At 44.7% G+C, this 72089-nt stretch overlaps 1 protein-coding gene across 2 annotated transcripts; it reads right to left on the reverse strand.

The window, feature by feature from the left end:
* Positions 1-5515: 5515 nt before the first annotated feature.
* On the reverse strand, positions 5516-58188 carry LOC143765031 (uncharacterized). 2 transcript variants are annotated; one of them, XR_013213315.1, is made up of 10 exons: positions 58143-58188; positions 51924-52069; positions 51584-51769; positions 51378-51498; positions 50663-50760; positions 49620-49695; positions 48327-48430; positions 48093-48222; positions 6988-8433; positions 5516-6746 (listed from the first exon to the last, which is right to left on the reverse strand). XR_013213315.1 is itself a non-coding variant. In XM_077251263.1 (8 exons), exons 1-8 carry the CDS (start codon positions 51999-52001, stop codon positions 7349-7351), a joined length of 1878 nt encoding a protein of 625 aa, XP_077107378.1. In that variant the 5' UTR covers positions 52002-55739; the 3' UTR covers positions 5516-7348. The 2 variants fall into 2 exon arrangements, 1 of the variants encoding a protein (XP_077107378.1); XM_077251263.1 differs by lacking the exon at positions 58143-58188 and having other exon boundaries at positions 5516-8433; positions 51924-55739.
* Between the last annotated feature and the right edge of the window lie 13901 nt (positions 58189-72089).

A 72089-nucleotide genomic window follows, 5' to 3' on the forward strand; every position in this document is an offset into this window, starting at 1 on the left:
CTCTGCCTGAATCTCAAGATTGGGTTCCTCATAAAGTAAACCGAGCGCCAGAAAAAACGCATCAATATCAGCCAATGCCGGATCTCCTGGCGCCAACGAAAAAGCCCAATCCTGAGGGTCACCCCGTAAGAATGAAATAACAATTTTTACTTGTTGAGCAGAGTCTCCAGACGAACAAGGTTTCAGGGACAAAAATAATTTACAATTATTCCTGAAATTCCTAAACTTAAATCGGTCTCCTGAAAACAGTTCAGGAATCGGAATCTTGGGTTCAGACCTAGGATTTCTGGTAACATAATCTTGTATACCCTGCACACGAGCGGCAAGCTGGTCCACACTTGTAATCAAGGTCTGGACATTCATGTCTGCAGCAAGCTTAAGCCACTCTGAGGTAAAGGGGAAAAGAAAAAAAAATGAGAGAGGGAAAAAAAAAACCTCAAAATGTTCTTTCTTATAATCCCACTTCTGCAATGCATTAAACATTTAATACTGGCCTGGCATACTGTTATGACCCCAGTGGACAGGGTCTCAGAGGAACGTGTAAGTCTGCAAGATACAAAAATCCAGCTCATAGGGCTGTGGTAACTGGGTTGACCAAATAGCTACTCCTAACGCCAACACTAGAAGTAGCCGGGGATCATGCCTACGGTGATCGCTAGATGACTCGCGCCAGCCGGAGAATCTAACTACCCCTAGGAGAAGAAAACAAAGACCTCTCTTGCCTCCAGAGAAAGGGACCCCAAAGCAAGATACAAGCCCCCCACAAATAATAACGGTGAGGTAAGAGGAAATGACAAACACAGAAATGAACCAGGTTCAGCAAAGAGAGGCCAGCTTACCAATAGCAGAATATAGCAAGATAACTTATCTGGTCAACAAAAACCCTATAAAAATCCACGCTGGAGATTCAAGAACCCCCGAACCGTCTAACGGTCCGGGGGGAGAACACCAGCCCCCTAGAGCTTCCAGCAAAGGTCAGGATACAGATAGGAACAAGCTGGACAAAAATACCAAACAAAACAAAAGCAAAAAGCAAAGAAGCAGACTTAGCTTGAAAAACAGGAACCAGGATCAGAGGACAAGAGCACAACAGATTAGCTCTGATTTCAACGATGCCAGGCATTGAACTGAAGGTCCAGGGAGCTTATATAGCAACGCCCCTGAACTAACGGCCCAGGTGAGGATATAGGAAAAGACAGACGCTCCAGAGTCAAATCACTAATGACCACTAGAGGGAGCAAAAAGCAAAATCACAACAGGGAAGGTCACATTGTTTTGGTGGGTACAATATATTAGACTGACTTGGGGACTGCCCTTGTCAGGGCGGGAGCTACACAGGGGCACGACTGGGGTAGTATAGAACATATCTCTCCCCCTCCCCCAAAGAACATTGTTGGATGCTCCCGAAAAAGGAAAAAGAATAAGGACTATTTGGTGAGATAAAACCATTTTTTAATATGGCACTGGTTACATGAGCACTTTTTTGCACTTTATCACATGTTGCGCTATTATCCATTCGATATTTTAAATATTTATTAAAAGTTATGTTTTAGGTCTTAGTGTATATTAGTTGGTCTCCTAGCTTATTTGCCTATTGTATTTTGAGGACCTTTAGGGGTATCATATTTAGATACACCCCATACGTGATATATCAGGATCCGTTTTTTCCCAAAAACTACGCATTGTGACGGACGTCACACGACGCAAGTGTGAAAGTAGCCTTAGGCTTCTTTCACACTTGCGTCGGTACGGGTCCATCGCTAAGCGTCGGCGCGACGTACCGACGCACGTTGTGAAAATTTGGCAAGACGTGGACAGCGGATGCAGTTTTTCAACGCATCCGCTGCCCATTCTAAAGTCTGGGGAGGAGGGGGCGGAGTTCCGGCCACACATGCGTGGTCGGAAAAAGCGGAACCGACGGACAAAAAACCGTTACATTGAACTTTTTTTGTGCGTCGAGGCCGCCAAATCACAACGCATCCGTCGCACGACGGATGCGACGTGTGGCTATACATCGCAATGCGTCGCTAATGCAAGTCTATGGAGAAAAAACGCATCCTGCGGGCAACTTTGCAGGATGCGTTTTTTTCTCCAAAACGACGCATTGCGACGTACGCCATAAGACGGAAGTGTGAAAGTAGCCTTAGTCTGACAATCTGATTAAAGAGGTACAGAATGAGAGGGAGAGTATATGGATCCCAAACCGGAGCTCTAAGTATCCCCCGTCTTTTTTCTAAACAAAGGAAAAACACTGCTACAAGAGGAGATGAGGAAGGTTTAATATGACCCTTAGTCAAACTTTCTATGATATAGTTCTTCATGGCCTGCCTCTCCGGATCTGAAACTTTATACAACCTGCTCAGACAATTTGGCCCCATAAATTATATTAATGGCGCAATCATATGGACGATGAGTAGGAAGTTCTTTATACCCCTATTCCAAGAACACATCCTAAAAATCAGACCTGTATTCCTGCAGATACTGAGTATCAACCCTATCCTAACAGGTGCTCAAGCAGTGTCTTTGCCCTATCTGCAGACGTATCTCTGGAGCAACCTGAGTAAAATACCCCTGTCTCAAGGGTGCAGAATCGATAACGTTTATAGGTATAGGTCTAGACTATTTTCGAGGATTTAGTCCCTGGTCCTGGATGAACTGGTGTCAATCAGATTAAACCCTTCTCCACTGTCCAAAAAGGCTGAACTAACCACCTTTACCCATATAGGAAATATGTACACTTGGATTGCTAATCTCCCTGGAACCTGGGCTCCTTAGTTTTCTGATGGGTGTTTATGGCTACGTATGGATGGACAGATACCAACAAAATGACCCTTCTTACCAAGGAAAATACATACTCCCTCTTTACGCTGAACTGCAGGATTGGTAAAATGAGTCCCCTCCACCTAACTGCATGGGCTCCTTGGTAGACTTAGCCCTAGGTTTCATTAACCCCTAGGTGTCTCTATGTCTCTCACGTAGATGGCAGTCCACTCGGATAATTAAAGACTAGTGATGAGCGAGTGAACTCATTGCTCGGGTTTTCCCGAGCACGCTTGGGTGGTCTCCGAGTATTTATGACTGATCGGAGATTTAGTTTTCATCTCGGCAGCTGAATGATTTACAGCTACTAGCCAGGATGAGTACATGTGGGGGTTGCCTGGTTGCTAGGGAATCCCCACATGTAATCAAGCAGGCTAGTAGCTGTAAATCATTCAGCTGCCGCGATGAAAACGAAATCTCCGAGCAATCATAAATACTCGGAGACCACCCGAGCGTGATCGGGAAAACCCGAGCAACGAGTACACTCGCTCATCACTATTAAAGACATGACCTCCTCCAGGGAACACGTGGTCTCATACAGAACAAACGCATCCTTTACCCACTCAAAAAGCCTCTGACAAAACTTATTATGGAGCACGGGTTTATTCTACCTTGTATCCATAGACCACCTGCGGAACTCGGAGCAATACTCCTTCACTGGCCGGTCTCCTTGCTGAAGCTGATGTAGTTTAGATCAGAGGTCCCCAACCGCCGGTCCGCGGACCAGGACCAGGCCGTTGGGGTTTTTCAGCCGGTCCACGGCGCCGCTGACAGCTACCGTATATACTCGAGTATAAGCTTATAGGCTTATACTCGAGTCACGGTCGGCGGTGGGGTCGCCGGGTGAGGGGGAGAGGGCGCTGAGGCATACTTACCTAGTCCCGGCGATCCTGACGCTCCCCCTGCCCGTCCCACGGTCTCCGGGTGCCGCAGCCTCTTCCCCTGTTCAGCGGTCACGTGGGACCGCTCATTAGAGAAATGAATAGGCTGCTCCACCTCCCATAGGGGCGGAGCCGCATAATTCATTTTGCTAATCAGGGGTAACGGTGACCGCTGATAGAGGAAGAGGCTGCGGCACCGAAGACCAGCTGTCCGGGGGAAGGAGCGGGACGCCGGGAGCAGGTAAGTATTACATATTCACCTGTCCTCGTTCCACACGCCGGGCGCTGTCTCCATCTTCCCAGCGTCTCTCTCTCCTCACTGACTGTGCAGGTCAGAGGGCGCGATGACGCATATAGTGTGCGCGCCGCCCTCTGCCTGATCAGTCAGTGCAGAGAGACGCCGGGAAGATGGCGCCGAGGAGCTGCAAGCAAGACAGGTGAGTATGTCATTTATTATTTTTATTGCAGCAGCAGCACAGCTATGGGGCAATAATGGACGGTGCAGAGCACTATATGGCACAGCTATGGGGCAATAATGGTGCAGAGCACTATATGGCACAGCTATGGGGCAATAATGGTGCAGAGCACTGTATGGCACAGCTATGGGGCAATAATGGTGCAGAGCACTATATGGCACAGCTATGGGGCAATTATGGTGCAGAGCACTATATGGCACAGCTATGGGGCAATAATGGTGCAGAGCACTGTATGGCACAGCTATGGGGCAATAATGGACGGTGCAGAGCACTATATGGCACAGCTATGGGGCAATAATGGACGGTGCAGAGCACTATATGGCACAGCTATGGGGCAATTATGAACGGTGCAGAGCACTGTATGGCACAGCTATGGGGCAATAATAAACGGTGCAGAGCACTGTATGGCACAGCTATGGGGCAATAATGGTGCAGAGCACTATATGGCACAGCTATGGGGCAATAATGGTGCAGAGCACTATATGGCACAGCTATGGGGCAATAATGGTGCAGAGCACCAGGGAAACAAGCATGGTGCTCCCACTCATTCTGAACCTATGGTAAGTTCAATCACATTCTCATTATAAATGTCATAATTATATGATGAGTATGCACTAAGCTCCATCCCTCCATAACCCCACCCCCATATGACCAAAGCCCCGCCCCTGCCCCACCCCCACCGGGCCATGGAAAACTGGTCTTGCTTAAAGCCGGTCCCTGGTGCAAAAAAGGTTGGGGACCTCTGGTTTAGATGGTCAGGGTTGTCATAGATAAGACCCAGAGCCTGAAAAAATTCCTTGATCGTCAGAAGAAACAGGGAATCAGATGGGACAGAAAATATCCAGGCTTGAGGGTCACCCAGTAAGAGAGATTACAATCCCCACCAGTTGCTCCTCATTATCCGAGGAGTAAGGATGCAGTCTAAAATAAAGTTTGAAGGCCTTCCTGAAAATCATGAACTTATCCAGACTCCCAGAGAACCTAACCAGCAAAGCAATCTTGGACTCCACCATTTACTCCAAACACTGAACTTCTCCTTCAACGCCAAACCAGGAAGTAGAACTATCACTGGCAACTCCCAAGTGCAAGTGGCAATCATATACACAGAACAGCTGTGACAATTCAGGATTGAGGGCTCCAGGAGATCAACTGAACTGATCAACCCTTGCAATGACAGAGTAAGGAGAACCTGCACTATTTAATAGGATGGTGAAGCAGTTCTAATTTGTGCAGGAATTCGTGTAACCAGACGTCACGATCTTCTGGCCCCTCTCTGTCGTGGTATCCCCGTGACATTTGCTATCTCTTCCCAAAAAAAATTTTAAGCAAAAAAAACAATTCACCCAGTTCAACTTTATTTTGCATGTCCTGACACAATTATCTAATTAGTGAGCTGTGTGGTGGTAAAAAGAGATAAAACAGAAACATTGCCTTCGTATAAAAAGCCATTTACCCTTATATTTTATTTACTGAACGCTACAAAACATTTTTTATATTTTCAATAGAGATGCCAAAATCATTAAACTGGACATTGAGCTGTGGTTGTGCGAATTGTGGAAAACCAGGGTGAGAGGATTGCTGGTACTTACCCTAGAGGTATGTCTGGTTAATACACTGTGTCTACAGTTATAAGGCAATTGGTATTTTTGTAGATTAATTTTCGTTTTTGCTGGGGTTTTTTGCTGCAAATTTTAAGCTCTGTTTTACAGTACCAGCAAAGGCTATGAGATTTCAGAAATCTCAATAACACACATTGTTTTTTTTCACTGAATTGGAACACTGCTTCTTTTTTTGCAAACTACAGCATATCACTTCTTTCAGTGCTTTTGCAGAATTATTTTCACCCATAGAAAGCAATGGGTAAGTGCCCACACATCTGATCCGTCAAGAGTCATGCTTATCTCATCAGTCCATAAAACCTTTCAAAAATCTGTCTTCAGATATTTCTTGGCCCAGTATTAATGTTTCAACTCCTCTCTCTTGTACAGTTGTGTTTGGGTTTCAGGCTCCCTTACTTTGGCCCATGTCTGTGACTACTGAACACCTTGTACTTCTGGGCACTCCAGGGAGGTTACAGTTGTGGAATGTAACAGCACTTGATGCTAATGCCTTTTTAGTCTCTTCAAGTTTTATTCTTCTTAAATCTCTGGCAGTTAACGTGCCTCTTTTTGTTTCAACATGTTTTTTGTTAACATGTTGACTGTTTGCAACAAAACTTTTGATGGTTCTGTGCCGACGCCCTAATATGTTAGCAATTTCAAGAGTGCTGCATATGTAAGGCTTGTAACATTTTTTTACTTTTCAGGGTCAGTTAAGTTTCTTTTTTGGCAAATTTTACCTGAGAAAAACAAATTGGTTGATAATTCTCCACAGCTTCATAAAGAATGTTGTATCCCGAGGCGACCTCCTCCCCATTACACAAATAAAACATCAGCTGATCTGCTTTATCCAATAAGCTTTCACATTTATACAGAGTGGAGTTGGAAAATCTGCATAAAAATGGTGATATGGTCAAAATACTCACTTGTGAACACAGTGTAGAAGGACCATACCAATTGTTAAAGGGAACCTGTCATCTGAATTTGGCGGGACCGGTTTTGGGTCATATGGGCGGGGTAGTACTTGCCTGCACAAGGCAATATTGCCTTGCGCAGGCGTGTATTCCTGAGGACAGAGAATGAACTTCAATCCAATATTGCGGCCAGCATGCAGCCAGCGGGTAAGGAAAGGGTGAATCAAACACCCGAAAACCCCGCCCATATGACCCAAACCCGGTCCCGCCAAATTCAGGTGACAGGTTCCCTTTAAACAAATGAATTCAAGTGAACTACCTTAAAGATGCTGCAAGTGACCCACAGTGCAGTGACCGTGTTGCTTGTTGTAAAAAAAACCAAAAAAAACCAATCTCTACTTGTCTCTTTAGGTTACCAATTCACAATCAGCCAATCTATAAATGGTCTATGTCCATCCTTAGTGTGAATAGGATAGTTCAGTAAATCTTATAAAGGTGGTCTCATAATTGCTTTAGGTTTTTATGATTGTGTGCATCTCTTGGGAAATTCATGATCAAGGGTTACATAAAGTTTCATTTATTCAATGGTCACCTCTGTGTCCTTTAAAAAAACACCACTTGATGGCTTTAAGTTTTAGTAAACCAATTTCATATTGTAATCATAAAGCTGCCTTCTCTTCTGTGTGTGTTCTCTGATGATAAACAAGACTTGATTTCCTGGTAAAACATTTCCCACATTGAGAACACAAATACGGTTTCTCACCAGTGTGAGTTCTCTGATGAATCCCAAGTTTAACTTTAGTAATAAAACATTTCCCACATTCAGAGCATAGAAATGGTTTCTCCTCTGTGTGAATTTTCTGATGGTAAACAAGATCTGATTTCTGGGTAAAACGTTTTCCACATTCTGAACATGGATATGGCTTTTCACCTGTGTGAAACTTCTGATGTTTAAGAAGGTTTGATTTCTGAGTAAAACATTTCCCACATTCTGAACATGAATGTGGTTTCTCTCCAGAATGAATTCTCATATGTTCAACAAGAACATATTTCTGGATAAAACCTTTACCACATTGAGAACATGCAAATGGCTTCTCCCCTGTGTGAATTCTCTGGTGATCCCTGAGTGTGGTTTTACTAATAAAACATTTCCAACACTCTGAACAAGAGAATGGTTTCTCCCCTGAGTGAATTCGCTGATGTTCAACAAGACCTGATTTCTTAGTGAAACATTTCCCACATTCAGAACAAGTAAGTGCAAATGGTTTCTCGCCTGTGTGGAGTATTTTGTGTCTGGAAAGAAATGAATTTCTAGTAAAACATTTGCCACATTCTGAACATGAAAACGGCTTTTCACCTGTATGAGTCCTTTCATGCTGGTGGAGACCCGATTGACAAGTAAAACATTTCCCGCATTCTGAACATGAGTATGGCTTCTCTCCTGTGTGAATTCTTTGGTGCACAAAAAGATTTGACTTTTTTGCAAACCATTTTCCGCATTTATCACACTGAAACATTTTAGTCCCTCTGTGGTCTGTACTTGGGATGGCAATCTGTGACTCATCAAGAGCAGGTAGCTTATTATTCAGGGAGTTAAATGGTTGATTTGTACTGCAAAGCTCCAGGTGTCCTTTAGGGGAAATGACATTTTCTTCCAAAGAATGCTGCATAAGATTTTTGTACTTTACTTTATGATTAGGTATTTCGAGACAATTTCTTTCCAAACAGCTGCTAGGATTATTTGCTAAAATAAAAAATCAAAAACATTTTTTCACTATTAGCAAAGCATAACAAACATTTTTAAACAATCATATTGTAAAGCTTTGTTAAAAATAAATGTTAACGCAAAAAGCTAAAACACTGGTCAACACAGTACTCAGTGTTATACAACTAAATGCAAATATAAAATACCAATTTAGCAAATTTTTTTAAAGTAGAAATCAAATGAAAGTCTCATGAACAACCCTCTATTTTTATTTTTTGTTTTTTAAAGAGACCATAGGAATCTACAAAGGCGAAGGACACTTTTTCAACAATTAGATGCAATGGCACAATAAAAACAAAGTAGATAAACTGCTTCTTATTTTCTTCACTGAGTCTGTTAAACTCCCAATCTATTTTTGAATTAAAGAAGGCTAACCATATAACATACACTGCTGCCCTAATGGCAATAAATACTGTAGGAGACTTCCAATTAAAGATGCACTTCAGGTTTTTTTTTCATCTCTTCACTCCCCACCTATCAGGCAGTGCACAATTTTGTTTTTGTAGTATACTTGTTTCCACGCTATTTATCTTCCCATTTTTTTCTCCTCAGATCCCATCTTGAGTTTCATATTTCACTTTACTTTTTTCTCATCTTTGCTGAGCTATGCATCAGCAGTGCACATCAACACATGGACACCTAGAGGCAGTACCAAATCCGCCTGCTGGGAGGACAGTGTGATCACCCTACCCTATGTTCCCTACAATCAGGGGGGCTGAACTATCATCTTCTTTATTATTACTGTGACAGGAGCTCTCTAATTGTTATCAGTAACCAACTAAGAATGAGAGGGACTAATTACAGAATGAATAAAAAAAAAGGACAAAAGGAAAACAGCTACGATCTCATCTCCCTACTTAACAAAGATTAAACAAAATCCGAAAATAGTATGTAGACAACTATACTAAGTATTATCCCACTTATAGAGGTGATCCTGAGGTTTTTAATCTGAATCCAAATCTATTTCATGCCGTAATCTAAACTAATTTCTAATATGCGTGCATTAAAAATTCCATCTTATTCTCTATCTACACTATCTAACCGCTGTTGTACTTTTTCCCCCCTACTTCCTATGTTATGAAGCTTCGTTTGAGAATCTTAGTTCATGCTGGTATATTAAAACGAAGCAAAAGGCAGAGGCTGTCACAGCTTCTGCCCTCAACCTGAAACGTAGCATCATCAGTGATGCTCGTTTTAGGGGCTGTGGTAGTCTTTTCTCTGTCCCTGCGCACATAATTTCAAACCAGCAAAGGCTAAACAGACAGCTGTGGACTGATTAATAACCAGGGAAGGGGCCAGGGAAATTGGCCCTCTTCCCGAGCTAAGAACATCAGCCCTCAGCCGCCCCAGAAATGGCGCATCAATAAGATGCGCTAAATCTGACGCTTAGCCTCGCTCTTCACTCTTGCCCTGTAGCGGTGGCAAGTGGGGCAAAAGTTTTGGTGTAGATGTCCGCTTTATATTGGCAGCTGACATCAAGCCCAAAGTTCAGTAATAGAGAGGTGCCTATAAGAAAAAAACAGAAAATAATAAACAACCATTATTTTCATCTGGATTCACCATTATATATTCATCGGGATGATTTTGATAGCAGTCACATCAGCGATGTGACCGCTATCCCCACCAATCAAAACACACTGATAGGAGTGTAATCGCTCCTCCAGTGTGTAGTGCTGAGCTACCGTCAGAAAGTTCACCGGAGTTCAAACCTGAAAGTTATCACGCAGCGAGCGAGGCCATAAGTGAGGTCACCAGGGTTCAGCTATGAACTCCGGTGAACTTTCTCACTAGAAAAGTGATTACGCTCATGTCAGTGTGAGCCGGCGGATGGGGAGAGCGGTCACTGTTATGACTGCTCTCTTAATCATCTGAATCATTGTGGGACAATGATAGGATATGGTTGTTTATTATTATTATTTTATTTTTTGTTTACAGAGGACATGGGCATCGGTAGATTAGGTGTAAGATGAGTATAATTGTGCTTTTTTATTTTTTTTTTTCAAATATTAGTCCGTATCTTTCTATCAATTACAGGATTTTATTTCGGATTTTTTTTCTTTACAAGCTAACTATGGGGTTAGTAATGAGGGTGTCTTATAGACACCTCTCCATTACTAACCTGTGGGCTTGATGTCAGCGGCCATAAAACAGCAGACATCACCCATAACCATCACACCACTTGCCACTGCACCAGAGCAAGGGGGAAGGGCTGGGGCAAAATGCCAGAATTGGCACATCTAATAGATGCACCTTTTCTGGGTTGACTGCGAGCTGCTATATTTAGGCTGGGGAGGACAATATCCATGGCCCCTTACAAACCTGAGAATACCAGCCCCCAGCTGTCTGCTTTAGCTTGGCTGGTTGTCAAAAACGGGAAGGGGGACCCCATGCTGGTTTTTTTTTAGTTATTTATTTAATAAAAAAAAATTGGTGTGCAGACCCTTCTATTCTTGATAACAGCCAAGATACAGCTGACAGTTGAGGGTTGGAGCCCGCAGCCATCAGCTTTACCTGCGCTGGTTATAAAAAATAGAAGAGACGCCGCAACATTTATTTATTTTTAGCACAGGTGCCAGCTGATGAGTACTGTTTGCAGCGTCAGCAGGCATAGGCTGATGATAGTAGCAGCCGACGCCTGTGACCGTCGGTAACCTTTTTACCACCGGTCACAGCTGCATGCTTAGACTGTCATCTGACAACGTGGGAGCAACAGCTCTCTGACTAGCAGTAATGATCTTACTGCCAATTAGAGCCTGTGTTTGCCGCGCTGTCAAACAGATGACAGCGTTTAAAACAACAGATGTTCGGGCCCCCTATTCATCTGAATGGGATCTGGGTTCGGGTACCACTGGACCAGAACATCCACTGGTTCGCCCATCACTATTCATGGATAAAATCTGTAAAATCTGTATTGAGTGGAAACAGATTTTCACATAATGAGATAGGAGATGACAGTTGGTGCTTTTAGAATTTTATGGAGGGGGAGCAGGAGAGATGAGCTAGAGGCAGACACCGACATTCTCATTCTACTGTAAGTTTTATAAAACTTTACCTGAGAATTGAGAATTTTGATAATCAAAGATCAGTCCAGGAGGAAAAAGTGTCAGATTTCTCTGGTAAGATATATCATAAAGTTTCTTATTTTCAAATGTATTATTGATTTATGAAAAAAATTAACCAATTGAAACAGTTCTTTTGCTAACATCATTAACAGAATACAGGCAGTGCCTCCCTCTGTCCCGTTACTCCCCTATCCATAAAATGTTATAAATATCAACTGTCATCTCCTGTCTCAGTAATGTTGAAATTTGTCTTCATTGAATACAAATTTTATCTGTGAATTGAGTGAAAGATCAGTCCTAGAGGTGAAAGAAGTAGATTTTTCTGATTAAATATATCACAAAGTTGCTTATTTTCATGTGCACTATTGAATTATGAAACAAAAATTTAAATGTTACTGTTTAATTCATGTGTGGGGAACCTCCAGCCTGTGAGCCGTTTGCAGCCCGTATTGTTCTTTTCTGCAGTCCCCGGGCAGAGTTTGGGGGACCAAAGTGCTTGTGTCAGTGGCGACATTTTGCTGGTCCTTTAATTGCTTCAGTCACAGAACGCTGCCATGCACGCCATGAAGGATAACATCCTGACGCTTGCCAGTGACTTCCTTTGTGGGCGGAGTCACTGTGCTCTGCGCTCCTTCACTGACAACAGCATTGGCGGTCCTCATGTCTGCTGAGCTGCGTACACGCCTTAACGTCTCCTGTGCTGTGTGCTTGTCCCAGCGTCTCCTGCGCTGCATGCATGCCTCAGCGTCTCCTGCACTGTGTGTGCACCCCATACGTCTCCTGTGCTTTATATGCCCCCAACCACCCAGTGATGTATACGTACTACTGCATGTTATTTTTTTCAAAATTTATTGCCAAAGAGTAGTCTGAGCTCTAAACTGATGAAAATCTGGAATATCAGTTGTAAGTAGTATCATCAATACTACCTAACATCACTGCTGCATCTCCAGTCATCACATCAGTGGAGAGTTAGTTAATTGACCAAATACAGCAGGATACATTCCAAGTTAATAATTTTGTACAGCCACAAATAATAAAATAAATATCCAAATGGCACCTGGCAGAAAAAAGGTTCCCTCACCCTGTTCATAACCGGGCCATTTTCCCACCCAATCTCAGCTTTTATCGTATATGCGCTTGTAATTGTACTATGATTTTTTTGCTCAGATATTCAAATAATTTTACCTCTTTCTTCATGACATATGGGGCTCAATTTTTATGCCAACGATTTTCCTGATATCGGGAGAAAAATAGACATATATTTCCTATGTTTCATTTTTCTACTTTTTTTCAGGATCACAAACTACAATTAAATACATTTTAAATTGTGTTCTCCATTCCATATAGGGAGCTGTCTGGGTTTCCTAGAATCCAGAAGCTCCTGTTCCTTCCACTGCATCCACTGATCACATATTCGATGAGTCCAGTGAAGGAAGCAAAGTAAATACATCTTCTCTGGGGGAAGTCTGGCTGTGTCTGACATACAGCTTCGATCCCCCACAGCTTTGTAGTCTTTTGATAGCTGATTAGACTGCATTGACCTTTTAGAACATCAATGCAGGAATAAAAGTGGACTGCCTGGATGATTAACCCCTTCATGACCTATGACGTATGGATAGGTCATAGGTCGTGTCCCTGCATTTAATGTAGGCTCCGGAGCTGAGCCCGCATCTTTCCCGACACATGATAGCTGATTTGATCAGCTGTCATGTGCCTCTAACAGCCGCGATCCACCCACAGCTGTTAACATGCTAAATATGTTAAATGCCACTGTAAATCACCGACAGTGGCATTTAACATGAGCTAGCCGGAAAGGGAAATCAAACGTCAGAACTACGATTTTTTGGTTGCTGCAACACTGTAAGAAACTGCAATAACAGGCAATGAAAACATTGTATCTATCCCCAAAATGATATGAATAAATATGCAAGCTCAGTGGGCACAAAAAAAACATCACACAGCCCTAGAACCTGAAAAATAAAAACCCTACGTTTTTTGGAAAATTGAGCCTTTTTTTTAATGCAAATTGTCTGCAAAATGAGGTTCTGGTTTGGCTATTATCCTAAGTCATGTGACAAGACTCGTTAAAGGGTTGACATTGACTGTTAGGATTGCTACTTCCAATAGGTGGCACTAGAGTTCTAGTCCTCTTCCTGTCTGAAGAGACAATTTGCATATTTCCCAGAGGAGCATTGCGGTTTTAAGTCTCCTCACCTCGACATGCTTATCATGTCACTCTCCGCAAGGAGAAATGATACTTTTTTTTTTTTTTTTTTACAAACTTTGGATTTTTTTCAACTACTGTATGTATACTCGATTATAAGCCGAGACCCCCAATTTTGCCACAAAAAACTGGGAAAACTTATTGACTCATGTATAAGCCTACAGTGGGAAAATCAGCAGCTATTGGTAAATTTAAAAAATAAAAATAGATACCAATAAAAGTAAAACTAGTTGGCCCGTGTGAAATTTTCGCCTATTGGTTGTCGGGGGCGCAGGCAATTTCAGGAAAATTAAGCTGGTCAAATGTAAATGTATTTAATGAGATGATGAACACAGAGAGGTATGTGCGCCACTGACATATATACATATACAGTACAGACCAAAAGTTTGGACACACCTTCTCATTTAAAGATTTTTCTGTGGCTACAAAAGGTGGCTACTTTGAAAAACCTAGAATATAAGACATATTTTCAGTTGGTTCACACTTTTTTGTTAAGTATAAAATTCCACATGTGTTAATTCATAGTTTTGATGCCTTCAGTGTGAATTTACAATTTTCATAGTCATGAAAATACAGAAAAATCTTGAAATGAGAAGGTGTGTCCAAACTTTTGGTCTGTACTGTATGTATATATATATATATATATATATATATATATATATATATATATATATATATATACATAGACTGTATATATGATTTCAAGAATATTTGAGCCAATGGATCCATTATATGTCCATTTTGCAAGCAGGCGAGAAAATCTCGCCATACGGATGTCACACGTATGCTTACATAGGAGAAAATCGCATCCTCGCACTGCACACGGATGACATACGGATCACTGTTCAGGGAACATTTCTGCGATTCTCGTCCATGTAAAACGGACCGATTTTTTTTTTTATACGTTTTGTGTGACTCCAGCCTAAATGGGATCTCCCAACATTAAACATAATGGTATTTTACTTACTGATCACAAGTGGTCTGATTGTCAGGACCTTGCAAAAGAACAGGGGCAGCAGCATTTTTTCCCCTCCACAGCAGCACTGCCATCTATCTGCAGTGTAGGGAAGTGCAAAACAGCCCTATGTATGTGAACGGAGCAGCTCCCTGTACAGCAGTGCCACTTTGTCAGTAAAAATTATGGAGAATTGACCCTATAACTGAGCGTATTTACACCATTGTATAATAATTGGGATATCCCTTTAACCCCTTCGCGCCATCCGCCGTACTAGTACGGCGCTGCCGGCACTGCATTTGTGCCAGCCGCAGTACTAGTACGGTGGACCGATCACCGCGGTCTCGCGCTGAGCGCCGCGGTGATCGGGTGCGGGTGTCAGCTGTATATGACAGCTGACACCCCGCAGCAATGCCCACGATCGGCGCTATCACCGATCGCGGGCATTTAACCCCTCTGATGCCGCTGTCAATAGTGACAGCGGCATAGAGGTGGATCGCGCAGGGACGGGGGCTCCCTGGAAGGGGTGACCTGGAAGGAGACCCGCTCTATAAAACTATCCCACTAGTTAACCCCTTCAGTGAACACCGCAAAAAAAAAAAAAAAAACAAGGCAAAAAACAACGCTTTATTATCATACAGGCGAACAAAAAGTGGAATAACACGCGATCAAAAAGACGGATATAAATAACCATGGTACCGTTGAAAACGTCATCTTGTCCCGCAAAAAAAAACCGCCATACAGCATCATCAACAGAAAAATAAAAGTTATAGCTCTCAGAATAAAGCGATGCAAAAACAATTATTTTTTTTATATAAAATAGTTTTTATTGTGTAAAAGCGCCAAAACATAAAAAAATTACATAAATGAGGTATCGCTGTAATCGTACTGACCTGAAGAATAAAGCTGCTTTATCAATTTTACCACACGTGGAACGGTATAAACACCCCCCCTAAAAGAATTTCAGGAATTGCTGGTTTTTGTTCATTCCGCCTCCCAAAAATCGGAATAAAAAGCGATCAAAAAATGTCATGTGCCCGAAAATGGTACCAATAAAAACGTCAACTCGTCCCGCAAAAAACACGATCTCACATGACTCTGTGGGCCAAAATATGGATAAATTATAGCTCTCAAAATGTGGTGATGCAAAAACTATTTTTTGTAATAAAAAGCGTCTTTTAGTGTGTGATGGCTGCCAACCATAAAAATCCGCCAAAAAAAACGCTATAAAAGTAAATCAAACCCCCCTTCATCACCCCCTTAGTTAGGGAAAAATAATAAAATTTTAAAAAATGTATGTATTTCCATTTTCCCATTAGGGTTAGGGCTACGGTTAGGGCTAGAGTTAGGGCTAGGGTTAGGGCTAGGGTTAGGGTTGGGGTTAGGGCTGGGGTTAGGGCTGGGGTTAAGGTTGGGGTTAGGATTTCAGTTAGAATTGGGGGTTTCCACTGTTTAGGCACATCAGGGGCTCTCCAAACGTGACATGGCGTCCGATCTCAATTCTAGCCAATTCTGCTTTGAAAAACTAAAACAGTGCTCCTTCCCTTCCGAGTTCTCCTGTGCGCCCAAACAGTGGTCCCCCCCAACATATGGGGTATCAGCGTTCTCAGGACAAGTTGGACAACAACTTTTGGTGTCCAAATTGCCCTGTTACCCTTGGGAAAATAAAAACGTGGGGGCTAAAATATCATTTTCGTGGAAAAAAGATTTTTTATTTTCACGGCTCTGCGTTATAAACTGTAGTGAAACACTTGTTGGTTCAAAGTTCTCACAACACATCTAGATAAGTTCCTTGGGGGGGTCTAGTTTCCAATATGGGGTCACTTGTGGGGGGTTTCTACTGTTTAGGTACATCAGGGGCTCTGCAAATGCAACATGACGCCTGCAGACCAATCCATCTAAGTCTGCATTTCAAACGGCGCTCCTTCCCTTCTGAGCTCTGCCATGGGCCCAAACAGTGGTTCCCCCCCATGTATGGGATATCAGAATACTCAGGACAAATTGGAAAATAACTTTTGTGGTCCAATTTCTCCTGTTACCCTTGGGAAAAAAAAAATTGCGGGCTGAAACATCATTTTGTGGAAAGAAAAAATGATTTTTTTTAAATTTTCACAGCGCTACATTCTAAGCTTTAGTGAAACAATTGGGGGTTAAAAGTGCTCACCACACATCTAGATAAGTTCCTTAGGGGGTCTTCTTTCCAAAATGGGGTCCATTGTGGGGGGTTTCCACTGTTTAGGCATGTCAGGGGCTCTCCAAAGGCGACATGGGTTCCGATCTCAATTCCAGCCAATTTTGCATTGAAAAGTCAAACGGCGCTCCTTCCCTTCTGAGCTCTGCCATGTGCTCAAACAGTGGTTTATCCACATATATCAAGTATCAGCGTACTCAGGACAAATTGCACAACAACTTTTGAGGTCCAATTTATCCTGTTACCCTTGGGAAAATAAAAAATTTGGGGCAAAAAGATCATTTTTTGTGAAAATTAATATGAAATTTTTTTTACGGCTCTACATTATAAACTTCTGTGAAGCACTTGGAGGTTCAAAGTGCTCAACACACATCTAGATTAGTTCCTTAGAGGGTCTACTTTCCAAAATGGTGTCACTTGTGGGGGTTTCCACTGTTTAGGCACGTCAGGGGCTCTCCAATCGAGCCATGGGTTCCGATCTCAATTCCAGCAAATCTTGCATTGAATAGTCAAATGGCGCTCCTTCCCTTCCGAGCTCTGCCATGTGCCCAATCAATGGTTTACCCCAACATGTGGGGTATCAGCGTACTCAGGACAAATTGTACAACAACTTTTGTGGTCCAATTTCTCCTGTTACCCTTGGTAAAATAAAACAAATTGGATCTGAAGTAAAAATTTTGTGAAAAAAAAGTTAAATGTTCAATTTTTTTTAAACATTCCAAAAATTCCTGTGAAGCACCTGAGGGGTTAATAAACTTTTTGAATGTGGTTTTGAGTACGTTGAGGGGTGCAGTTTTTAGAATGGTGTCACTTTTGGGCATTTTCTGTCATATAGACCCCTCAAAGTCACTTCAAGTGTGAGGTGGTCCGTGAAAAAAATGGTTTTGCAAATTTTGTTGCCAAATTGAGAAATCGCTGGTCAACTTTTAACCCTTATAACTCCCTAACAAACAAAAAAATTATGTTTCCAAAATTGTGCTGATGTCAAGCAGACATGTGGGAAATGTTGTTTATTAACTATATTATGTGATATAACTCTATAATTTAAGGGCATAAAAACTAAAAGTTTGAAAATTGCTAAATTTTCATAATTTTCGACAAATTTTTGTTTTTTTCATAAATCAATGCAAGTCATATCGAAGAAGTTTTACCACTATCATGAAGTACAATATGTCACGAGAAAACAATGTCAGAATCACCAGGATCCGTTGAAGCGTTTCAGAGTTATGACCTCATAAAATGACAGTGGTCAGAATTGTAAAAATTGGCCCTGTCACTTAGGTGAAAACAGGCTTCGGGGTGAAGGGGTTAAAGAAAAAAAAAAGGAATATCTGCAAATTATTTTACCTTTTTTTTTCCCTACGGTTCGATTTTTTTTTTTTTTTTTTTTCAATTTTTGCAAGGTTGTTTCCACAATCTCTCCCATCGGGAAACAATGTACAGTCTGAGTTATGTCAATGCTGCAGTTTTTTACTTGGAACCCGAGGTGACTCCAGGTCACCAATAAGCTGCAACCTTAGAAGGCAGATAGACTTTTTTTTTTCAATGACTGTCCAATAATACGGAAAATCTGATGGTTCAGAACCTGTCCAGTCCCTTTTAGGCTGCATTCATTTATATCATCAGTTTTAAGGCTGAAGTCTTAAACAGATAAAGTTTTACTTTAATTCTACTTCCACATATGTAGCAAATATTTTATATGTACCTGCCTGAAATCGGCTGGGCAAGGAGTTCGGCAAGCTGGAAAGCCCCCAAGGCAAATGTTAGGATTTGTTTCAGCTTTGTATTAGTATGCTTTGGGGTAGTGTGGTGCCACCTGCAGGTCATATTTCCTAACTGCAGTTTTATGAAAATTAATACAAAATACGCCCCATATAATGCTCCATAAAGTTCATGATGGGCCCCATAAGATGCTCCATACAAAAATATGCCTCATACAATGCTGCACAAAGGTTTATAATTGCCACATAAGATGCTCCATATTAAAATATGCCCCATATAATGCTGCACAAAGGTTAATGATGGCCCCATAAGATGCTCCATAGAATAATATGCCCCATCTAATGCTCCATAAAGATTGATGGCCCCATAATAGAATTAATCTTACTGGTAATTCGGTTTCTAGGAACCTTCCACGACAGTCATCTTGGAGGATGTCTCCCCGCCCTAATGGGGGACAGGAACACAAATAGGTTAAATAACCCTCCCCATCCTGCTAACTCCAGTGTTTTTTCTGGCCATAGTAGCGTGAATAGTTACCACTAAAGTGCAGGAATCATCCAGAGAAATATCAGATAGGGAGGGAAATTAGTGCAGTTGTGGAAGGTTCCTAGAAACCGAATTACCGATAAGATTAATTCTATTTTCTCTAGTCACCTTCCACGACAGTCACCTTGGAGATATACCAACGTTAATTTCTTTAGGGAGGGACCACAGCATGTAACACACGTCTGCCGAATCCCTGTCGAAATGCAGCCTGTAATGTCTGGTGAAGGTATGAACAGAAGACCATGTGGCGGCTCTGCATATCTGTTCTGATGAGATGTTTCTTCTTGCTGCCCATGACGTTGAAACCGACCGGGTAGAATGGGCCTTCAGAGAGATCGGCGGAGGGAGATCTTTGGCCGAATATGCAAGGCAGATGGCTTGTTTTATCCATCTTGCAATCGTTCTTTTAGCCGCTTTCTTCCCTTTATTCTGTCCTGAGAATTGGATAAACAGATTCTGGTCGACCCTCCAAGATTTGGACTGCTCCAGGTAATGGAGAACTACCCTGCGGACATCCAGGGAATGGAAGTTTTTCTCCTTCTCGTTGTAAGGGTTTGGACAAAATGAGGGCAAAACCACATCCTGACCCCTATGAAAATCTGAAACGACCTTAAGCATAAAGGCAGGGTCTAGACGTAGGATTATGCTGTCAGAATTTATGGATAGAAATGGTTCTTGAATTGACAAGGCCTGCAATTCTCCTACGCGCCTGGCTGTGGTAATAGCGACTAGGAACACCGTTTTAAGTGTTAGGATTTTAAAGGGTAGAGAAGACAAGGGCTCAAAGGGTGGTTGAGTCAAACTATTGAGTACTAAATTTAGATCCCAAGGAGGTATCCGACTAGGGAGACTAGGACGTAGTCTACTAGCTGAAGTTATAAATCGCTTGACCCAGCGGTCGCCAGCTAGATCTTGGTCAAAAAAGGAACTGAGGGCCGATACCTGAACTTTCAGAGTACTCGGGGAAAGTCCAAGATCTAAACCCTTCTGGAGGAAGTCCAGGATTTGAGAGATGTTGGGGTGGAAGGGATCCGGGACACTGGGAAGACACCAGAAAGAGAATTTCTTCCATACTTTGTTATAGATGGCGTTAGTCACCGGTTTCCTACTCTTTTGAAGAGTTTGGATAACCCTATCTGAGAGACCTCTGGCTCTTAGAATGTTGGTTTCAGTAGCCAGGCAGCTAGATTCAATTTTTTGAGATCCGGATAAAGGAGGGGACCTTGGAAGAGGAGATCGGATCTTTGAGGAAGAAGAATGGGACCTTCCTTGGTCATTCCCCTCAAGGTGCTGTACCAGCTCCGTCCTGGCCAAAATGGGGCGATCAGGATTGTTGTGACTCTGTCTGACCGGATTTTCTGCAGTGTCTTTGATAACATCGGAATTGGCGGAAAGGCGTAAGCCAAGTTGAAGGTCCATGGATGAATGAGAGCATCCATTCCCATAGCACCCTGCACAGGGCTGAGGGAGAAATATGTTTCTGACTTTGTGTTTTGGGAATTCGCAAACAAGTCGACCTCCGGGGTTCCCCATCTCGAGGTTAAGGATAGGAAAACCTCCTGATTCAGGCACCATTCTCCAGGATGCACGTCTTTCCTGCTTAGGAAGTCCACTTTGGTGTTGTCTGAACCCTTCAGATGAACCACGGAGATTGAAAGGAGGTGTTTCTCCGCCCAGAGAAATATCCGAGCTGCCACTAGTTTCAGACTGGTATACTTTGTGCCCCCCTGGTGACGAAGATAAGCCACAGTCGTCATGTTGTCGGAGTAGACACGAATATGATGGCCTTGGATTAGAGGTGAGGCAGCTAGCAGCGCTTCCTCTACTGCCTTTAGTTCCCTCAGATTGGAGGATCTGGAACTAATGTCTGTGGGCCATAGGCCCTGAAAATATGTTTGATCCACCACGGCACCCCAACCTCTTCGGCTGGCATCTGTGTGGAGCACTTTCAGAGGGAGCTGATCCCAGCTTACCCCTCGCCGAAGGTTCCGGCCTTTTAGCCACCACGACAGGGCTGCTTTCACATGTCCGGGAAGAGGGATTCTCCTGGACAGGGTGTTTTGATACCTCCGAGAATGTAGAACGTGAGTCTGGAGGGTCCGAGTGTGTGCCTGGGCCCAGGATACTGCTTGAATGCACGAAGTTAGTGATCCTAGAATGGACATGGATTCCCTCAGAGATGGGGATCTTTGTTGCTTGGATCTTGAGATTCTTTGGCAAAGGTCGTGCTGACGGTCTTCAGGAAGGAAGGACATCCTTTTCTCTGAATCCAGGAGAATCCCCAGGAATTTCTTCCTCGTGGAAGGCTGTAGGTCCGACTTTAGGAGATCTGGGATCCAGCCCAGGGACTCGAGAATATCCAGAGTTTTTAATACGTCCTGATTCAGCTGCGACGTTGAAGGAGTCATGATAAGAAGATCGTCTAGGTAAGGGACCAGGCAGATTCCCTGATGACGGAGGAAGATGACTGTTTCCCTCATGATTTTTGAAAATACTCTCGGGGCCGAGGATACTCCGAAGGGAAGGACGTTGAATTGGTAGTGAGAGATCTTGCGGTTGTGGGAGATTGCGAACCTGAGGAACTTCCTGTGATCCGGAAGGATTGGAACGTGATAATAGGCGTCCCTCAGGTCTATCGTTGCCATCACCCAGTCTTGTCCAATTAGCGGGATTGCGGTTTTGACTGACTCCATCTTGAACCTCCGATACTTGATGACCTGGTTCAAGGGTTTCAGATTTATGATCAGCCTGCATTTCCCGGAGGGTTTCCTTATGAGGAAAAGGCGAGAGTAATGCCCTCTGCCTAAATCCTGCTGGGGTACATGGGAGATCACTTTCTCTCGCAGAAGTTCCTGGATTTGAAGGAGAAAGGAGTCGAGAAGGTCTGGGGGTTGTTCTGGGGTAATTCTCAGGCAATGGGGGGGGCTCTTGAATTCCAATTTTAGTCCGAATTGTATCGTGTGAAGGATCCACTGGTTCGTGGATATGGACCGCCATTGGGTGAGAAACCGTGAGAGCCGGCCCCCGACAGAAGAGTCACTGTTTGTCCTGAGTCTGTTGCTGCTGAGGCACGAGGATGTTCCTGCCTCTACCCCCTTTTGGGTAGCTCCAACGACCCGTTTTTCCTTTTCCCCTGAAATCCTTCTGAGAGGACTGGTCCCGGGGGGAACGAAAAAAACGCTTTCTTGTAACTTTTTGTTCAGGAAGTGATTTCTTCCTATCCGAATCCTTATCCAGGATATCATCCAGTATTGGCCCGAACACATGGTGTCCCTGAAAGGGGATGGCGCAAAGTTTTGTCTTAGAGGTAATATCGCCTCCCCAAGATTTCAGCCAGAGAGCTCTCCTGGCTGAACTTGAGAGGACTAGGGACCGTGCGGCCACATGAACAGACTCTCCCGAAGCATCCGCTAAGAATCCCGAGGCCTTTTGTAGAAGGGGAAGGGAATCCAGGATTTCCTCTCTGGAAGTACCCTGGGAGAGATGATACTCTAATTTGCGAAGCCAGAGAACCAGAGCCCTGGTGACGCAAGTAGAAGCAATATTTGCTTTAAGAAGATTCGTAGAGGACTCCCAGGATTTCTTTAGGTAACTCTCAATCTTTCAATCCATCGGATCTTTTAATTGAGAAGAGTCCTCAAAAGGGAGGGTCTTTTTTTGGTGACCTTAGAGACCTGAACGTCCACTTTGGGAACCTCCCAAATAGAATTATCACCCTCCAAGGGAAACCGGTTTTTAAAATCTGAAGGGACACTAAGGCCTTTCTCTGGGGAAGCCCACTCTTGGAGAATGAGATTTTGAACATTCTCGTGTATAGGGAACCCTTTTTTAGGCTTGGGCCTCAGACCCCCAAACATTACGTCCTGCACGGAATGTTTTTCCTCTACCTCCTCAACCCCCATGATGCTCCTTACTATGGAGACTAGCTCATCCATATCTTCAGAAGAAAAGTAGTATTTTTTCCCATCTGCTTTAGGGGTAGATGTGGAGCCTCCTGTTTAATCAGGCTTTTTATGCTGTCCAGGAGGGAGGGCTGTTCAGCACGTATTATATCATCCGTACAGGGTTGACATAGGGTCTTCTTATAGGCGGAGGGTAGCCGGAACCACAAACACCACACTTGCGGCTAGGTTTACTCTTAGGGGCAGACACCTTTTCTCCCTAAAAGAGAGAGAGAGGTATACTAAGTAACCCTTCAAACATGTCAGAACAGTAAAGGGACCAGCCCAGCTACTCACGGCAGGGTGAACGCTGGGATCTGCAGATGCAGCAGACGGTTTGTCGCCATCCATGGTCAGCTGTATACAGTCACAGAGAGACAGGGGGACAGCGCTTACCTGGAGGCCCAGACCAGGATATATAGGTACCGTGGTCTCCCAGCGATATCGGGTGCTCCTCCCCCTTCGGTCCATAGGGAGGCTTGAACAACCCTATCCGGTCGGCGATTTCCCCCGGTGGCCACCGACCTCGTGGAACGCCAGGCACAGCGTGCGTTCCAGCGTGCGTTCCATTGCAGAGCCCCGGGCCGCGAACCGGAAGTACAATGACGTCACATCCGGCCGCGCGAACCCGGAACTCCACACAGACACTGGAGAGGGAGGAACCCGGGGAGCTCAGCGAGGACCCCGGCAGCACGTCACCGCCCCGCTTTGCCCCAGACCGAGGCGCAGGAGGGGTGGGAAGGAGGGCCCGAGTCCACCACCAGGATGGAGACGGAACGCAGCCCATGGAGGAGAGGATCACTGCCCGACCTCGGCTGCCCGGCGGTAAGAGATTCCAGGTGCTCCGTTCACCGGCCACGACAGCACCTCTTCATGCCCCACTGGGGGACAGGAAAAACACTGGAGTTAGCAGGAAGGGGAGGGTTATTTAACCTCTTTGTGTTCCTGTCCCCCATTAGGGCGGGGAGACATCCTCCAAGGTGACTGTCGTAGAAGGTGACTAGCGAAAAGATGCTCCATAGAACAATATGCCCCATATGCTGCTCCATAAAGGTTGATGGCCCCATAAGATGCTCCATAGAATAATATGCCCCATATGCTGCTGCTGCAATAAAAAAAATGACATACTCACCTCTTGTCGCTAGGCACCGAGTGCCGGTGTACCGAGCAGGCAGGGACATCGGCGCGCTCTGGGGGAGAGGTGCCGGAGTTGCCGTTGGCTCAGGCCCCCGGCACTTGCGATATTCACTTGTCCCCATTCCACTGCTGTGCGCCGCTGTGTCTTCCGGCTCTCTGCAATGACTGTTCAGGCAGAGGGCGCGGACTAAACACGTCATCGCGCCCTCTGACCTGAACGTCACAGCACGGTGGTGGAACAGGGACAGGAGAATATCGCATGGCTCACCCTCCCCTGTCATACTCACCCTCCTGGCGTGGTCTCTGCAAGTCCCTTCTTCTCCTGCGGACTCCGACAGCTTGTTCCTGTGTTCAGCGGTCACATGGTAACGCTCATTAAAGTAATGAATATGAGCTCCACGCCTATGGGAGTGGAGTCGCGGGCATATTCATTACTTTAATGAGCGGTACCACGTGACTGCTGAACACAGGAAGAGCTGCTGGCGCCAGGGACCATCTGAGAAGCAGGGATGTGCAGAGACACGTCAGGTGGGGCGAGTATGATGTGACAGCTGCCGCTCCCTCTCCCCTGCCGACCCCTGGGACAATGACTCGAGTAAAAGCCGAGAGGGGCACTTTCAGCCTAAAAAAATGGGCTGTAAATCTCGGCTTATACTCGAGTATATACAGTACTTAAATAAAAAAGAACCTACACATGTTTAATATCAGCAAACTCGCAATGACCTGGAGAATTATAATGGCAGGTCAGTTTTGGCATTTAGCAAAAAAGGTAAATAAAAAAAAAAAAAAACAATTGTGGAATTCCACTTTTTTACAATTTCACTGCACTTGGAATTTTTTTTTCCCGTTTTCCAGTACACTACATGGTAAAATCAATGATGTCGCTCAAAAGTACAACTCGTCCAGCAAAAAACAAGCCCTCACATGGCCATATTGACCGAAAAATAAAAAGGTTATGGCTCTGGCAAGCAGAAAACAAACACGTAAAAACAGAAAATCACAAGGTCGTGAAGTAGTTAAGCATTTTGCACCTCTATACGTGTAAAGTAAAATTGTCAAAGTGCTTTACAAACATTATGAGAACTATAAAAATAAATAATGTTATGCTAGTGTCGTATGTGGGAAAAAAAGAGTAAAATGAACTGTTTAACAAATGATATCTGTGACTGTCATACGGTAGCCAGCCCCATTTAGGTTCCCTGCACAGCGAGTGGCCAAGGTGCTACTATGCAGAAAAAAAAACAGTGAAAGGGACAGTGCACTACACCAACACTGCTGCCCATTCATACTGAGAAACCGTGTGGGACATTGAGATCAGAACCCCACTGATTATGGGAATACCATCTTTAAGGCCTCTTTGACACTTCCGTCTTTGAGCTCCCGTCGAAATCCGTCGATTTTTGGAAAAAACAGGATACAGCAAATTTTTCTGCTGGATCCTGTTTTTTCCCATAGACTTGTATTAGCGACGGATTGTGACGGATGGCCCATCCGTTTCATCCGTTGTGCACTGGATCCGTCGGAAAATTGCTGTCCGTCGGGCGGAGAAAACGTTCAGAGGAACGTTTTTTCTGTACGTCGGAAAATCGCTCAGCGAAGGATCCTGCGCTGCCCGTCATTGGCTATATTGGAAGCCTATGGACGCAGGATCCGTCGCTGACTGTCAAAAGCAGGAATCCAGCGACGGGTTCCATCTTTTGAAACTGAGCACGCGTGGAAGAATTTCCAGTCAGGGAAATTCTCTCTCGCTCTCTTTTTACTATTGATGCTGCCTATGCAGCATCAATAGTAACAAGACATAATGTTAAAAATAAAAAATTGCAATATTCTTACCTTCCGGCGTCCTGCGCAGCGTTACCGATGCTCGCGATGCTCCCGGCAGCTAGCGTTCCCAGTAATGCTTTGCGAAATGACCCGATGATGTCGCGACCGCTACGTCATCAGAGGTCATTGCACAAAGACACATACACAACAGGTGCACATAGACTCAAAGGGTCCGTCAGAAAAACGGGCCCAGTGCACCCGTTTTTTACAATCTGCACAGGATCCGTCATTTCAACATTTTGACGGATCCTGTGCAGATTGTAAAAACGGAAGTGTGAAAGAAGCCTAATGTGGCTTTTAGGTGGAGCTTCACTTTGACAATCCTCTCAAGTTTAACCCCTTCACCCCCGGAGCTCTTTTCGGTTTTGCGTTTTCGTTTTTCGCTCCCCTCCTTCCCAGAGCCGTAACTTTTTTAATTTTCAATATGGCCAGGTGAGGGTTTGTATTTTGTGGGATGAGTTGTACTTTTGAACGACACCATTGGTTTTACCATGTTGTGTACTAGAAAACAGGAAACAAATTCCAAGTGTGGTGAAATTGCAAAAAAAGTGCAATCCCACACTGGTTTTTTGTTTGGCATTTTTGCTAGGTTCACTAAATGCTAAAACTGACCTGATATTATGATTCACCAGGTCATTATGAGTTCATAGACACCAAACATGTCTAGTTTATTTTTTTTTATCAAAGTGGTGAAAAAAATGTACAAACTTTGCAAAAAAAAAAAAGTGCAATTTTCCGAGACCCGTAGCGTCTCCATTTTTCGGGATCTTGGGTCAGGTGAGGGCTTATTTTTTGCGCACCGAGCTGACATTTTTAATTACATCATTTTGGTGCAGATACATTCTTTTGATCGCCCATTTTAAAAAAACGTAATTCTGGCGTTTTTCTATTTTTTTTCGCTATGCCGTTTAGCGATCAGGTTAATTCTTGTTTTTTTATTGATAGATCAGGTGATTCTGAAAGCGGCAATACCAAATATGTATAGGTTTGATTTTTTTTATTGTTTTATTTTGAATGGGGTGAGAGGGGGGTGATTTAAACATATATATATATATCTAATATATAAAGCTGAATGTGTGTATGTATGTGTGTATGTATGTCCGGGATTGGCATCTGCACCATCGCAGCTACAGCCACAAAATTTTGCACAGTCACACGTCTGGACCCCAAGAGCGTCATAGGCTATGTTGTGAGGCGAAATTTTAACCCCGTGCGTTCCAATTCACCAAACAATTTGGCCCCTATCTACATACAGGGGAAAAAGGCAGCTGCCAGATGTGAACGAAGGGGACTTAAAGAACAAGAGCAATGGCGCCAAAGAGTATATACCGTACAGTTGCTAAGGTGGGGCCCCGACATGGGATACTCGCCACACATGGGGATATGAACACACACACAAAATGCGCCACACACTACCACGTGCTTGAACACATATACCACCCTCAGCACACATTTCACCACACATACACCAACCTCGCCACATAAAAGTCGAAACACAAAAGTCGCCGCTCAAAACTCGCCACTCACCAAATTCGCCACATGCAAAACTAGGCTCACGCAAAACTCGCCACACGTGCAAAACTCACCTCATGGAAAACTCGCCACACGCAAAACTTGCACACGCTGAAAAATTGCGACATGCACAAAAGTTGCAGCACATGCAAAAGTTGCCTCACACAAAACTTGCACATACTCAAAACGCACCATACATAAAACTCGACGCGCAAAACACACTAACCTGTCACATGCAACTTGACACACAAAAAGTTGCTACACGCATGTCGCCACACAAAACTCATCTCACAAAATTCGCTACATGCATGTCACCACACGCAAATCAACACAAACAAATTGACACACGAAACTCGCCCTAAAACACACACAAGTCTGGTATTATCCTTCAAAAATAAAAATCTGATTAATAAGCAGAAAAACTACAAGAGCAACAAATGTACCATATAGGAATCCGGCAGCTGTCAGTCACATGACCTGTGTATTATGTGTATGTGTGAGCTAATATATACTGCCAGGGGGGAGGACTTCCTGTTGGCTGGGATTTATCAGGCTGCTAATAGCAACCAATCACAGCTCAGCTTCTACTTTGCTACAGTTAATTAATCTGAGCTCTGATTGGTTAATATAGGCAGGAAATTCTCAGTATAACAAAGCTTGTGTGAGGTAATAGCATGTTGTTAGGATGTGTTGGTGGAAAGGCTGAGGTCAGTCACATTACCTCTATGTGAGAGGATATAGGAACTGCCAGTTACAGACTATTTTTTACCACAATTATGTGTATGTGTGAGCTAATATATACTGCCAGGGGGAAGGGCTTCCTGTTGGCTGGCACATTTATCAGTCTGCCAATAGCAACCAATCACAGCTCAGCTTCTACTTTGCTACAGTTAATTAATCTGAGCTCTGATTGGTTAATATAGGCAGGACATTCTCAGTATAACAAAGCTTGTGTGAGGAAATAGCATGTTGTTAGGGTGTGTTGGTGGAAAGGCTGATGTCAGTCACATTACCTCTATGTGAGAGGATATAGAAACTGCCAGTTACAGACTATTTTTACCACAATAATGCCTCATAAGAAAAGGAATTCCATGGCACGAATGTCAGCTGATGCGAAAAGAAAAGCTGCATTACGGGCCAATGAAAAATGTGAAGACCGAGAAACAAGGCTGACACACATGAGAACAGCAGCTGCTTTCTCAAGAGTCAATGAACTTTCTGAGCAGAGAGAAGCAAGGCTTGCAGACATGAAAACAAGAGCTGCTTCCTCAAGAGCCAATGAACTTTCTGAGCAGAGGGAAGCAAGGCTTGCAGACAAGAGAATAAGAGCTGCTTCCTCAAGAGCCAATTAACTTTCTGAGGAGAGGGAAGCGAGGCTTGCAGACATGAAAACAAGAGCTGCTTCCTCAAGAGCCAATGAACTTTCTGAGGAGAGGGAAGCGAGGCTTGCAGACATGAAAACAAGAGCTGCTTCCTCAAGAGCCAATGAACTTTCTGAGCAGAGGGAAGCAAGGCTTGCAGACAAGAGAATAAGAGCTGCTTCCTCAAGAGCCAATGAACTTTCTGAGGAGAGGGAAGCAAGGCTTGCAGACATGAAAATAAGAGCTGCTTCCTCAAGAGCCAATGAACTTTCTGAGGAGAGGGAAGCGAGGCTTGCAGACATGAAAACAAGAGCTGCTTCCTCAAGGGCCAATGAGTCATCTCAGCAGAGAGAAGGCCGACTTGCCACTAAGAGAATTGCTATTTCTTCCGCCAGGGCACAGGAAATGGTTGGAGATTTGAAACATGCTGCCTTTTGTTACCAGTCAGAAATAAACTATCAGGATAATCCTAAAGTTCAGATAGGAAAAATGGATATGGTCTGCATGTACTGCAGTGCCCTAAAATGGAAAGATGAACCGCCAGGTTTATGCTGTGCAAATGGCAAGATAAAACTTCCACCTCTCCTGTCACCACCAGATCCCCTAAAGTCTCTGATGACGGGTACCAGTACAATATCAAAGCATTTCTTGGACAACATCAGGAAGTACAACTCCTGCTTCCAAATGACATAATTTGGTGCAACAAAAGAAATGTTTACAACAGGATTTATGCCGACATTTAAAGTTCAAGGACAGGTTTACCACTCAATTGGCTCACTGCTTCCATTACAAGGAGAAGAACCTCAATTTCTTCAACTCTTCTTCATGCGAAATGCAGAAGCAGAGGCTCAGCGGAGATGCTCTTTAATTCTTAACACTCGCCTTGATATTGTCACTAATTTGCAGCAGTTCCTTCACTAAAACAATCCGTATGTTCAACTTTTCAAGACTGCACTTGAATGCATGCCAAATGACGATTACAAGGTTGTCATTCGAGCTGACAAAACACCACAAGGTGAGCATCAGCGACGTTTCAATGCTCCCACATTTGATGATGTAGCAATCTTGCTTGTAGGCAATGATTTTCAAAGCCGTGACATTGTGCTTCAGAAAAGGAACAATAGTTTGCAACGAGTAGCAGAAACTCACAGGTCCTATGATGCACTGCAATATCCAATCATCTTTTGGCAGGGACAGGATGGCTATCACTTTGGAATACCTCAGACAGATCCTACAACAGGCAACCCTTCAGGAAAAAAAGTGTCTGCCATGGACTTCTATGCATATAGGATCATGACAAGATTTGCAGAGGAAAATCACATCTTGAAATGCAAACACCTCTTCCACCAATTTATTGTTGACATGTATGCAAAGATTGAGAGTGAACGTCTTTTATATATCCAACTAAATCAAAAGAAGCTCAGGGCAGAGGAATATATTCACCTTAGAGATGCTGTTGCAAATGATGCTGATCCAAAAGAGTTGGGGAAAATGGTTATTCTTCCATCAACTGTCACTGGAAGCCCACGACACATGCATGAATACACACAGGATGCAATGACTTATGTGAGAAAGAATGGCCGTCCAGATCTTTTCATCACCTTTACTTGCAATCCTGCCTGGGAGGAAATTGGAGGGCACCTGTTGCCGGGCCAAAAAACAGTGAATCGCCATGACCTTATTGCTCGGGTTTTCAAACAGAAACTTTCAAAAATGATTACTCTCATCACAAAATCACATATTTATGGTGAGACGCAGTGCTGGATGTATTCAGTTGAATGGCAAAAAAGAGGCCTTCCTCACGCCCACATCTTGATCTGGCTGAAGCAAAAAATACAGCCTACCGAAATTGACAATATCATCAGTGCCGAATTGCCAGACCTTCAGATTGACCCATTGCTGTTTGACACCATCACAAAAAACATGATCCATGGTCCGTGTGGGAGTCTCAACAAAAATTCTCCCTGTATGATTGATGGCAGGTGTTCAAAGCATTACCCACGATCCCTGGTCCAAGAAACCCAAACAGGACAAGATGGATATCCAGTCTACCGAAGAAGAAAGCCAGGGGATGGTGGTTTCACAGCAAAGCTCAAAATGCGTGTTGGATCATCACTCCAAGAGATAGAAATTAACAACAGGTGGGTAGTGCCTTACAACCCTTTGCTCTCAAAAATCTTCCAGGCCCACATAAATGTCGAATCTTGCCACTCTGTGAAATCAATCAAGTATATCTGCAAATATGTCCACAAAGGAAGTGATCAAGCAGTTTTTGAACTCCAGAAAAATGGACCTATTATTGATGAAGTGGAGGCATTCCAGATGGGCAGGTACATAAGCAGCAATGAAGCTGTTGGGAGAATACTAGGATTCTCCATTCATGAGCGCTACCCACCAGTTGTGCATCTGAGTGTGTACTTGGAAAATGGACAGAGAATTTATTTTAACCCAGCAAACTTACAGCAGCAGCTCCTAACACCACCTAAGACCACCCTCTTGGCATTTTTTGAGCTGTGTCAACAAGACCCTTTTGCAAAAACAATTCTCTACTGTGATTTACCAAAGTACTACACTTGGAATGCCTCCAGAAAAACACTGGAACGGAGGAAACGGGGGCTTGATATTGAAGGCTAGCCAGGGGTGAAAGCAACTGATACGCTTGGTCGCGTCTACACTGTTCATCCGTCAAATGCAGAGTGCTTCTACCTGCGCATGTTACTTCATGTTGTCAAAGGCCCTACATCATTTTCTGACTTGAAGACCGTCGGAGGCCATGTGTGTGAAACATTCAGGGAAGCCTGCCAAAGAAAAGGACTTCTGGAAAATGATGAACACTGGGACATGACCCTCAGGGAAGCAGCAGCCACACAAACCCCAAAGCGACTAAGACACCTCTTTGCTATTATTCTAACAACCTGTAGCATTTCAAATCCTCTTGAGATTTGGACAAAGTACAAAACTGATCTCAGTGAGGACATCCTCATGCAGATTAGAAGGGAAAATCCTCAGCAACTCATCAACTTCACTGAGGAAATGTTCAATGAAACTTTAATGCTCCTTGAAGATCAGTGCATAGAGATGTCAGGAAAAGCCTTACAGTTGCTTGGTTTGCCTGCTCCAAAAAGAAATCCTGAAGGCATCCAAACGTGTAGGGAGATTTTCATAGAAACAAACTACAATATTGATGAACTGACAGCATGTGTGTCTCAGAACAAGCCAATATTGGTACCAGATCAAAGGGACGCCTATAATTATATTTTAAGTTTCAGTGAAACCAACAAAGGTGGGATTGTCTTCCTTGATGCTCCAGGTGGAACAGGAAAGACATTTGTAATCAACTTGCTCCTGGCAAAATTTCGACAACAAAAAAAGATTGCACTTGCAGTGGCATCTTCTGAAATTGCAGCTACGCTTTTAAACGGTGGCAGGACAGCACATTCGACATTCAAACTACCACTTAACCTGTCTCATAGTGACAGCCCCGTGTGTAATATTGCCAAGGGATCAGGACTGGCCAAATTGCTTCAAAAATGCAGTGCCATCATTTGGGATGAATGCACCATGTCACACAAAAGGGCTCTGGAAGCAGTGGACAGACTGCTGCAAGACCTGCGTAGCAACAAATATATCATGGGAGGAGTAGTTGTTGTTTTGGCAGGTGACTTCCACCAAACACTACCTGTTATTCCAAGATCAACCCCTGCAGACGAACTCAATGCCTGTCTCAAAGCATCGTACCTTTGGAGAAAAGTAAAGAAAATTTCACTGAACACAAACATGAGGGTCTACATGACAGGCGATGTTTTTGCTGGACTGTTTTCGAGCCAGCTGTTGACTATTGGAGATGGCAAGGCACCAGTAAACTCAACCACTGGACAGATCACCTTCCCAAGCAACTTTTGTTGCATTGTGACTTCCATTGAGGAGTTGAAAGCAAAGGTTTTTCCAAACATTCAACTCCACTTCAAAAATTCTGGCTGGCTGTGTGAAAGGGCTATTCTAGCTCCCAAAAATGACAGCGTCAACAAGATCAATCTTCAAATTCTAAATCTCCTTCCAGGTTTGTGCACAACTTACAAGTCAGTAGATACAGTAATAGACCCTGCTCAAGCATTATTTTATCCAACTGAGTTCCTCAATTCCTTGGAGCCACAAGGACTTCCTCCTCACAACCTCTTTCTAAAACCTGGAGCACCTATTCTGCTATTGAGAAATTTGGATCCGCCAAAGCTGTGTAATGGAACAAGACTCTTGATTAAGAACCTGTTTCCACATGTAATTGAGGCAACCATTTTGACAGGATGTGCCACAGGAGAAGATGTTTTCATTCCAACAATTCCTCTCATTCCATCTGATTTGCCTTTTGATTTTAAACGCCTCCAGTTTCCTGTTCGACTGGCATTTGCTATGTCCATCAACAAGGCTCAGGGACAGTCCTTGAAAGTAGTTGGAATCGATTTGCAATCTCCATGCTTTTCTCATGGTCAACTTTATGTGGCCTGTTCAAGAGTTGGAACAGCCAAAAATCTGTTTGTCTTTGCACCTGAAGGAAAAACTAAGAATGTCGTTTATCAAAAGGCTCTCGAATAAGTAGTAGAAGATTACTTCACATTACTTGGCCAATTTAGTTAAATCTGTGTGGAATATCTCTGGTGTTGAAATATATGTTGTAAAATGCTTCTATTAGCTTAGTTGTTGCCTTTTAATAATTACATTTCTATCTATTTGATTTGTGTTTTTTTTGTGCAGAATAAATTTTTGTTAACACATTCTATTTTGCTAACAGCAGTTATTACCCCGGGCGAAGCCGGGTAGTACAGCTAGTATATATATATATATATATATATATATATATATATATACACACACTAGATGGTTGCCCGATTCTAACGCTTCGGGTATTCTAGAATATGTATGTCCACGTAGTATATTGCCCAGCCACGTAGTATATTGCCCAGCCACGTAATATATTGCCCAGCCACGTAGTATATTGCCCAGTCAAGTAGTATATTGCCCAGTCACGTAGTATATTGCCCAGCCACGTAGTATATTTCCCAGCCACGTAATATATTGCCCAGCCACGTAGTATATTGCACAGCCACGTAGTATATTGCCCAGCCACGTAGTATATTGCCCAGCCAAGTAGTATATTACCTAGTTACATTGTATATTGCCCAGTTACATTGTATATTGCCCAGTGACGTAGTATACAGCAGAGCCACATAGTATATTGCCCAGTGACGTAGTATATTGCCCAGTGACGTAGTATATTGCCCAGTGACGTAGTATACAGCACAGAGCCACGTAGTATATTGCACAGCCCATGTAGTATATTGCCCAGCTATGTAGTATATTGCCCAGCCACGTATGACGCAAGTCGTATATTGCCCAGCTATGTAGCATATTGCCCATCCACGTATGACACAGGTTAAAAAAATTAAAAATAAACATATACTCACCTTCCGCAAGCGCGTTGTAGCTCTGTTGCCTGTGTGGGGTGCAGGCGGCATCCTCTGGTCCCAGGGTGTGATGACGTCGCGGTCACGTGACCGTGATGCGGTCACATGACCGTGACGTCATGGCAGGTCCTTGTCGTGCAGGACCTGTCATGACATCGCGGTCACATGACCGTGTAGCGGTCACATGACCATGACGTCACGGCAGGTCCTTTCCGCGCAGGACTTGTGATGACGTCGCGGTCACATGACCGTGACGTCATGGCAGGTCCTTCTGCCAGACCATCTGTGCCACCGGAACGTGCCGGTTGCATCGCGAGGAGCGGGAAAGGTGGCATAGGTGAGTATATAATCGTTTTTTATTTTTTTAATTATTTTTAACATTAGATGTTTTTACTATTGGCGCTGCATTGGCTGCGTCAATAGTAAAAAAAACTTGGTCACACAGGGTTAATAGCAGCGGTAACGGAGTGCGTTACCCGCGGCATAACACGGTCCGTTACCGCCGGCATTAACCCTGTGTGAGCGGTGAGCGGAGGGGAGTATGCGGGCGCCGGGCAGTGAGTGCGGGGAGTAAGGAGCGGCCATTTTCTTCCGGACAGGCAGCTGGCGAGACCAATCAGCGAACGAATAACCGTTACAGATAGAAGGACAGACGGAAGTGACCCTTAGACAATTATATAGTAGATATATTTTTTTTTCACATTTTTAAAAACATTCTTTTTTACTTTAATAGCCTCTATGGGAGACTAGAAGCTGGCATAGCCTGATCGGCTCTGCTACTTAGGAGCGATGTTCAGATCATCTCTATGTAGCTGAATTACATAATTGCTATGAGCGCCGACCACAGGGTGGTGCTCACAGCAATTCAGCATCAACAACCATAGAGGTCTCCAGAAGACCTCTGGTTCTCATGCCGATGGACCGCTAACCCTCAATCACATGACGGGGGTCAGCGGTGCGCTTATTTCCGGCCCGATGGCTGGAAGTGCACCTTAAATGCCGCTGTCAGAGTTTGACAGCGGCATTTAACTAGTTAATAGGTGCGGGCGGATCGCGATTCTGCCCGTGCCTATTGCGGGCACATGTCAGCTGTTCAAAACAGCTGACATGTCCCAGCTTTGATGTGGACTCTTCCGGGTACTATTCCATCCGATGGCAGAAAGGGGTTAACCCTTTATCGACCACCGATATGCCTTTTAACGGCGGCAGCTATGAGTACTTAAACCACAGCGCCGCTTTTTAACGGCGCTGAGGTTTAAGGTTATAGCGCCTCTCAGCGTCGGAATTTCTCCGGGGTCTCGGTTGCCGGGGGCAGCTGAGACTCCAGAGAACATGATTCGGGTCGGTTTTAACCGACCCTGGTGTTGCAATCGCCATTATTATAGGTATAACGGCGACCGCAAACAAAAAAAAAAAAGTGAGATTTTGCATTTAATTTCTCTCTTCTCTGATGTGATCGCACACTATAGGAGAGAAATAGGGTCCCCCAATCCCCCCCCCCACTGCTTCCCCGTGATGTTCCCTGGCCGCAGGAGTCTTATGCCGGGAGAAAATGACGGGCGACATGTGAAGTGAGCCTGCCAAGATCTGCCGGACGGCACTCGGCAACAATAGGACATTTTTCACAGCGATCAAAATAAAAAATAAAAAATAAATAAAAGTTAGTTAGGGAAGAATAATAAAATTAAAAAAAATATTTATTTCCATGTTTCCATTAGGGTTAGATTTGGGCTAAAGTAAGTTGGACTAAAGTGAGTTGGGCTAAAGTTAGGGTTAGCATTAGGGGTGTGTTAAGGTTAGGTTTGTGGTTAGGGTTCTGGTTGGGATTAGGGTGAGGGGTGTGTTGGGGTTAGGGTAAGGGGCGTGTTGGGGTCAGGTATGTGGTTATGGTTGGGATTAGGGTTAGGGGTGTGTTGGGGTTAGGTTTGTAGTTAGGGTTATGGATAGAGTTGGGATTAGGTTTTTGTGTTGGGGTTAGGGTTATGGTTGGAATTAGGGTAAGGGGTGTGTTGGGGTTAGGGTTGGAGTTAGAATTGGGGGGGTTTCCACTGTTTTTAGGTACATCAGGGGGTCTCTAAACGCAAAATGGCGCCTCCATTGATTCCAGTCAATTTTGCGTTCAAAAAGTCAAACGTTGCTCCCTCCCTTCTGAGCCCTGCCATGCACCCAAACAGTGGTTACCCTTGAAAAAATAAAAATTTGGGGGCAAAAAGTAATTTTTGTGAAAAAAATATGATTTTTTATTTTCACGGCTCTATGTTCTAAACGTCTGTGAAGCACTTGGGGGTTCAAAGTGCTCACCACAAACGAATTTAAAAAAAAAAAAAAAGTGCTCACCACACATCTAGACAAGTTCCTTTGGGGGCCTACTTTCCAAAATGGTGTCACTTGTGGGGAGTTTCCAATGTTTAGGCACATCAGGGGCTCTCCAAACGCGACAAGGCGTCCGATCTCAATACCACCCAAATCTGCATTGAAAAAGTCAAACGGCGCTCCTTCCCTTCTGAGCTCTGTCATGTGCCCAAACTGTGTTTTTTCCCCACATATAGGGTATCGGTGTATTCAGGAGAAATTGAACAACATTTTTTTTGGTTCATTTTCTCTTTTTTCACTGTTGGAAATAAAAAAAATTGGTTCTGAAGTAAAATGTTTGTGAAAAAATGTTAAAGAAGTTGTCCACTACAATAAACATTTTTTTTTTCATAAATCTTTCTATTATGTGCCACTGAAAACATCCACTGTGTTTATTTTAGCAATATTACCTTTTATCATGCTGTAGCAGCACATCTTCAGTGCTGCATCCAGCTCTCATGGGGTTAATCGACAACTTCCTTTCTCCTGAGTTATTGTGCTCTAATACTACAAGTTCCATGATGCATTGCACTCGCCTGTAACTCTGCACCTGGCACACCCACTCCAAAACACACCCCAACCCCTCCCTCCTCTATCTTCAAAAAGATTTGTGATGTCATTTCTGTCCAACCTCCTCTTTTACATTTGTCCAACCCACACTCCATGACAGATAGATAGATAGATAGATAGATAGATAGATAGATAGATAGATAGATAGATATGGGACAGATAGATAGATATGGGATGGATAGATAGATAGATAGATAGATAGATAGATAGATAGATAGATAGATAGATACATACAGATATATCTATATATCTGTCTATTTCCATAGATATGTCCATACTCATGTTTCTAAACCCCTTGACCCCTGGAGCTTTTTTCGTTTATCGCTCCCCTTCTTTCCAGGGCCATCATTTTTCCATCAATATGGCCATGTGAGGGCTTATCTTTGGCGGGACAAGTTCTACTTTTGAATGACACCATTGGTTTTACCATGTCGTGTAACAGAAAATGTGAAAAAAAGTCAAATTGCGATGAAATTGCAAAAAAAGTGCAATCCCACACTTGTTTTTTGCTTGGCTTTTTTGCTAGGTTCACTAAATGCTAAGGCTCTATGCACCCGTTGCGGATTTGATTGCAGATCCGCAGCATTTTTTGCCGCACACAATTGCATCAAATCCGCAGTGTAGTGCACAACCAATGTAAGTCTATGGGAGCCGCAGACTTGTGCACATGCTGTGGAAAAAGCCGCACCGAAACACAGCTTTTTTTTTTTCCGCAGCATGTCACTTCTTTTGTGCCAAACTGCAGCGTTTATGCACCCATAGACTTTCATTGAGTCGGGCACATCCGCAGCAAAACTGCAGATGTAAAAAAGAACTGCAGTTTAGATGCGGATGTGGGTCTGAGAAACGCAGCAGCTCGGGAGGATGGAAGTGTGTGGGCGGTGACGGTGTGCGTGTATGTGTGTGCGGACGGGGTCTGCGGGCTGTTCGGATGTGTGCGGCGCTGTGCGGGACTGTTCAGGTGTGTGCGGGGTCTGCGGGCTGTTCGGATGTGTGTGGGGCTGTGCGGGGGGTCTTTTGGGGTGTGTGTGCAGGCATCATCCGATGGGACTACAAGTACGCAGCATCCAATCTGCAGCTCATTCGGATGTAATCCGGACAGTGGACACACACCCTACACTATCCATACATCTATCAATAGATATATCTATCCAGACACATCTACAGATAGATATATGACAAGATAGATGTATGCATCTATAGATCTATCTATATGTAGATCTGTCTATCCATTTCATCTATCATCTATATGTCTATCTATCTGTGTGTAATTGAGTGTGGGTTGGTCGGACAATAATGACATCACAAATCATTTTTTTTTGTTCAATAATACATCTTTATTTAGCTTTCAAAAACGCATACAAAAACGCACAAAAAACACGCAAAAAAGCAACAAAAACCGCACCAAGAACTGCATCAAAACCACACAAAAAACCCGCATCAAAACCGCGCAAAAAACATGAAAAAAACGTGAAAAAAATGCATCCAAAACGCAGCGGCGTTTTTTGCAAGGAGATGCAGATTTTGTGCAGAAAATTCTGCACCCAAATCTGCAACGTGTGCACACAGCATAAAACTGACCTGCCATTATGATTCTCCAGGTCATTACGAGTTCATAGACACCAAACATGTCTAGGTTATTTTTTATCTAAGTGGTAAAAAAAGATTCCAAAGTTTGCTAAAAAGAAATAAAATAATTGCGCCATTTTCCGATACGCGTATCGTCTATATGTTCTGAGATATCGGATCGGGTGAGGGCTAATTTTTTGCGCGCCGAGTTGACGTTTTCAATGATACCACTTTTGTGCAGATACGTTCTTTTGATCACCCATTATTGCATTTTAATGCAGTGTCGCGGCGACCAAAAAAACTTAATTTTGTCTTTTGATTTTTTTTTCTCGCTATGCCGTTTAGCGATCATGTACATTTTTTTTTGTATTGAAAACAGCTGACATGTTGCGGCTTTGAAGTGGGCTCACCGCGAAGCCCACCTCAAAGCGGGGGATGCTGCCAGCTGACGTACTATTTCGTCAGCTGGCAGAAAGGGGTTAATGAACAATATGTTTCAGTTCAAAAAAAAAAAAAAAAGAAAAAAAAATGGTGTGGGCTCCCGTGAAATTTTCTGCGCCAGAGGGGGAAAGCCGACGGCCGGGGGCCAATATTTGTAGCCTGCTATGAATATCAGCCCGCAGCTGTCTGCGTAGCCTTTACTGGCTATTAAAATAGGGGGATCCCCCCCAAAAAATGAAGTGGGGTCCCCCTATATTTTATAGCCAGAAAGGCTACGCAGACAGCTGCGGGCTGATATTCATAGCCTAGAGAGGGGCCATGGATATTGGTCTCCCCCCCCGGCTACAAATACCAGTCCGCAGCCGCCCCAGAAATGGCGCATCTGTAAGATGTACCAATTCTGGCACTTAGCCCCTCTCTTCCCACTCCCGTGTAGCGGTGGGATATGGGGTAATAAGGGGTTAATGTCACCTTGCTATTGTAAGGTGACATTAAGCTGGGTTAATAATGGAGTGGCGTCAATAAGACACCTATTAATCCAATAGCAATAAAGGGTTAATAAAACACACATTAGGAAAAAAGTATTTTATTATTCTTCATTTAACCATACTTACCATACTTCAGCACCTGCAAAAAACGTAAAATAATAAACCATATACTACCTGTCCGCCGTAGTCCAATTAATAACGAGTGTCCCACGACGATCTCCCCTATAGAACAGTGACATCAGGTGATGTCACTGCTCTATAGGACCTTCAGTGACATACTGACAGGAGACAATGGCTCCTGCAGTGCATCACTGAGAGGTTACTATAGTTCACTGGTCTCACTTTATGGCAAAAAGCTGCATGGGAACTTTCTCACACAGCAATGCCATAAAGTGAGACTAGGGACTATTTTTTCACAGGGGCGTAGGAATACATTGTGGGGACTACATTGTGGAAGGATACCTTCCTCCCCTCATTGTGTTCCTGGAGCCCCTGGAGAGCAGTCGCATCAGCTGATGCTCCTGCTCTCCACAGGAGATCGTCGAGGGACACTCGTTTTAATTGGATTTCTGCGGATCAGGGAGTATATTGTTTGTTTATTATTTAAATATTTTTTACAGATAACACTGGCTTCGAGGAACAAAGTGACAAGTGATGGTGAGTATGTACTCTATGTTACATGTACTGTATGTCTATATGTATGTTGTATGTATGTATGTACTGTATGTATGTACTGTATGTGGCATGTTGCATGATGTCATATGCTGCATGTCGTCGCATGGCGCATGTCGTTGCATGTCGCATGTCGTCGCATGGCGCATGTTGTCACATGTCACATGCTACATGTCGTCGCATGCTGCATGTCGTCGCATGGCGCATGTCGTCGCATTGTGCATGTCGCCGCAAGTTGTTTCATGTTGCATGCTGCATGGTGCATGTCATCGCATGGCACATGTCATCGCATGCTGCATGTCATCGCATGTTGTCACATGTCGCTTGCTGCATGTCGTCGCATGGCACATGTCGTTGCATGGCGCATGTTGTCACATGTCGCATGCTGCATGTCGCCGCATGTTGTCTCATGTCGTCGCATGTCGCATGCTGCATGTCGTCGCATGTTGTAACATGTCGCTTGCTGCATGTCGTCGCATGGCGCATGTCGTCGCATGTTTTGTATGTGTGTTCTATGTATGTATGTATGTACTGTATATGTGTGTGTTTGTTTGTTTTTTACATTCAACACATTAGCTGGATGATGGGACTACTACTGTCCCATCATTGGCTAATGTGTCACTGACTGTCACTGTAGCAGGCAGAGCCCGATGGGACTTGTAGTCACATCGGACGAAGCCTGCACACAGAGACGACGATGCCATCACCACCGCACAGTCACACTCCAGCACCTTCGGTTTCAACGCACAGACCCCCGCCGTCGCACAGGCCACCACCACCGCACCGGCCACCGCAACGGCACCGGCCGCCGCTGACGCACCAGCCGCCGCCACGGCATCGGCCGCCGCCGCACCGGCCACCGCAACGGCACCGGCCGCCGCACGGGCCGCCGCAACGAACGCCGCCACGGCACCGGCCGCCGCAACGAACGCCGCCACGGCACCGGCCGCCGCAATGAACGCCGCCACGGCACCGGCAGTCGCACGGGCCGCCGCAACGAACGCCGCCATGGCACCGGCAGCCGCACGGTGTTATGATTTGGTGGCTTAAGAGCAGCATGGGACGTACTCTGGAGAAGGTGGTATCTGTACTGACCGCAGACCCTGAACCTAACACCGCAACTAGAAGTAGCCGTGGAATGTACCTAGCGCACCCTAGACATCTCGTCACAGCCGGAGGACTAATTACCCCTAAAGATAGAAAAGGGAAAACTATCTTGCCTCAGAGAAAATCCCCAAAGAACAGGCAGCCCCCCACAAATATTGACTGTGAGAGGAGAGGGAAAAAACATACACAGACTGAAATGAGAATTTAGCAAAGGAGGCCACTTTTAGCTAAATAGAAAGGACAGGACAGAGTACTATGCGGTTAGTATTAAAAAAGCTAGAAAATATCCACTACAGAAAATACAAAAAACTCCACAGCTAACTAAAGGCATGGAGGGTATATCTGCCTCTCCAGAGATTCCAGCTTGACTGCATAAATCCTTACACAGATTAAGCAGGACAAGAAAAAACATGAAATGCACTGAACAATAAGGCCCACAACATATGGGCAGCAAAAACAAGCAGAACTTATCTTGTTGAAAAGAACAGCAAGCAGGAGAGACCAGGAAGGGATGTGAATCCTCCAGAAACAATTAACAACTGGCACTGACTAAAGGGTGAAGCCAGACTAAATAGCCCAGTCCAAAGTGGACACACCTAATGACTGCTGTGAAGGACAGACAGCAGCGCTACCACTTATAACCACCGGAGGGAGCCCAAGAGCAGAATTCACAACAGTACCCCCCCCTTGAGGAGGGGTCACCAAACCCTCACCAGAGCCCCCAGGCCGATCAGGACGAGCCAAATGGAAGGCACGAACCAAATCGTCAGCATGAACATCGGAGGCAACAACCCAAGAATTATCCTCCTGGCCATAACCCTTCCACTTGACAAGATACTGAAGCCTCCGCCTTGAAAAACGAGAATCCAAGATCTTCTCAACAACATACTCCAACACCCCATCAATCAACACCGGGGCAGGAGGATCAACAGAGGGAACAACGGGCACCACATATTTCCGCAACAAAGATCTATGAAAAACATTATGGATGGAAAAAGAGGCTGGATGGGCCAAACGAAAAGACACTGGATTGATAATCTCAGAAATCCTATAAGGACCAATAAACCGAGGCTTGAACCTCGGGGAAGAAACCTTCATAGGAACATGATGGGAAGACAACCAGACCAAATCCCCAACCCGAAGCCGGGAACCCACACGCCGACGACGGTTAGCAAAACGCTGAGCCTCCTCCTGAGACAACACCAAATTGTCCACAACATAAGCCCAAATTTGCTGCAACCTGTCAACCACAGAGTCCACCCCAGGACAATCAGAAGGCTCAACCTGCCCTGAAGAAAAACGAGGATGAAACCCAGAATTACAAAAGAAGGGTGAAACCAAGGTAGCAGAACTAGCCCGATTATTAAGGGCAAACTCGGCCAATGGCAAGAAAGCCACCCAATCATCCTGATCGGCAAACACAAAGCATCTCAAATAAGTTTCCAAAGTCTGGTTAGTTCGCTCGGTTTGGCCATTTGTCTGAGGATGAAATGCGGAAGAAAAAGACAAATCAATGCCCAGCCTAGCACAAAAGGCCCGCCAAAACCTAGAAACAAACTGGGACCCTCTATCGGACACAATATTCTCCGGAATGCCATGCAAACGAACCACATGCAGAAAAAACAACGGCACCAAATCAGAAGAGGATGGCAATTTAGACAAAGGTACCAAATGAACCATCTTAGAAAACCGGTCACAAATCACCCAGATAACCGACATCCTCTGGGAAACAGGAAGATCTGAAATTAAATCCATAGAAATATGCGTCCAAGGCCTCTCAGGGACTGGCAAAGGCAAGAGCAACCCACTAGCGTGGGAACAGCAAGGCTTGGCCCGCGCACAAGTCCCACAGGACTGCACAAAAGAACGCACATCCCGTGACAAAGAAGGCCACCAAAAAGACCTACTAACCAAATCTCTGGTACCAAAAATCCCAGGATGGCCAGCCAACACAGAACAATGAACCTCAGAAATCACTTTGCTAGTCCATCTGTCAGGAACAAACAGTTTCCCCACTGGACAGCGGTCAGGTTTATCAGCCTGAAATTCCTGAAGAACCCGTCGCAAATCAGGGGAGATGGCAGAAAGAATCACCCCCTCCTTCAGAATGCCGACCGGCTCAAGGACCCCAGGGGAATCAGGCAAAAAACTCCTAGAGAGGGCATCAGCCTTAACGTTCTTGGAACCCGGAAGATACGAGACAACAAAATCAAAACGGGAGAAAAACAGGGACCATCGGGCCTGTCTAGGATTCAGCCGTTTGGCAGACTCGAGGTAAATCAGATTCTTATGATCGGTCAAGACCACAATACGGTGCTTGGCCCCCTCAAGCCAATGTCGCCACTCCTCAAATGCCCACTTCATAGCCAACAACTCACGATTGCCGACATCATAATTGCGTTCCGCAGGCGAAAACTTTCGGGAAAAGAAGGCACACAGTTTCATCAAGGAACCATCAGAATTCCTCTGAGACAAAACGGCCCCTGCCCCAATCTCAGAAGCGTCAACCTCAACCTGAAAAGGAAGAGAAACATCCGGCTGACGCAAAACAGGGGCAGAAGTAAATCGGCGTTTAAGCTCCTGAAAGGCAGAAAAACAGCCGCAGAGGACCAATTCGTCACATCAGCGCCTTTCTTCGTCAAATCGGTCAGGGGTTTAACCACACTGGAGAAGTTGGCAATGAAACGGCGATAAAAATTAGCAAAGCCCAAAAATTTCTGAAGGCTCTTCACGGATGTGGGCTGGATCCAATTATGAATGGCCTGAACCTTAACCGGATCCATTTCTATAGATGAGGGGGAAAAAATGAAGCCCAAAAAAGAAACCTTCTGTACTCCAAAGAGGCACTTAGACCCCTTCACAAACAGGGCATTATCACGAAGGATCTGAAATACCATCCTGACTTGTTTCACATGAGACTCCCAATCATCTGAAAAAAATCAAAATATCATCCAAATATACAATCATGAATTTATCAAGATAATTCCGAAATATATCATGCATGAAGGACTGAAACACAGATGGAGCATTAGAGAGTCCGAATGGCATCACAAGGTATTCAAAATGGCCTTCGGGCGTATTAAACGCAGTTTTCCATTCGTCCCCCTGCTTAATACGAACCAGATTATATGCCCCTCGAAGGTCAATCTTAGTAAACCAACTAGCCCCCTTAATCCTAGCAAACAGATCAGAAAGCAAAGGCAAAGGGTATTGGAATTTGACCGTGATCTTATTCAAGAGGCGATAATCAATACAGGGTCTCAAGGAGCCATCTTTTTTGCCAAGAAAGAAAAAACCTGCTCCCAATGGTGAAGAAGATGGCCGAATATGCCCCTTCTCCAAGGATTCCTTCACATAGCTCCGCATGGCGGTATGTTCTGGCACAGACAGGTTGAAAAGTCGTCCCTTAGGGAACTTACAGCCCGGAATCAAGTCAATAGCACAATCACAGTCCCTATGCGGTGGAAATGAACTGGACTTGGGCTCATCGAATACATCCTGGAAATCTGCCAAAAACTCAGGAATTTCCGAAGAGGGGGAGGAGGCAATTGACATCACAGGAACGTCACCATGAACCCCCTGACAACCCCAACTAGTCACAGACATAGATTTCCAATCTAATACCGGATTATGCACCTGTAACCATGGGAAACCAAGCACAATAGCATCATGCAAATTATGCAACACCAAAAAACGACAATCTTCCTGATGGGCTGGCGCCATGCACATAGTCAGCTGTGTCCAAAACTGAGGTTTATTTTTAGCCAACGGTGTAGCATCAATGCCCCTCAAAGGAATAGGACTCTGCAATGGCTGCAAGGGGAAACCACAACGTCTGGCAAATTCTAAGTCCATTAAATTTAGAGCGGCGCCTGAATCCACAAATGCCATGACAGAAAATGACGATAATGAGCAGATCAGGGTCACAGATAACAGAAATTTAGGTTGTACAGTACTGATGGTAACGGAATTAGCGATTCTCTTGGCACGCTTAGGGCAATCAGAAATAACATGAGCAGAATCGCCGCAGTAAAAACACAACCTATTCTGACGTCTGAATCCTTGTCGTTCAGCTCTAGACACAATCCTATCACACTGCATAGGCTCAGGACTCCGCTCGGAAGACAATGCCATAGTGTGCACAACTCTGCGCTCGCGCAAGCGCCGATCAATCTGAATGGCCAGAGACATAGAATCATTCAGACCAGCAGGCGTGGGGAACCCCACCATAACATCTTTAACGGATTCAGAAAGCCCCTTTCTGAAGATTGCCGCCAAGGCATCCTCATTCCATTTAGTCAGAACAGACCATTTTCTAAACTTCTGGCAATATGATTCTGCCGCTTCTTGACCCTGTGACAGGGCCAACAAGGTCTTCTCAGCATGATCCACTGAATTAGGTTCGTCATACAATAACCCAAGCGCCTGAAAAAAGGTGTCTACATTAAGCAACGCCGGATTCCCAGGTTCCAGGGCAAATGCCCAATCCTGGGGGTCTCCACGCAGCAGAGATATAATAATTCTAACCTGCTGGATGGGATCGCCAGAGGAACGGGGTTTCAGAGAAAAAAACAGTTTACAGTTATTTTTAAAGCTCAGAAATTTGGACCTATCCCCAAAAAACAAATCAGGAGTTGGAATTCTAGGCTCTAAAACTGGAGTCTGAACAATATAATCGGAAATACCCTGTACTCTAGCAGCAAGTTGATCCACACAAGAAGACAGTCCCTGAACATCCATACCAGCGCCGAACTCCTGAGCCACCCAGAGGCAAAGAGGGAAGAGAAAAAAAAAACACAACAGACTAGAGAAAAAAAAATGGCTCAGCACTTTCCTTCCCTTCTTCTGAGATGCGGTTAACTCATTGTTGGCCAGTTGTACTGTTATGATTTGGTGGCTTAAGAGCAGCATGGGACGTACTCTGGAGAAGGTGGTACCTGTACTGACCGCAGACCCTGAACCTAACACCGCAACTAGAAGTAGCCGTGGAATGTACCTAGCGCTCCCTAGACATCTCGTCACAGCCGGAGGACTAATTACCCCTAAAGATAGAAAAGGGAAAACTATCTTGCCTCAGAGAAAATCCCCAAAGAACAGGCAGCCCCCCACAAATATTGACTGTGAGAGGAGAGGGAAAAAACATACACAGACTGAAATGAGAATTTAGCAAAGGAGGCCAATCTAGCTAAATAGAAAGGACAGGACAGAGTACTATGCTGTTAGTATTAAAAAAGCTAGAAAATATCCACCACAGAAAATACAGAAAACTCCACAGCTAACTAAAGGCATGGAGGGTATATCTGCCTCTCCAGAGATTCCAGCTTGACTGCATAAATCCTTACACAGATTAAGCTGGACAAGAAAAAACATGAAATGCACTGAACAATAAGGCCCACAACATGTGGGCAGCAAAAACAAGCAGAACTTATCTTGTTGAAAAGAACAGCAAGCAGGAGAGACCAGGAAGGGATGTGAATCCTCCAGAAACAATTAACAACTGGCACTGACTAAAGGGTGAAGCCAGACTAAATAGCCCAGTCCAAAGTGGACACACCTAATGACTGCTGTGAAGGACAGACAGCAGCGCTACCACTTATAACCACCGGAGGGAGCCCAAGAGCAGAATTCACAACAGCATGGGCCGCCGCAACGAAAGCCGCCACGGCACCGGCCGTCGCACAGGCCGCACATCTCGGCACATGAGCGCGGCCGGCCAGCAGATCCCAGCACAGCCCCGCCCGCCCCCAGCACAGCCCCGTAGGCAGCCCACAGCCCCGCCCATAGCCCAGTCACTCTTGAGTGACTGCTGACTGTGCGGCTGGGACACGCCTGTTGCTGACGTCACGTCAATTTCCAGAGTCTGGAAATTGACGTGACATCGGCGGAAATTAGCCGTGGCTGCAGCCTGGGCGTCACGTGATCCGGACTCAGCCGCCGCCATAGCGCCGCTCACAGGCGAAAACGGCAACGGAAGGTATTTATAAAATTCATTAGGGGCCTCGCGGGGATACATTGGGGGGTTAACTGAAAGTAGTGGACAACCCCTTTAAATGTTCATTTTTCCCTTCCACATTACTTCAGTTCCTGTGAAGAACGTAAAGGGTTAATAAACTTCTTGAATGTGGTTTTGAGCACATTAAGGGGTGCAGTTTTTAGAATGGTGTCAGTTTGGGGTATTTTCTGTCATGTACACCCCTCAAATACCACATACCTCACACATCTGTGTAATTTAAGGGCATAAAAATTCAAAATTTGAAAATTGTTAAATTTTCGCCATATTTCCGTTTTTTTTTTTCATAAATAAACGCAAGTCATATCGAGGAAATTTTACCGATAACATGAAGTACAATATGTCACGAAAAAACCAATCTCAGAATCAGTGGGATACATTGACGCGTTCCACAGTTATTACCTCATAAAGGGACAGTGGTTAGAATTGTAAAAATTGTCCTGGTCATTAAGTATCAAATTGGCTGTCACTAAGGGGTTAATGGTGATTACTTACCAATTGCAATATCTACTAGTAGCTTCTCCTCCCTGCACTGCTGGTCACCACTCACATGTGTCTCCTCTTCTTCAGCTTCAGCTTCTACTTTAATGTCATCTTGTCCATGATTTAAGGTGGAGTTTAAAGTCTACGATATTGTCATAAAAACATCACAATAATGAGAACAAGGGACCAAAAAGATCCAGACAAGCCCAATACAGACTTGGTATTGAGAAACTCTACTTCATCTACCTGTTTATCTTGTAAGTCAGGAACATTTTCCTGTGGGCAGCCTTGGGAATTCAGATGGGGAACATCAGGACACCCCTCTTGTGGATTTCTCTGACTGGATACATCTGTCGGACATATAGTGACGTCGAACCACATTTACAAAGCAGTTGACACAAAACTGATGTTTATCCCGCATCCAATGGAGTAATCTATTAACTTGGGGCCCCACCGGTAGGACTCCAAAAAATCCGCAGATCAGGGGAGTTGGATGAATTGGTGGTCCAGCATGTAAAGTGCTGCTCCTCTGAAAAGTCTATGGGCAGATGGGTACAGACGAGCACATGCTCAACTGTTTCCAATAGCCCTATACACAGAATCTAACCCAAAGTAAAGCCCAGACAGCGGGTGCTACAAAGTCCTTAGCATCTAAAGCGGTTTCAGGGTTTGGAAAACCCCTGTTCCCAGCTGTGGTTTGTTTTGAAATAAAGCCCACACTCAAAAAAACCCTATCTTTATCTACCCTCCCCAGGTCCAGTAGAGTCTACGCTGCTGATTTGAGGTTCTTTTATTGTTGACAGCACCATAGCCAATAACTGAGCGGCTTGTGCCGTTATCTCGGGAAGAGCTTAGTCATCGGCTGCAGCATTGTGGACGAGACGTCATCGCTGCAGACAAAAACAGACACTGGGAAGAGCGGAGGAGACTGAATATTGGACCTGGACAGGGTGAAAGGAATAGTTTGTTTTTTTACTTACAAACTCCAGGCATGGGATAGGGGTATTCAACTAATATAAAACCCCTTTAAGAGTGGCGGTCATGTGGGTAGTCCCATGACTGCTACCCTTGCTCCATTCTTATCTGTGCAGTTGCTGAAAGCATTGTTGCCTTCACCAGAGGGAGTGGAGCCAGCAAAGCGGTAATTTTCTTACTTCACCCCTGTTATATGGATGTGGTGACAGCTGCTGCCATGGGAAGCATGGGGGTTGAAACACTGCGCAGTGGCAAGCAAGGGGGTTAATTATGATTGCTTATGCTTGCAAATAACCGTTTAGGGCAATTTATAATTTTCCCCACCAGGGTAGCCAACGCCTTTAAGAAAAATAATCATGCATAGGTTGAATTTTCTAACTGTCGTACAAGTGAAAATGCACTAAAAGTGTGATCCTTAATGGGTTTGGAGCAAATCAAGGGACCCCTTTATAATTAGTGGAGCATAACATAAAAAGACAAAAGCAAAAAATGTGAACCCTTGTCTTTAGAAGGTGATGAGATGATAAATGTATGTTGGGACCCTCAAGCCTCTTCTTTGCTTACACTGCTGTCCTACCGTGGTATACATCGCCTCTTTTTCATCAACAACTTCAATTTTAATATCAAGGAGATCTTCACCCTATACATACAACACAGAAATAAAGAAAGAGGTTAAGAGAAAATTACTTAAAGGGGTGGTCCGAAACTAAACTTTATTTTAATCCTTAATGCCTATCTATGTAATTACATAATCTAATCTCTTTTCTAATATACTTTAATTAAAAAGTCCCTACTGTTCCCTCACTACTCTAACTGCTTTAACAGCGATGCGTCTACGCTGCTGCTTCAGGGTCTATTGTCTGACATCACCGACAGTCAATAACAGAGTTCAACCTCTCCCCCTGGCGGAGTTACTGAGTTCATCGATTGGCTGCAGCGTTATCAACATTGTATCACCACTGTAAACAATAACAAATCCCAGGACCAACAGTGAAGACTCACTGCTGGACCCGAGGAGAGGGAGAGAAGCTCCTGTTTTTTTAGAAATAAAAACTGCAGCTGGGTGACACAGGAAACCCCCTTTAGAGTTCCACAATAATTCCCGGGGGGTAGAGGAAATGTTTTAGCAACTATTCTACAAACATGAAAATGACCTTTTACATGGCACTGGGGGATTGTTGGAGAATGGCTCCAAGTTGTGATATGCACTAATATTTCTGGAGAAAGTAATTGGATCATATGAAGAAAACAAAAAACATCCTAAAATCTATTATATTTAATAATCTTACATGTTACTTCTTCAAAATTAGGTGCTCAGAGAAAGGTTACCAACCCCTATATTATAATAAATACAAAACCTGGCACTCAAAAAAGCAGTAATGAATTTATTCGTGATTCAAGCACGAATACATTATTGCATTTTTTGAGTGCCAGATTTTGGATTTATTAAAGTCTATTATATGTCCCTCCCAAAATATTGGTGTATTATGTACATTTTTCATAGTTTATGTGGAACACATTATGTAGGAATGTCTGCTAACGTGAAAATCTCTTTAATGATCTAATATTTGACAAGATGGATTTTAGTCCTGAATATACAAATCTACCTGAATACATTGATGGATACTGCGATCTTCTTCTGGACAGTCCTGGGAATACAGGGGGCTGCAACATCTCTCTTGTGGACTTTGCTTCCTGCATCCATCTGTAGGAAACCCAACTGAACTGAATACAATGTATATAGTAAATAGATCCTAACAGCCGAGACCGGAAGGGATGTATGCGCTATACATACTCCTGACCAGAGCCTGTCCAGAGGGCACAACCTTGCTCCATTAACTTGTATGGAGAGAGGCCGTGCCCTAATTGGCCACACCCACTGGACGGCCACATCATACACACCCTCCGGCCTCGGCTCAGAAACTGGCGAATCTTCGCAGCGCACTGGGCATGCTTGGGAGGATATATAAGTCTGCAGTCACACAGAGTGACAGCAGACTTATCGATTTGGACTGGACAAACCCTTTAGTTTATGAACCACTATGGTTTGATTTCTATGGTTTGGATGGTCCCAACTTAACTGACTAGGAGTGGCCACATAACTTGATCCAGGTTCTACTAATTCATACAAAAGAATGAGTAATTTAGAGAAAGGAATCCATAGATGTTACTGCAAACATGTAGGTACACTGCCAAAATGGTGTGATGGTTTCACCAAGGCTACCAGAATCCACAAGTGATCACAGTCTTATCATGGTGCCAACTACCAGTAGGATCACAAAAAGGCCCCTAAAAGGATTTTTCTTCAAAGTCTCCTCTTACCTGGTGATATTTGAGTCTTGTCCTTCATCATAACATCTTCGTACAGATCCTTGTGTCCTTCTATATACTCCCACTCCTCCATGGAGAAATGGACAGTGACATCTTGACACCTTAGAGGAACCTGACACACAATGATACAGTCATCGTCCAGACACATCATCCCTTGTGTTACTGTATAATGCCCCAGCATTCCAAGCAGCGCTCACCTCTCCAGTCAGCAGCTCAATCATCTTGCTGGTGAGGTCCAGGATCTTCTGATCATTATTTTGCACTTGCCTCAATAAGTGAGGTCTAGGCAAAGTGATAGGGATTCTGCTCCACCGTTCTGATACGTAAGGATAGCTGGTATGGCTTACACACTCATCAGAGGTCTTCCTTACTACCGTGTAATCCTGTGAATGTAGAGGAACTCTAAAAAGTATCATTATGTAAGTATCACTATATACATTCCCAGTATCGCTCACCTTCCAATCCTATATTCTATGCAAGAAGCAGAGAGAAAAGATGAAAGCTGCACGATGTGATATAATGCCCTATATTGCTCACCTCTCCAGTCAACAGATAGATGATCTCCAGGGTGAAGCTTAATAACCTGCTGGCGATCTTATTTGTGACCTGGTCCATCCTCAGTGGTTGTCACAAAATTTAGGATTTAGGATGGGAATATGAGACATCAGTTGAGGGTTCTTATGCTGTAGACATTATAAGGAAAAAAAACAGCTTGTAAATTTATATATAAGAAAGCGTAAGGGGTAGCTGTCACTTCAATAAACGTATCTCCATTTGATAGCCGGTGTGCTAAATAGCAAAGTTGTAAATCACTTTATTTACAGAAAAAAAAATTTCTTACACCTGTAAAAATTGCTAAAGCACGAACCACTAGTAGGTATCTTTCTCCTCTGTAACGTGCTGCTGACTGCCTGTCGTGAGGTGGAATCCACCTCTTGTAACATGGTAGCCTAGACAAATCACAGGCTTATCTTCTTTTAGCTGTGAAGGACACAGGGCAAACAGTGCCTGGGGATCTGTCCTTCATTCACAGCTTAAGCCCCCGTCACACTAAGCGAGGTCGCTAGCGAGATCGCTGCTGAGTCACAAGTTTTGTGATGCAACAGCGACCTCAGTAGCGATCTCGCTATGTGTGACACGTAGCAGCGACCAGGCCCCTGCTGTGAGATCGCTGGTCGTGTCGGAATGGCCTGGACCTTTTTTTGATCGTTGAGGTCCTGCTGGGTAGCACACATCGCTGTGTTTGACACCTTACCAACGACCTCGTTGACGACTCAGACGACACAGGACGTCCCTCATCGAGGTCTGAATCGTCATAATAGCTGTCATGTGACAGGGTCACAACGACCAACGACATCGTTGTACAGGTCGCTACAGGTCGCCGCATCGCTGCTGCGTCGTTGGGAAGATCTCACTGTTTGACATCTCACCAGCGACCACATAGCGACGCAGCAACGATCCCTGACAGGTCGTATCGTTGTCGGGATCGCTTTAGCGTCGCTAAGTGTGACGGGGCCTTTAGCCACAGTCCCTCTCGTCTCCCTCCTCAATATCTGTACTGTCCACAACTTTTACTCCCCACATTGTCATCAGTAAAATACCTAACTGCAGCCACTGCCAGGCTAGCTCTGGTCAACCATCACAACCAACTTTTTGATTCCTCCCCCCCATACAATTGTCATCTACTTTTAGAAGTAGTTCACAGATTTCACTCGCAACCCATCCACACAGCGTGCATTTGTGTCCCCCCAAGCCCAATATCAAAGCAGTCAGGCGACTATGCTAGTAAAACCCTTTGGAACCCGCAGACCATAAAATGAGAGGGGCTTCAGTAGAATTGATTTCTTATATTCATTTGGTTGGAGGGGTCTACCAGGGAGATTCTCCGCCATCTAACTACACAGATGCAGTGTTGCTTTTGGCTTTGTTCGTATAGGAGTTTGGAGTTATATCCGATCCGTGTTATTGTTCAGGGATATTGGCTGTTGTCTCTTTTGAAAAACACTACACATTGCAGGGGTAACTAGCGCAACATGGAATTGAAAATTTCTATTCACAGTGACATCACTCACAAACTTGTGTTAAGAGGGCATTCGTGAATGGACTTCCACAGCCCCACTGGGACAGATCAAAGCTGAAGGCCAGAAGGAAAAACCAACCGCTGGAACATCACAGGAAGCTAGCAGATGGGACCAAGTGACTGCTACATGCACTGCAGGAATGGAGCTCTGTACAATATCAAGGAAACGTTAATACTAAATCTTAATTCTATATTAGTTCAATTAAATGTCTTATATTCTCAGTAGCCCCATTATTTACGTGATTGGGAGCATAATCCTGATATTACGATTTTGCAACAGTAAATGTGTTATATAACAATCATTCATGAAAGAGTCAGAATCTGAAAAGCTAGAGGAGTCAAAGTTTTTGGCCTACTGACTCCACTGTCCTGCTTTTCAGTTCATTCTCCCAAAACCCGCACATTGTCTTTTGAAGTCCACGCCATTGGACTCCTCCACCTCTTCTATCTGCAAGTGGAGATTGTGAACTGCCCTCAGTGCAAACCCAGCCTGCTCTGGATCTCTTTGCAACATGGCTTCATCACCTTCCATCCTTTGATATTCTGATTCTCATTATTGGAGATTTTACATGTCTATTAACTCAATCTTTAACCTCCTATCTTGGCCTTTCACCACTTTCTTTTAATACTCCTACATATGAAGATGCAAACAAACTTGATTTGCTCTCCTTTCTGTTCAGTTTCTTACTTTATTAACTTTCCTCTCCTGCTCTCTGATCATAAGGGTGCGTGTCCACGATCAGGATGATCGGCAGCATCGCCGGAGCCGCAAAGCCCCGCCCCCTTTCTGGGATGCGAGGATGCCGGATGTGTACTGTACACATCCGGGATCATCGCACCCCTCGCCATAGGGCCCTGTGATATTACTTGCGTCGCCGCAGGTAGCACGGACATGCTGCGATCTGAAAAGACGCGCAGCATATCCGGAGTCGCAGGGCCGCCGCGTGCGGGTTTCCACGCATAGTGGACACGGGATTTCAAAAAATCCCCTCCACTATGCTGGAACATCTGGACGCTGCGTGTTTGACACTGCAGCGTCAAACACGCAGCGTTTACTTACCGTGGACACTCACCCTAACTATTTTTCCTCTTAAAGGGACCTATCATGTGAAAATAGCATCTGATCTGCAGGCCGGATGTTATAGAGCAGGCGGAGGTGATTAGAATAATATATATTCTTACTGGAAAAGTTTCAGTAAACTTTGTATTTAATTTATTGAAATCCCTGATGTTTGTATGAAAAGAAGTCCAGTGGGCAGTCTTACAAGTGATTGACATGCTGTATGACTGTGCATGCAGAGATAGCTATCAATCACGGCCAGTAATCATCCTTTTGAAACAAAATGAATAAGCAAAAAAAAAAACAGATTTGTTTGAAACAGAATAAAAATGGTTGGCTATTTAACTGATCAGTTTTCCATAGACTAGACTGTTAAAAAAAATGGATCTAGCAGCAATCGTTTTTTTAGCTTGACAGAAAAGTTGTATTGGCATAACTTTTTCATCTAAAAAAACTGATTGCTATTGGATTCATTTGTTGTATATGTCATGTCCCTGACTTTGATGCAGGCTCACACGCTGAGCAGCATCTTCCCCGACACATGACCGCTGATTTAATCAGTCATCATGAGCCTTTAACAGTTGTGGGTGGAAAGGTGCAGCTGTTAACCTGTTAAATCTCTTGTCAATCTTTGATAGTGGGATTTAACATGAGCTGACAGGGGCGCGTGTCATACCACATTCCATATTGATGGAAATATAAAAAAGGATTTGGAAGAAGGGGAAAAAAAAGTGAAAAAAAAAGAAAAAAAAAGCAAAATGGCCCATGGGTGAAATGGGTTATGTCTCATGTAGTGATCTAACCGCCAAACATTACAATAAGTCCCCTTTCACACGTCCGTATCTCGGATACGTGTGGTGACGGTTTACTAAGCCATGGGCTTGACGTAACCTGACAATACAAAGGTGACATGAACCCACAAACATTACCCCACTTGCCACCGCTACAGGGCAAGTGGGAAGAGCCAGGCAAAAAATAGATGTGCCTATATCAATGGCCCCTTACCAGCCTGAGAATACCAGCGCCCAGCTATCAGCTTTAGCAAAGCTGGTTGTTAAAGATGGGGGGGACCCCACGCCATTTTTTTAAATTATTTATTTAAAGAATTAAAAAAACAGAGTGGGGAACCCCTCTATTCTAGAAAACCAGCCTTGCTAACGGTGACAGCTGAAGGTTGCAGCCCCCAGCTGTCAGTTTAGCCTGGTGGGTTATAGAAATTTATTGATTTATTTATAGCGCAGGTGGCGGCTTATGAATACTCCCAACACTGTAGAAGAAATGCTAGCACGGGCTTCCAGTATCCGTTGTTTCAGATGCTGAACATCTCGTATCTTCACAGCCTAGAAGAAGTGAAGCATGTGAAGATACGAGATGTGCAGCATCTGAAACAACGGATACTGGAAGCCTGTCATAGCATTTTTTCTGCGGTGTTGCTATCAGTGTGTCAAGAGTGGGAGAAGAGGGTTGCATTGACAATCCAACACAATGGGCAGCACTTTGAACACATTTTATAAGTAGCACTAAATTTGTAAATAACTCATGAACGAATAAAGATGCATTAAAACTAAGCACACCATTGTTTTTCTTGTGAAATTCTCAATAAGTTTCATGTGTCACATGACCCTCTTCCCATTGAAAAAAATAAAGTTGGATCCAAAATGGCTGACTTCAAAATGGCCGCCATGGTCATCACCAATCTTGAAAAGCTTTCCCCCTCCCATATACTAATGTGCTACAAACAGGAAGTTAATATCACCAACATTTCCATTTTATTTAGGTGTATCCATAGAAATGGCCCACCCTGTAGTCTTTCTAGCAATGGGGTGTGGAGAGAAGGGTTAAGAACCAGGCAGCCTTGGCTAAAATCTATAATTGTGCACTTCACTTTTCCAAACAAGCCTACTTCCCTACCTTCATTTACGCACTATCCAAATAATATGTAACACTTGTCACTCAGTACTACAGATCAGGCCCTAGTCACTGGTCTCAGTGCTGAAAATCTGGCCATTTACTTCAATGAGAAAACTGTCAAGATTCCACACCAAATATTATCAATCCCCTACTCCTTTCCCCACATTATCTAGTTCACTTTTAGCTGTTGGGGATACTGGTCAGTGTGTGTTATTAGGTCCTTCTCTTTATGGAGTGTGACGGGTAGTATATGTAATGTCTTTTTTGACAGTAGGTCATTTACATAAAGGGAACTTGTAAAAAAAAATGCTATTACCCTGCGGATATAGGAGGCAGTCTGCAGGTTTATAGTGTTCTAAAACTGCCCAGCCCCCACACTGAAAGTGCATCTACCAGGAGGAAATTAAGTTTATTCCTTTAAGAAGCCTCAGGTTTTCAGTCATAGGCCATGGTCACACTTGCGAGTGTGATGCGAGAAACTCACATCAATACCCGGCACTGCCGCCAGCACTCAGGACTGGAGTGTGCGGTTGCATGGATTTCTATACAGCTGAATGCTCCGGTCCCGAGTGCCAGCGGCAGTGCCGGGTATTGAGGCGCGAGTTTCTCGCATTACACTCGCAAGTGTGACCCCGGCCATAGAGGTGCGTCAGGAGGAATTTAAGTCACCGCTCAGCACATAGTGTGCGGAGGCTGTAGCCCCGGCACTGACTGACAGCCAGCTCTGTATTGACGTATGGTAGAGCCAGCGGTCAGTCTGTGCTGGGGCAAGGTTACAGCTGTACTGCGTGGTGACTGAAACCGAGCATCTATGGCTGAAAACCCGAAGCCAGGGGAATACCCTGCAATTTAACCCCATATCCGCAGGCGAATAGTGTTTTTTTACATGACAAGTTTCCTTTAAGTGCTCTGCCCTAATATGTCTGTCGTGATTAATTTCTTGTTTGTATTGTGTAAGTATAATCATGTCTTTTTAATTACGAAGATCATGATGACTGATCTTATGTACAGTTCTAGGAATTTTGTATCCATCGACATCTTTATGTACTCATCGAGACTGACATATCGCCCAATGGTTGGACCAATAATTGTAACCACAATACCCTCATTTTTTATGTTGTATTTTATTTTAAATCTTTTTTCCAATTGTTCTTTATATCCCCAAATATCTCGAGAATCTTCCCTTTCCTTACCATGGACACTATGTCTTGGCTATTGGTTGCAGACCGGCTCATGCAGTTTACATGTAGAACTATATCATAAAAGTCCATAAGCTACAACAAGCCCTTTCTCGCCCGTCACCCTATTTCCTCACTGTCTGTAAGCAGGGTTATCCTCCTGGATGAATTATGTGTTACTTGGTAATGCCTGATATTCAGGTTTCATTCTCTATGGGACTGCTGAGCTCTGCACTCTGCTTTTTCCGGCAGCCCCATAGTGAATGAATGGAGCGGAGGTTGGGAGTCGGAACTGCAGCGACACTTTACAATGGGAATATAAATGCGGGTCCCAGTGGTGGGATACCCACCGTACAGCACCTTACATGGGGGAGGACACATTAATAGGGATCTAGAAAGCCGGCTCTTTTTGGCGAGTGAAGCCAAATGATCCAGATTACAAAACCAGTCAGACTGCCCATAACTAGAATAGAGACCTATACAATCAACACAGCACAAAACACAGCAGTGACTACAAGGCATACGACCTGAACTTCTATGTAGCTGCTAAATGGTAACAGAAAGACCTGACGTGACGTCACCATCACGTGATCAGCGTTGTAGAATGGTCATTAGTTCATAGGGACTGCAGGACCTGGCGTGACGTCACCAGCACATGATCAGCGCTATAGGATGGTCACGGGCAGAACACAGTGACTGCAGGACCTAACGTGACGTCACCATGACATGTTCAGCGCTATAGGATGGTCACGGGCAGAACACAGTGACTGCAGGACCTGGCGTGACGTCACCATGACATGTTCAGCGCTATAGGATGGTCACGGGCAGAACACAGTGACTGCAGGACCTGGCGTGACGTCACCATGACATGTTCAGCGCTATAGGATGGTCACGGGCAGAACACATAGTGACTGCAGGACCTGACGTGACGTCACCATCACATGATCAGCGCTATAGGATGGGCACAGGCAGAAGTGACTGCAGGACCTGGCGTAACGTCATCATAACATCATCAGCGCTATAAGGATGGTCACGGGCAGGCTACTCAGTGACTGCAGGATCTGTGGTGTGGTCATGTGACACGAAGGAGGAGCTCAGCAATAATAGACGCAGTGCTGGGAGTTGTTCTTATTTTTCCCTTACATAAATTTATGCCCATTGATATCCACTAATAATCCCGTGGACGTGCTGGGCGTTGTAGTGCTTTCCTCTAGTACCTTCTCCTTTTCATGTCCTCTCCTACAAAACCACAACTTGAAAATGCTGGGTCGGATAGTTCTGCATACCAATGTCATATAACAACATACAAACGTGCTGGGACTTGTGGTTCTGCACTCTAATATAGTAGCATACGTATGCTGGGATTTGTAGTTCTGTCTCCCATTTCTCTATTATCTCCGCATCCCAGTAACGTTCCCTTATATCACATAACCCAGATTTACTGAAGCTTGTAACCCCCTATACCTTGTCATATACTTGTAATTATTCTCAGAACAGTCTACATGTTGCTGAGCCTTGTAGTGCCATCCTAATCTGCCCCTCACCCTTTAATGTCTTCCACTGTTACATAACTAATATGCTGAGACTTGTAGTACTGGCCTGTTTTCCTTATATGATGATGGAGCCGGTTCTATACATCAATATGATTGATTTTCTTGGCTTTTTGTAGGAATATAAGCAGATCTGGAAATATACAAAAATTTGGAACAGCACAATAATCATTGATGGGTGCCAGGCCTCCCAGGCAAAAGTCCAATACTTTCCCAAATTTAGACAGAAGAAAAATGAAGGCGGCACTCCAAATCCATACGGTGAAAAAAAAAAGCGGTAGACTTTAGACAAAATTAACAATCACATGCATCTACAATCATAAGATTTAAAAAAGTGATATTTTTCAAAACATATGCTGTCTTTTTTAGTATCAAAAAGACTCCATATCCTGAACATCTTATATAACGTGCCTTTTGTGCTAAAGGGCCACATATATTCATCAACTATATTATTGTCATGTGATCAGCGCAGTCTAATCAAAATGTTGCAGCTATTCCAGCTGTGTATCTAATGTTTACCCCCCGGAAATCACGCATGTTCACATGGAAGGCGCCATAATCGCTGCTCTCAGCGTTCTGCTATGTCTATTGCGCATGTTCCAGCGGATCATTATCGTCTCCTAAGGCTTCTTTCACACTTCCATTGGTACGGGGCTGTCACAAAGCGTCGGCGCGACGTACCAACGGAAGTGTGTGCTTTCACATTTCCGTCTGCGTTGCCGAGCAGGAAAGATCGTGAGAGCTATATTTCCTGCTGGGCAGGCGCAGTGTGAAACACTGGATGCAACGTACGGAAAAACGTTCCCTTGAACGTTTTTCCGAGACGACGGTCCGCCAAAACCTGATGCATCCAGTGGACAACGCATGCAACGTATGGCCATACGTCGCAATGCATCGCTAATGCAAGTCTATGGAGAAAAAACGCATCCTGCAGGCAACTTTGCAGGATGCGTTTTTCTCCAAAACAACGCATTGCGACGTTGGCCAAACAACGGAAGTGTGAAAGTAGCCTTCCAGGACTGTCTACAGTATCTGGGGATTTATTTCATTCATTCCCAGTCGGAGCCGCCAGAACGTTCTCATCTTTATGTAGCATCACTGTATGGCATCTGGCGTCTGTTAGGCCGTGTTCACACGTTGCAGAAATCCTGTGGTTTTGTTTTCTGCATATATCCGCACCAAACTACACAATATCAATATTCTCTGATTATTGCATTTTTTGCAGCATTTTTTTATGCTTCTCCCCCTTATTTGATGTGCCACAAGAAGACAGAGTCGAGCGGGTGCCTCTTCAGAGCAGCGGAGGACATAGGTGAGCACTGGTATTTTTTTTTTTTTAAACGGCGGGACCTATGCTGCCTATTGGGGACCTGTGCTGCCTATTGGGGACCTGTGCTGCTTATTGGGGACTATGCTGCCTATTGGGACCTGTGCTGCTTATTGGGGACTATCCCTCACAAGCAGTGTGACCAGAAGAATAAAGTGATCTCCACTATGGTACTTGATATAAAATAACAATTTTATTATAGGCCAAATATAAAACATGTAAAAATACATTTTACTACATGTCAAGAAAGGTCCAAGAATCCACAAAAGATGAACTATACTGCTATAGGCAAACTCAAAAACCAAGATTAGCACTAGCACGTAAAGTGATAATAGACCATCTACAAAAACAGCCCAGGCCAATTGGATGTCCCCATTATAGAGAGATATATATAACCATGCAATAGTGCATATTGAGATAATGAAATCTCCCAAATGAAACTGGCCAATTTAAAATAAAGCTCAGAACAATTGCGACAAGTGCTATATAGTGCAAATGCAATGGATAGTATAAACAAAATACCTTGCTGTGCGGTCTGGACGAGTGCCCCGGCATCCCTCTGCCCCGACGCGCGTTTCGTGTTCGCTTCTTCTGGAGGCCTCCAGAGGGACGCCGGGGACTATGCTGCCTATTGGGACCTGTGCTGCATATTAGGGACTATGCTGCCTATTGGGGACCTGTGCTGCCTATTGGGGACCTGTGCTGCTTATTGGGGAGGACTATGCTGCCTATTGGGGTCCTGTGCTGCCTATTGGGGACTATGCTGCCTATTGGAAACCTGTGCTGCCTATTGGGGACTTATGCTGCCTATTAGGGACCTGTGCTGCCTATTGAGGACCTGAGCTGCCTATTGAGAACTATGCTGCTTATTGGGGACATGTGCTGCCTATTGGGGACTATGCTGCCTATTGGTGACCTGTGCTGCCTATTGGGGACTATGCTGCCTATTGGAGACTATGCTGCCTATTGGGGACCTGTGCTGCTTATTGCGGACTATGCTGCCCATTGGGGACCTGTGCTGCCTATTGGGGACTACGTTGCCTATTGGGGACTATGCTGACTATTGGTGACTATGCTGCCTATTGGGACCTGTGCTGCCTATTGGAGACTGTGCTGCCTTTTGGGGACTATGCTGCCTGTTGTGAAATCCGTTCTCGGGCTCCCTCCTGTGGTCATGAGTGGTACTGTGTGAGTTCTGTTCTTGGGCTCCCTCTGGTGGCCTTTAGCGATATGGCTGGTCTGTAGCAGGGCTCAGCTGCTTCATTTCCTGCTAGGCTGGTTCCTATTTAACTCACCTGGACCTTTACTTTTTGCCTGCTGTCGTTGTATTCAGTACTGGTTCTGATTTCTCCTGGATCTCCCTTGTGACCTGTCTCCTCCTGGAGAAGCTAAGTCTTGCTTGTTCATTTTGCTCATTATTTCCTTGAAAACGTTTCTCAGTATATGATGAGTTCAGTCCAGCTTGCAATTATGTGATTTTTTCGCTTGCTGGTAGTTCTGGGGTGCAGAGTGCGCCCCTCACATCGTGAGTCGGTGTGGGGGTTCTTGTATTCTCTGCGTGGATAGTTTTTGATAGCTTTTGTACTGACCGCACAGATCCCTTGCTATCTTCTATCTATCTAGTGTTAAGCGGGCCTCATTTGCTAAACCTGTTTCATTTCTACGTTTGTATTTTCCCCTTAACTCACCGTTATTATTTGTGGGGGGCTGTCTAAACTTTGGGGTTATTTCTCTGAGGCAAGTGAGGTATTTGCTTTCTCTCTAAGGGTAGCCAGTTTCTCAGGCTGTGAAGAGGCATCTAGGTTTTCAGGTAACGCTCCACGGCTAGTGTGTGTGGATAGGATCAGGGTTGCGGTCAGTATAGCTCCCACATCCCCAGAGCTTGTCCTAATATTCTGGTTTACCTGTCAGGTCAGTTTTGTGATCCTACCACCGGATCATAACAGTACAGCAGGCCGACAAAGTGTTAATGCATCGCAGAAGAGGGATAAGAGAAGTCCTGAGGTCATTTTTTTCCTCTGCAGTGTGTCTAGCTTCTCTCCTCCCCTTAATCTCTGGGTGGTTCAGAATTCAGCTGCAGATATGGACATTCAGAGTCTGTCTTCTAGTGTGGATCATCTCTCTGCAAGGGTACAAGGCATTCAGGATTATGTAGTTCGCAGTCCTATGTCAGAGCCTAAAATACCAATTCCTGAGCTGTTCTCTGGAGATAGATCTAGGTTTTTGAACTTTAAGAATAATTGCAAGTTATTCCTTTCTCTGAGACCTCGTTCCTCTGGTGACTCTGTTCAGCAAGTTAAAATTATTATTTCTTTGTTGCGTGGTGACCCTCAAGATTGGGCATTCTCTCTGGCGCCAGGAGATCCTGCATTGCTAAATGTAGATGCGTTTTTCCTGGCGCTTGGATTGCTTTATGAGGAACCTAATTCAGTAGACCAGGCAGAAAAGATTTTGCTGGCTCTCTCTCAGGGTCAGGATGAAGCAGAGGTTTACTGTCAGGAGTTTAGGAAATGGTCTGTGCTCACTCAATGGAATGAGTGCGCCCTGGCAGCGATCTTCAGAAAGGGTCTTTCTGAAGCTCTTAAGGATGTTATGGTGGGGTTCCCCACGCCTGCGGGTCTGAATGAGTCAATGTCTTTGCCCATTCAGATTGATCGGCGTTTGCGGGAGCGCAAACCTGTGCACCATCTGGCGGTATTTTCTGAGCAGAAACCTGAGTCTATGCAATGTGACAGGATTCTGACCAGAATGGAACGGCAAAATCACAGACGTCAGAATGGGTTGTGCTTTTACTGTGGTGATTCTGCTCATGTTATCTCAGAGTGTTCTAAGCGCACAAAAAGGTTCGCTAAGTCTGTCACCATTGGTACTGTACAGCCTAAATTCATATTGTCTGTTACTTTGATTTGCTCTCTGTCATCCTACTCAGTTATGGCTTTTGTGGATTCAGGTGCTGCCCTGAATTTGATGGATTTGTCATTTGCCAGGCGCTGTGGTTTTATCTTGGAGCCTTTACAATTCCCTATTCCACTAAAAGGAATTGATGCTACGTCATTGGCTTGAGGGAGCCAAGCATCGTGTGGTGGTCTTGACTGATCACAAGAATTTGACTTATCTCGAGTCTGCCAAACGGTTAAATCCTAGACAGGCTCGATGGTCGCTGTTTTTCTCCCGTTTTGATTTCGTGGTTTCTTATCTTCCAGTTTCGAAAAACGTAAAGGCTGATGCCCTTTCTAGGAGTTTTGTGCCTGACTCCCCGGGAGTTTCTGAATCGGTTGGTATCCTCAGAGAGGGGGTGATTTTGTCTGCCATCTCTCCTGATTTGCGACGGGTGCTGCAGGAATTTCAGACCAATAGACCTGACCGTTGTCCACCGGAGAGACTGTTTGTCCCGGATAGATGGACCAGTAGAGTCATTTCCGAGGTTCATTCTTCGGTGCTGGCGGGTCATCCTGGGATTTTTGGTACCAGGGATTTGGTAGCTAGGTCCTTTTGGTGGCCTTCCTTGTCGCGGGATGTGCGTTCCTTTGTGCAGTCCTGTGGGATTTGTGCTCGGGCCAAGCCTTGCTGTTCTCGTGCCAGTGGTTTGCTTTTGCCTTTGCCTGTCCCGAAGAGGCCTTGGACGCATATTTCCATGGATTTTATTTCGGACCTTCCTGTCTCTCAGAGGATGTCTGTCATCTGGGTGGTTTGTGATCGTTTTTCAAAAATGGTCCATTTGGTGCCCCTGCCTAAGCTTCCTTCCTCCTCCGATTTGGTTCCACTGTTTTTTCAGAATGTGGTTCGTTTGCATGGTATTCCGGAGAACATTGTGTCTGACAGAGGATCCCAGTTTGTGTCCAGGTTTTGGTGGTCCTTTTGTGCTAAGATGGGCATTGAATTATCTTTTTCGTCGGCCTTCCATCCTCAGACGAATGGCCAAACCGAACGAACTAATCAGACCTTGGAAACTTATCTGAGATGTTTTGTTTCTGCTGATCAGGATGATTGGGTGACTTTTTTGCCATTGGCTGAGTTCGCCCTCAATAATCGGGCTAGTTCTGCTACTTTGGTTTCGCCTTTTTTTTGCAATTCTGGTTTTCATCCTCGTTTTTCCTCAGGTCAGGTTGAGCCTTCTGACTGTCCTGGGGTGGATTCTGTGGTGGATAGGTTGCAGCAGATTTGGAACCACGTGGTGGACAATTTGACGTTGTCACAGGAGAAGGCTCAGCGCTTTGCTAACCGCCGTCGCTGTGTGGGTCCCCAATTTCGTGTGGGGGATTTGGTATGGTTGTCTTCTCGTTACGTTCCTATGAAGGTTTCCTCTCCTAAGTTCAAGCCTCGTTTCATCGGTCCTTATAAGATTTTGGAAATCCTCAACCCTGTGTCATTTCGTTTGGACCTTCCAGCATCGTTTGCCATTCATAATGTGTTCCATAGGTCATTGTTGCGGAGATATGTGGTGCCTGTGGTCCCTTCTGTTGATCCTCCTGCTCCGGTCTTGGTCGAGGGGGAGTTGGAGTATGTGGTGGAGAAGATCTTGGATTCTCGTATTTCGAGACGGAAGCTCCAGTACTTGGTTAAATGGAAGGGCTATGGTCAGGAGGATAATTCCTGGGTTGTCGCCTCCGATGTCCATGCGGCCGATTTGGTTCGTGCCTTTCATTCGGCTCATCCTGATCGGCCTTGGAGCTCTGGTGAGGGTTCGGTGACCCCTCCTCAAGGGGGGGGTACTGTTGTGAATTCCGTTCTCGGGCTCCCTCCTGTGGTCATGAGTGGTACTGTGTGAGTTCTGTTCTTGGGCTCACTCTGGTGGCCTTTAGCGATATGGCTGGTCTGTAGCAGGGCTCAGCTGCCTCATTTCCTGCTAGGCTGGTTCCTATTTAACTTACCTGGACCTTTACTTTTTGCCTGCTGTCGTTGTATTCAGTACTGGTTCTGATTTCTCCTGGATCTCCCTTGTGACCTGTCTCCTCCTGGAAAAGCTAAGTCTTGCTTGTTCATTTTGCTCATTATTTCCTTGAAAACGTTTCTCAGTATATGATGAGTTCAGTCCAGCTTGCAATTATGTGATTTTTTTCGCTTGCTGGTAGTTCTGGGGTGCAGAGTGCGCCCCTCACATCGTGAGTCGGTGTGGGGGTTCTTGTATTCTCTGCGTGGATAGTTTTTGATAGCAAGGGATCTGTGCGGTCAGTACAAAAGCTATCTTCTATCTAGTGTTAAGCGGGCCTCATTTGCTAAACCTGTTTCATTTCTACGTTTGTATTTTCCCCTTAACTCACCGTTATTATTTGTGGGGGGCTGTCTAAACTTTGGGGTTATTTCTCTGAGGCAAGTGAGGTCTTTGCTTTCTCTCTAGGGGTAGCCAGTTTCTCAGGCTAAGATTCGTCTAGGTTTTCAGGTAACATTCCACGGCTACCTTTAGTGTGTGTGGATAGGATCAGGGTTGCGGTCAGTATAGCTCCCACATCCCCAGAGCTTGTCCTAATATTCTGGTTTACCAGTCAGGTCAGTTTTGTGATCCTACCACCGGATCATAACAGCTGCCTATTGGGGACCTTTGCTGCCTATTGGGGACTTATGCTACCTATTAGGGACTATGCTGCCTATTGGGACCTGTGCTGCCTATTGGGGACTATGCTGCCTATTGAGGACTATGCTACCTATTGGAGACCTGTGCTGCCTATTGGGGACCTGTGCTGCCTATTGGGGACCTGTGCTGCCTTTTGGGGACTATGCTGCCTATTGGGGACCTGTGCTGCCTATTCGGGACTATGCTGCCAATTGGGGACCTGAGCTGCCTATTGAGAAGTATACTGCCTATTGGGGACATTTACTTGCCTATTGGGGACATTTACCTGCCTATTGGGGACTATGCTGCCTTTTTGGGGACCTGTGCTGCCTATTGGGACCTGTGCTGCCTATTGGGGACTATGCTGCCTATTGGGGACCTGTGCTGCCTATTGGGAACCTGTGCTGCCTATTGGGGACATTTACTTGCCTATTGGGGACATTTACCTGCCTATTGGGGACTATGCTGCCTATTTGGGACCTGTGCTGCCTATTGGGGACTATGCTGCCTGTGGGGACCTGTGCTGCCTATTGGGGACCTGTGCTGCCTTTTGGGGACTATGCTGCCTATTTGGGACCTGTGCTGCCTATTGGGGACTATGCTGCCTATTGGTGACCTGTGCTGCCTATTGGGGACTATGCTGCCTATTGGAGACTATGCTGCCTATTGGGGACCTGTGCTGCTTATAGCGGACTATGTTGCCCATTGGAGACCTGTGCTGCCTATTGGGGACTACGTTGCCTATTGGGGACTATGCTGACTATTGGTGACTATGCTGCCTATTGGGACCTGTGCTGCCTATTGGAGACTGTGCTGCCTTTTGGGGACTATGCTGCCTATTGGGGACCTTTGCTGCCTATTGGGGACTTATGCTGCCTATTGGGACCTGTGCTGCCTATTGGGGACTATGCTGCCTATTGAGGACTATGCTACCTATTGGAGACCTGTGCTGCCTATTGGGGACCTGTGCTGCCTATTGGGGACCTATGCTGCCTATTAGGGACCTGTGCTGCCTATTGGGGACTATGCTGCCAATTGGGGACCTGAGCTGCCTATTGAGAACTATACTGCCTATTGGGGACATTTACTTGCCTATTGGGGACATTTACCTGCCTATTGGGGACTATGCTGCCTTTTTGGGGACCTGTGCTGCCTATTGGGGACTATGCTGCCTATTGGGGACTATGCTGCCTATTGGGGACCTGTGCTGCCTATTGGGAACCTGTGCTGCCTATTGGGGACATTTACTTGCCTATTGGGGACATTTACCTGCCTATTGGGGACCTGTGCTGCCGATTGGGGGCTATGCTGCCTGTGGGGGACCTGTGCTGCCTATTGGGGACCTGTGCTGCCTTTTGGGGACTATGCTGCCTATTGGGGACCTGTGCTGCCTATTGAAGACTATGCTGCCTATTGGGGACTAGGCTGCTTATTGGGGACCTGTGCTGCCTATTGGGGACATTAACCTGCGTATTGGGGACTCTTGCACCACACCGATCTGAGACTGAGGTAAAAGCAAAGTTCCACCAGTGTGGGCACTGGTGAGGCTGAAAGGATATGGACTGGCAAGGCTGCATTGATGGACACTGATCAGACTGCAATGATGGGCAGTGCAGTCTGCATGTCTCTGGGCAATTTCAGGTTATGTGCACACATTGCAGATTTGCCTGTGGAATTTTCTGTGCAGATTCTGCATCTCTTGGCAGAAAATGCAGGTAAAGATCCGCGTGGATTTGATGCGTTTTTATAAGCTAAACTAGATGGTGGCCCGATTGTAACGCATCGGGTATTCTAGAATATGTATGTATGTATGTATATAGCAGCCACATAGTATATAGCACAGGCCCGACATATTCTAGAATACCCGATGCGTTAATACAGGCCACGCAGTATATAACAGTGGCCACGCAGTATATAACACAGCCCAAACAGTATATAACACTGCGCACGTAGTATATAACATTGCCCACATAGTATATAGCAGCCACGCAGTATATAACACAGCCCACGTAGTATATAACAGCCCAAACAGTATATAACACAGCCAACGCAGTATATAACATTGTCCACATAGAATATAACACTGTCCACGTAGTATATAGCAGCCATGTAGTATATAAAGCAGCCCACGCAGTATATAACACAGCCCACGTAGTATATAGCAGTGTGGGCACCATATCCCTGTTAAAAAAAATAATTAAAATAAAAAATAGTTATATACTCGCCCTCCGGCGTCCAGCGAAGCTCTGTCGATGTGCGCACGGCTGCCGCCAGCTTCCATTCCCAGGATGCATTGCAAAATTACCCAGATGATGTAGCGGTCTCGCAAGACCGCTAAGTCTTCTGGGTAATTTCGCGATGCATCTTTGGGAACGGAAGCTGACGGCAGCCGCGCGCGCCTCGGCGGACAACGGAAGGTGAGAATAGCAGGTTTTTTGTTTTTTTATTATTTTTAACATTAGATCTTTTTACTATTGATGCTGCATAGGCAGCAGCAATAGTAAAAAGTTGGTCACACAGGGTTAATAGCGTTAACGGAGTGCGTTACCCGCGGCATAACGCGGTCCATTAACGCTGTCATTAACCCTGTGTGAGTGCTGATTGGAGGGGAGTATGGAGCAGGCGCCGGACACTGACTGGACGGGAGTAGGGAGGAACTAATTCTCGGCCGGGCTGTGCCCGTCGCTGATTGGTCGCGGCAGCCAGGACAGGCAGCTGGCGAGACCAATCAGCGACGCGGGATTTCCGTGACGGAAGTTGCAGACAGACAGAAGGACAGACAGAAAGACGGGAGTACCCCTTAGACAATTATATAGTAGATAAAGATTTATTATTTAACAAAAAAAAGAATTGTGATGTAATTTCTTGTCCAACCTCTTCATTTACATACTCTATTGAAGAATAATCTTTACACACAGATAGATAGATACAGTGGGGCAAAAAAGTATTTAGTCAGTCAGCAATAGTGCAAGTTCCACCACTTAAAAAGATGAGAGGCGTCTGTAATTTACATCATAGGTAGACCTCAACTATGGGAGACAAACTGAGAAAAAAAATCCAGAAAATCACATTGTCTGTTTTTTTATCATTTTATTTGCATATTATGGTGGAAAATAAGTATTTGGTCAGAAACAAAATTTCATCTCAATACTTTGTAATATATCCTTTGTTGGCAATGACAGAGGTCAAACGTTTTCTGTAAGTCTTCACAAGGTTGCCACACACTGTTGTTGGTATGTTGGCCCATTCCTCCATGCAGATCTCCTCTAGAGCAGTGATGTTTTTGGCTTTTCGCTTGGCAACACGGACTTTCAACTCCCTCCAAAGGTTTTCTATAGGGTTGAGATCTGGAGACTGGCTAGGCCACTCCAGGACCTTGAAATGCTTCTTACGAAGCCACTCCTTCATTGCCCTGGCGGTGTGCTTTGGATCATTGTCATGTTGAAAGACCCAGCCACGTTTCATCTTCAATGCCCTTGCTGATGGAAGGAGGTTTGCACTCAAAATCTCACGATACATGGCCCCATTCATTCTTTCATGTACCCGGATCAGTCGTCCTGGCCCCTTTGCAGAGAAACAGCCCCAAAGCATGATGTTTCCACCACCATGCTTTACAGTAGGTATGGTGTTTGATGGATGCAACTCAGTATTCTTTTTCCTCCAAACACGACAAGTTGTGTTTCTACCAAACAGTTCCAGTTTGGTTTCATCAGACCATAGGACATTCTCCCAAAACTCCTCTGGATCATCCAAATGCTCTCTAGCAAACTTCAGACGGGCCCGGACATGTACTGGCTTAAGCAGTGGGACACGTCTGGCACTGCAGGATCTGAGACCATGGTGGCGTAGTGTGTTACTTATGGTAGGCCTTGTTACATTGGTCCCAGCTCTCTGCAGTTCATTCACTAGGTCCCCCCGCGTGGTTCTGGGATTTTTGCTCACCGTTCTTGTGATCATTCTGACCCCACGGGGTGGGATTTTGCGTGGAGCCCCAGATCGAGGGAGATTATCAGTGGTCTTGTATGTCTTCCATTTTCTAATTATTGCTCCCACTGTTGATTTCTTCACTCCAAGCTGGTTGGCTATTGCAGATTCAGTCTTCCCAGCCTGGTGCAGGGCTACAATTTTGTTTCTGGTGTCTTTTGACAGCTCTTTGGTCTTCACCATAGTGGAGTTTGGAGTCAGACTGTTTGAGGGTGTGCACAGGTGTCTTTTTATACTGATAACAAGTTTAAACAGGTGCCATTACTACAGGTAATGAGTGGAGGAAAGAGGAGACTCTTAAAGAAGAAGTTACAGGTCTGTGAGAGCCAGAAATCTTGATTGTTTGTTTCTGACCAAATACTTATTTTCCACCATAATATGCAAATAAAATGATAAAAAAAACAGACAATGTGATTTTCTGGATTTTTTTTTCTCAGTTTGTCTCCCATAGTTGAGGTCTACCTATGATGTAAATTACAGACGCCTCTCATCTTTTTAAGTGGTGGAACTTGCACTATTGCTGACTGACTAAATACTTTTTTGCCCCACTGTATATAATAGATAGATCTATCTATAGATAGATCTATAGATATGTAGATAGATTTATCTATAGAGCTATCTATCTGTAGATCTATCTATAGATCTATCTATCTATCTATAGATCTATCTATCGATATATCAATCGATAGATAGATATATCTATAGATAGATATTTCTATAGTTAGGTGTATAGATATATCAATAGATAGATGGATAGATAGATAATACCAAGCCTGATGTTTAGTAATAAACATATTAAAATGGTACATAAAGAGTTAAATAAAGACACACACACACACAAAATCTGCATTTTGCCGGGGTCACACTTGCGAGAAACTCGCACTAGTCTCGCACCTTAATACCCAGCACTGCCACCGGCACTCAGGCCGGAGTGTTCAGATGCATAGAAATATATGCAGCCTCACACTCCACTCCCAAATGCCGGCTGCAAAGCCGGGTATTGAGGTGCGAGACTCGTGCAAGTTTTTCGCAAGTGTGACTCTGGCCTTAAACACAATATCTGTTTAAAAAAAATGAAACAAAAAAATGTCGTGGGCTCCCGTGCAATTTTTTGCACCAGAGAGGGAAGGCCAGCGACTGGGGGCCGATGTTTATAGTCTGGGAAGGGGTTAAAACCCATGGATCTTCCCAGCCTTATCAGCCCGCAGCTGTATATTTAGCCTTTTATCGGCTATTAAAACAACGTGGGGTACCCCTATAATTAATAGCCAGAAAAGGCTATGCAGACAGCTGTGGGCTGATATTCATAGCCTAGGAAGGAGTCATGGATATTGGTCCCCCCCCCCCCGGCTACAAACACCAGCACACAGCCGCCCCAGAAATGGTGCATCTCTAAGATGCGCCAATTCCGGCATTTAGCCTCTCTTCCCACTGCCCTGTAGCAGTGACATATGGGGTAATAGTTGGAGATTGATGCCACCTTTGAATTGTAAGGTGACATCAAGCCGGCTTAGTAGTGGGAAGGCGTCAATTAGACACCTATCCATTACTAAGCCTATAGTTGTGAAAGGGTTAAATAAACACACAGCCAGAAAAAGTATTTTATGAAATAAAACACAACACAGTTTTGCCATCTTTATTGTTCTGCCAATCCATGCGACGCCCTCGATCTGCAAAACTAAAAGTAAAATAAACCTACACAAATACTCCCTGGTCCGATGCAGTCCATTTAGTAACGAGTGTCCCACGAAAATCTCCCATGTAGAGCAGTCACATCAGGAGATGTGACCACTCTACAGGGCCTCCAGTGACACACTGACAGGAGACAATGGCTTCTGCAGTGTTATCACTGAGGGTTCAATTGGCTCTCACTTTACAGCACTGCTGCGTGAGAATTTTCCCATTCAGCGGTGCCGCAAGTGACAGTATGAACTCTGCTGAACTCAGCGGAGAGTCAGGCCATGTGCACACGTTGCGGTTTTTACTGCGGATCCGCAGCGTTTTTGACGTTGCGGATCTGCAGCAGTTTTCCATGCGGTTTACAGTACAATGTTAACCTATG

Source organism: Ranitomeya variabilis, chromosome 4, assembly GCF_051348905.1.
Source record: "Ranitomeya variabilis isolate aRanVar5 chromosome 4, aRanVar5.hap1, whole genome shotgun sequence".
Taxonomy (NCBI): Eukaryota; Metazoa; Chordata; class Amphibia; order Anura; family Dendrobatidae; genus Ranitomeya; species Ranitomeya variabilis.

Coding starts and splice junctions, on each gene's coding strand:
- LOC143765031 (XM_077251263.1), bottom strand. CDS start 52,001: ATGGACCAGGTCACAAATAAGATCGCCAGCAGGTTATTAAGCTTCACC. Junction 51,770..51,923: donor TCTATCTGTTGACTGGAGAG/GTGAGCAATATA, acceptor CTACATTCACAG/GATTACACGGTAGTAAGGAA. Junction 49,696..50,662: donor GTATCCATCAATGTATTCAG/GTAGATTTGTAT, acceptor TTGTATGTATAG/GGTGAAGATCTCCTTGATAT.